Raw genomic sequence first — 72,089 nt, 5'->3', positions numbered from 1 at the left:
CTCCACTCTCTTCGAAAAAGCCCCAATGGGCATATGTCAAAATTTAATGCCATCAAAATCAGACAAGTTGTCTGATACCGAAACAGTAGTAGGGCCTCCCAATTCAGTATACAACGAACCAGATATGTGTGCTTTCATGATCACAAGAGCACCTTGAAAATTTTTTAAAACTCCACCTTCACCAGTGAATTTGCACCTCTAAAGTGCCCAACGAGATGAGATTTTTCTTCAACTCAGGAACATATCTAACATCGGTGAGAGTTCTCGCCACACCATCGTGTATTCTGATCTGAAATGTACCTTTGCCAATAACGTTACAAGTAACATTGTTACCCAGTTGGACAACTCCATCTGCAACTGAATCATAGGTAGAAAACAAGTCCCTAATAGGACACATATGATATGAACAACCGAAATCTAAAATCCGCTCATTGTATAATCTGAAACTAGTTTCAGTTGCTAAAAATATAGTTCCCTCAATCTCATCAGTTGCTACTCTAGCTTCAGCGGTGTCAGTATTTTTGTGCTCATTTTTTCTTTCTTTATGCTTTTCTTTATTTTTCAGTTTAAAACATTCAAAGATAATGTGACCTTTCTTATGACAATAGCGACACTCTAAAATATTGTATCTGGATATGGAGTCGGATTTGCCCCTAACAAACAAGCCAACTTCCGCTTGAGTTCCACTAGCTTCCCCAGTAATATCACTATCTATCTGTTCTTTTGATTTTAAGATAGATTTAATATCCTTATAAGAGATATTATCATTTTCATAAAGCATAGTATCTCTTATATGCTTAAAAGATGGGGGTAGAGAACAAAGTAGTAAAACGGCTTGATCCTCATCTTTAATTTTAGCATCTATATTACTCAAATCCATAAGAATGGAATCAAAGGTGTCAAGATGAGAGAGAATAGAGGTACCTTCATCCATACGAATTGTATAAAGCTTCTGCTTTAGGTGAAGTCTATTTTTCACTGTTCTCTTCATATATAAGGTTTTCAATTTTTCTTACATGCCTTTGGCTGTGATTTCTACAGAAACTTTACGTAAAACCTCATTTGAGAGATTTAAAATGATAACTGTTTTTGCCTTTTTGTCTATGATGGCAAACTCCTCATCCGTTATTTTATCCGTCTTCTTCTCCTTTCCTTGCAACGCCAAATATAATCCATCCTGAATTACAATAGCTTCCATCTTTAATTGCAACATTTTGAAGTTTGCACTACAATCAAATTTCTCAACATAAGTCTTTGTTAAAGTCATATTGGCTACTGAAACAAATCCGGTTAGATCCGGCTCTAATACCAATTTGTTAGGGTCCGGAACTCGGGTAGTGCGGAATTTAGCCAAACAACGTTATAATGAAAATAACAAAGACAATGCAAGTTGTTAATAACGATAATTAAAGTAGATAAAGTAGACACCAATTTAACGTGGTTCAGTCAGTGTCACCTACGTCCACAAGTAGAGATGAGCAAGTTTACTATACCAATAAGAGTACAAAAGAGAGTACAAAATTAGAGTAAATACTCTAGTTAAGCCCAAATACCCTAAGGGAATAACCTCACAAGATCACTCCAAAGAAAGGGTTCATACAAGTACTTCTCAATACTTAACTCTCATACAAAACACTCTTAATAAAAGAAGAAAGGACGAAACTAGAAATGAAGACTCAAGTCTTGTTGGTGTGTCTAAAATGAATTAATGGTATTCCCTTTTATAAGCAAAAACGTCTTGGCTCTTATGTGTAAAAGAAGAGATACAACTTGTGCAAATGATGTCCACCACACAATGCAATATTTTTGGGTCCCAAAGAATATTGCCAACAAAGTCTACACTTTGCAAAGATACTTATGCTTATGTGAGATGGACTCCATTAGTCAAAATATTGGCCATAATTACAAATTTCCACCTTGACCTAATTTTGGTTGATATAGTAAATTTGCTCCACCCTCTTCGCAAAAGCCCCAATGGGCATATGTCAAAATTTAATGCCATCAAAATCAGACAAGTTGTCTGATACTAAAACTGTAGTAGGGCCTCCCAATACAGTATACAACGAACTGGATCTGTGTGCTTTCATGATCATAAGAGTACCTTGAAAACTTTTTAGAACTCCACCTTCACCGGTGAATTTGCACCCAAGGGATTCTAAAGTGCCCAATGAGATAAGATTTTTCTTCAACTCAGGAACATATCTAACATCGGTGAGAGTTCTTACCACACCACCGTGCATTCTGATCTGAAATATACCTTTGCCAATAACGTTACAAGTAACATTGTTACCCAATTGGACAACTCCATCTGCAACTGAATCATATGTAGAAAACAAGTCCCTACTAGGACACATATGATATGAACAACCGAAATCTAAAATCCACTCATTGTATAATCTGAAACTAGTTTCAGTTGCTAAAAATATAGTTCCCTCAATCTCATCAGTTGCTACTCTAGCTTCAGCGGTGTCAGTATTTTTATGCTCATTTTTTCTTTCTTTATGATTTTCTTTATTTTTCAGTTTAAAACATTCAGAGATAATGTGACCTTTCTTATGACAATAGCGACACTCTAAATTATTGTATCTGGATATGGAGTCGGATTTGACCCTAATAAATAAGCCAACTTCCGCTTGAGTTCCACTAGCTTCCCCAGTAATATCATTATCTATCTATTCTTTTGATTTTAAGATAGATTTAATATCCTTATAAGAGATATTATCATTTGCATAAAGCATAGTATCTCTTATATGCTTAAAAGATGGGGGTGGAGAACAAAGCAGTAACACGGCTTGATCCTCATCTTTAATTTTAACATCTATAGTACTCAAATCTATAAGAATAGAATCAAAGGTGTCAAGATGAGAGAGAATAGAGGTACCTTCATCCATACGAATTGTATAAAGCTTCTGCTTCAGGTAAAGTCTATTTTTCACAGTCCTCTTCATATATAAGGTTTTTAATTTTTTCCACATGCCTTTGGCTGTGTTTTCTACATAATCTTCACGTAAAACCTCATTTGAGAGATTTAAAATGATACTTGCTTTTGTCCTTTTGTCTATGAAGGCAAACTCCTCATCCATCATTTTATCTGTCTTTTTCTCCTTTCCTTGCAACGCCAAATATAAGCCATCCTGAATTAGAATAGCTTTCATCTTTAATTGCCACATTCTGAAGTTTGCACTTTGATCAAATTTCTCAACATAAGTCTTTGTTAAAGTCATATTGGCTACTGAAACAAACCCGATTAGATCCGGCTCTGATACCAATTTGTTAGGATCCGGAACTCAGGTAGTGCGAAATTTAGCCAAACAACGTTATAATGACAATAACAAAGACAATGCAAGTTGTTAATAACGGTAGTTAAATTAGATAAAGTAGACACCAATTTAATGTGGTTCGGTCAGTGTGACCTACGTCCACAAGTGGAGATGAGCAATTTTAGTATACCAATAAGAGTACAAAAGAGAGTACAAAATTAGAGTAAATACTCTAATTAATCCCAAATACCCTAAGGGAATAACCTCACAAGATCGCTCTAAAGAAAGGGTTCACACAAGTGTTTCCCAATACTTAACTTTCATACAAAACACTCTTAATAAAGGAAGAAAGAAAGAAACAAGAAATGAAGACTCAAGTCTGGTTGGTGTGTCTAAAATGAACTAATGTCCTTCCCTTTTATAAGCAAAAAAGTCTTGGCCTCTTAGGTGTAAAAGAAGAGATACAACTTGTACAAATGATGTCCACCACACAATGCAATATTTTTGGGTCCCAAAGAATATTGCCAACAAAGTCTATACTTTTCAAAGATACATATGCTTATGTGAGATGGACTCCATTAGCCAAAAAAATTGCTATAATTACAGCTGCAATTGTTACTTTTTTAACCATTATAGCTTTTCCATAAATAAATAAGAAATGCTCACTTTTTTTTTGGTAATTATAGATTTTATATTTACAAGAAAAATATTTACATTATAACAAAACCCCATAAGTTGGACAGGACCCCAACTTTTACATCATCATGCATGCCTACTATCTTCTAACCTCCCTTTTCCCCAATACACTTTTCGATTACACATTTACTATGGGTAATAGTTCATAGTGTTGAACTTTCCAGAGATTTTTTTGTTCCGATATCCTCTGTAATGGACGTCTTGCACAATCAACCTGTATAGCAGCACTTTGAAATCCTCTGCACTCCTTGAAAAATCCTACAGTTTTTTTCTATCCAAATATGGTAGGCACAACAACAACAAGTCAATACAAGTCTATATATCTGATCCTTGCTATTCTTGCCATTGACAAATTTTATTGCCCAATTTAGTTCCTCTTGCCATCCCTCTGGTTTTGCTCTGTATCTCCTGCCACTCAATAGTTTATATAGGCAGAGTATGGACACTAAAAGAACAGATGCGCAATACTTTCATTCGTGTCATCACAAAGTACACAAGTCTGATTGCTAATTATTCCCGAGTTTGCTGGCCTGTCCCTTGTATATAATTTGTAATGAGCAGCAGTCTTAGAGTGAATATCTATTTAGGGCATCCCAAATTGTTGCACACCATTAAGGTACTTTTGGGAATGTACCTCTTAGTCTGAGGTACATCTTTTTAATAGAAAATCAGTGCATGTTGAGTATATCAGTTGTTGCATATCCAGCTTCCTCAAAATATGTTTGGGCCTTGTATATTTTCTTTATCATCCATGATGCTTGTGGTGGCTTAACTTCCTATAACATCTTCTCCTTTATATAATATGTATGAATCCATTGGATCCATAGCTTAGTCCTTTTTGTGACATAGGTCCCAGTAATATTTTCTGATAGCAGCCTTGTTCCATGCCTCAATATCCACTATATTTAAACCTCCTGCTGACTGTGGCCAACAGATCTTATGCCAAGCTAAAGGTGCCTTTTTTGAGTTTTCTGTTGCACCAGTCCATAAGAATCGCCTACATAATGTTTCAATCATGCCAATAACCTTCTTGGGCAACATAAAGATTTGCGCCCAGAAAATTTGAATGGAAAAAAGCACATTTTTAATGAGTTGAATTCTGCCTGCATAGGATAAGTGTCTTGCGGTCCATGTTGTTATATTTCCATTCATTTTTTCCTATAATGAATTGCATTGCAGCTGTCAATCTTTTGGTGATTACTGCTTGTCTTGTTATTACTTTTTTTTCATGTTCTTTTCACTATTATATTTCTTTCAATTAGTGATGTAATTGTATTTTAGTTGAGTCGGGATCTATTGAAAATATTTTTTCTATGAACCTACCTTCGTCAAAGGTTGCGTGCGCATTATTATCACATTTGTGAAATTACGCAGACTTTGTTATTGTTGTTATCATTGCTTGCGTGGCCACTGAGTGATTGCATCTCCAAACTCCAATAAATAGTGTTCGTTGGTTCTGATCCAAAGCTTCGATTTCATAAAACAAGAATGAAAATTTAAAACGTGGCCTTCTTGTAAACAGTTAAAAAGAGATATAGTCCATTCTTATCATCTATAGTCCAGAGGGAATCCATAATTAAAACGTGGCAGTAAAGGATGATGACTATTGCCAAATTACCATGCAAGCACATCAATAATTAGCTCTATAAAAATAAAAATGAAAAGCTCTATAAACTCAAGCTTCAATGGACCGGTGGTGACATAGAGCTACTCTAGTGGAATTGTTTAAGTTTTCATATTTACATAAAGTAACTAAAGTATTTTATAAAATATATAAAAATTTTATCATACTTTACAATTTATCGACAACTTATAAAATATAATTTTTTGTATATAATTCGGTCTAAAACTACAATTTAAATATAATTTATATATAATTTATTATGTAAGTTGTAGATATTTTATATACCATTTCGACACTCGTCATACAAAATATATACAATTTGTTTATTTCTTATTTTTTGAGTTTCAATATGAGATTCTAACTAAAATCACTTCCAATTTTTACCAAATACTTTCACAATTGAGATAAAACTCCAAAGGATATTCCAATTAATACCCAATCCAAACAAAACACAATTTTGCAATTTTCGAATTATAGAATTCAAAGATTCTAATTTTTCTAATGGCTATCAACGACATTTAATCATATATACACGACCAACTTCAGTTTAGTTTCAATTACGCCGTTAATTAGTTTCAGTTTAGTTCCAAGTGCCTTTTTTTTTTTTATAATTTCTTGTTTATTCATCTAAAAAGAGTTCTGGTAATTAACCCATTTGTAATGGTAATTCATGTATATATCCTATGGCTTTTAATCAGTTGAATCATTTTTCTTCACTATTCTTCAAAACTCCAAGTATATTCATCTGCAAAAGCCGAATCGAAGAGGAACAAAGAGAGAAATATTTATAAGGAGAAGAAAAATAGAGAAGAAAGAGGCCTAAAATGGGTAAGATTGAAGTCTAATATATTATTTTGCATATAAATAATAAATTGTATATATTAATGTAATTAAGTAATAATCTATCTGTGATGACCCAAAATATCATCTTTAAATTTATTAAGTAATTCTATATTTTAAGACCTCAAAAAATACTATTTATTATTCTTCGACTTACGTGCGCAGTCCGTAAAATTTTCTGAAAAGTTTTTATGGGAAAAATAGATTAAAATGTGAAATAGAGCCTTAAAACTCAATTGAGTTGACTTTGGTCAATATTTTGAGCAAACAAACCTGGATCAGTATTTTGATAGTTTCAGTAGGTCCGTATCATGATTTGGAATTTGGGCATATGCCCAAAATTTTATTTGGAGGTCCCTAACTCAAGTTATGACCATTTAACGGAAACTAGTAATTCAAAAGACTAAAGATTTTCAAGTTTGACCACGGGGTTTACTTTTTGATATCAAAGCCAGAATCCGATTCTGGAAATTGGAATAGCTATGTTATATCATTTAGGACTTGTGTGCAAAATTTGAAGTCATTCCGGATTCATTTAATATGTTTTGGCACGAGATTTGCAAATGGAAAAGTTTAAAACTAAAAGTTCGAATCAGGGTATGAATTATAATTTCAACGTTGTTTGACGTGATTTTTGACCCCGAGTAAGTCCGTATTATATTACGGGACTTGTTGGTATATTCGGACGGGGTCCCAAGTACCCCGAGTGTGACTCGAATCAAAATCGGAACGAGAATTGGACTTAAGCAAAATCTGAAATTTTGCCTTCTATTGTAATCGCACCTGTGGATTTTTGACCGCAGGTGCGAGCTCGCAAAAGCGAGCCTTCCATCACAGAAGAGGCTTGGGCAGGCTGGGCAAAGGTCCGTAGGTGCGGAAACTTGCACGCACCCGCGCGTTCGCAGAAGTGGACTTGACAATCGCAGAAGCGGAAGGCAGCGCAGGTGCGCATTTGTCCTCCGCAGAATCGAGGCCTCGCCTGGAAGCCCCATTTCGCAGATACGAGATTTTTCTCGCAGATGCGATATCGCATGTGCGAGCCCAGGCACCGCAGGTGCGGAAATGCCTGGGCAGTGTATATATCGAAGAGTTCGCCATTTTTATTTATTTTGGTCATTTTAAGCTCGGTTAAGGCGAAGTTTTGAGAGGTTTTTCACGACTTTGAATTGGGTAAGTGTTCTATAATCAAAAGTGATTATATTTCATGAATTCATGTCTATATTTAATCTTTATTTCAGATTTAGATGGAAGAAATTGGAATTTTTGTAAAACTTTCCAAAAACGAAAAATTTAGATTTGAAGGTCCATTTGACATGAGAATTGGATAATATTTATATGGTTGAACTCGTAGCGGAACAGATGTTCAGATTTTGCGAGTTTTTTCAGGATTTGAGACATGGGTCCCACTGTCAAATATTTTAATGAATTTTAGATTTTATCCAAAAAATCAGTAAATTCATATGAAATTAATTCCTATGATTCGTATTGAATATATCAAATTATTTGTGAATAGATTTGAAACTTTCGGAGATAAATTTAAAAGAAAAAGTTGTGGTTGAGTAATTAATTGAAATTTACAAAGTGAGGTAAGTGTTGTGGTTAACCTTGACTTGAGGGAATAGAACCCTTAAATTATTTATTATGTGAAATGCATGTGAACGACGTATAGGCGAGGTGACGAGTGTCTATACGTCGTCAAATTAATTGTTTGCCTGCTTACTTGAAAAATCATAAATTATTTTAAATCATGAATTAATTATTATAATAATTGCTTCTCTTCTATTCTTTGTAAAATATTAATCTTTGAATTCATGAATTAATTGTTACATACTATTTGAATTATGTGTCTTAATTGTTATTTGACATTTAGCATATTAAATATTAAAATGCCTATTTTCTCTCTGATTTCCATAATAATTTGCTATTTGACATTGTTTGTTTCATAATTAAATCATAATTATTGTATGCTCATTGTCTTATCATTTTATATTAATTGTTGCATTTATTGGGGAAATTTCTTCTATAAGGATTGGTAAATGAATATATTGGAGGAGCGGGTTGTACGCCGCAACAACCTTGAATTGGTAAATGTATATATATTGGAGGATTGGGTTGCACGCCACAATAGACTTATTAAAAAGTTCATATTGGAGGATCGGGTTGCATGCCACAACAGACTTATTGAAAAGTCTATATTGGAGGATCGGGTTGCACGCCGCAACAGACTTATTAAAAGTCAATATTGGAGGATCGGATTGCATGCCGCAACAGACTTATTTAAAAGTCTATATATATACTTGATTGAAATAAATATATGACGGACTTGATTAAAAGGAATATATTGGGAGAGCTGGTTGCACGCTGCAACATAATTGAATGTGAATATATTGTGAGAGCGGGTTGCACGCTGTAACAGAATTAATGGAAATAATAATTGGTCATGACTAATAAATTGGCTTCAATTATTATGAATGAGTTACCCGATTTGTTTCTATTATTTGTTGTTATTACTAATATTACGTACAGGTTAATGTAAGTGACCCACCTTAGCCTCGTCACTACTTCGTCGAGGTTAGGCTCAGCACTTACCAGTACATGGGGTCGGTTGTACTGTTACTATACTCTGCACTTCTTGTGCAGATTTCGGAGTTGGTCCCTGCGGCGCACCATAGACTTTCTCGAATTTCAGCTACCAGAGGAGACTTGAGATATAACTACATGGCGTCCGTAGTTCTGAAGTCCCCGTCTATCTTACTTTAGCTGTGTGTTTATTTCCAGACAGCTTTATTTTATTCAGACCTTTATTTGTATTATTCTAGAAGCTCGAGCACTTGTGACACTAATTCTGGGATAGTATTTAGACACCGTTATTTTTATGGATTATTTATTACATTTCAGACTTTACTTTCGTATTTGTTCTTTGTTATTAATTAATTTAAAAATTGTTTTAAAAATGGATAATATTATTTTCAACGTTGGCTTGCCTAGCAGGTAAAATGTTAGGCGCCATCACGGTCCGAAGGTGGGAGTTTCGGGTCGTGACAGTTGGTATAAGAGCCTTAGGTTACATAGGTCTCACGAGTCACGAGCAAGCTTAGTAGAGTCTGAAGGATCGGTACGAAGACGTCTGTACTTATCTCTCAGAGGCTATGAAGTTTAGGAACAATATCACTTCTTTCTTATTCTATCGTGCGATTTTATTCTATCATCGATGATTGAACCATTCTACTCTTATTCTCTCGCAGATGGTGAGAACACATAATACCTCTACCGATGGACAGGGACCAGAACCCCCGGTGGCAACTATGGTCAGGGGTAGAGGTCGAGGTCGAGGTCATGCTAGAGGCCGAGGTAGAGCTCAGTCCGGAGCTCGAGTAGCTGCACATGTTGTAGGACCTCAGGTGGATTTTCAGGAGGAGGTTACAGTTCAGAATGTACTAGCTGGACCAGTTCAGGTCCCGAAAGGATTCATAGCTACTCCAGTGCTTCAGGATGCTTTGGTCCGTTTGGTGAGTCTTATGGAGGGCGTGGCCCAGAATGGTACATTTCTAGTGGCACCACCCGTCTCACAGGCTGGGGGAGGAGCACAAACTCCCACCTCTCCTGCTCCGGAGCAGATGGCTCCCCAGATTCAGGCTCCAGCAGCCCCGCCAGTTGGGATAGTTCATCCAGTTGTTACGGCATAGACCGGTGATAGGCTCGCCATGTCTTTTGAGGCCTTATTGAGACTGGATAAGTTTACTAAGCTATTTCTAGTTCACTTCAGTGGTACACTTTCTGAGGACCCATAGGATTATCTTGAACGCTGCTACGAGATGCTGCAGAACATGGGTATAGTTGAGACCAATGGGGTTGATTTTGCCGTATTTCAGATGATGGGTTCCGCCAAGAGGTGGTGGAGAGATTATACATGGATCCGACCAGTCGGATCGCCTGCACTTACCTGGGAGCAGTTCTCTCAGCTATTTCTGGAGAAGTTCCTCCCTATCACACTGTGAGAGGAATTTTGCAAGCAATTTGAGTGTCTACAGCAGGGCAGTATGACTGTTACTTAGTATGAGTTCCGTTTTGTGGATTTGGCCCGTTATGCTCTCCTTTTACTACCTACCGGGGGGGGAGGAGAGAGTGAGGAGGTTTATTGAGGGACTCACGCACCCTATCAGACTTCAGATGGCCAAGGAGATCGGAAGTGAGATTTCTTTTCAGGCGGCAACTAATGTCGCAAGAAGGATCAAGATGGTTCTTGCATAGGAGAGAGGGCAGAGGTCTAATAAGAGACCTCGTCAGTTCTGTGGTTTCAGTGTTGCCTCATCTGGAGGCAGGGGTAATTTTGGTAGGGGTCATTCTCCCAGACCGTTTCATTCAGCACTTCATGCATTTCCTGGCTCTTCAGGGAGTCACGGTCCTATTATGCCTTACTATGGGCAGCCAACATTTAGTGCACATTCAGCTCCTATCAGTGCACCACCACTCCAGAGTTACTACAGCGGTTGTCCAGCCCATCTGGGTCAGCTTCAGCTTCAGCAGCCACGCCATCAAGATGGGTGTTATGAGTGGGGGAACATTGGTCACATCAGTAGGTATTGCCCTATATTGGTGAGTAACAAATCTCGGCAAGATTCTCGTGCCATCATACCGGCACCGGTTGCTTCACCGCCTGCTCAGCCAACTAGAGGTAGGGGTCAGACAGCAATAGTAACAGAGGTATGTACAATTGGCCACCTGTCATGCCCCGAACCTAGGAGCGAGACAAGCACCCGGTGCCTCACCTAACCTGGCGTACCAAATTGCGACTAAGGGACTCTGAACATATAATGTCATACTTTGGCCATGGGGCCATCTTGCAAGATAATTTGCGAAGCAAAATATAAAACTGAATGGGAACTAGCGCTAACTAAACATCAATATAAAGCTAGGCCGACAAGGCCATCATAGCTACTACAGCTGACAAACCATCAAATATACATACCAGGCCTACAAACCCAACATACTGCACTAACCAATAGGATATGTCTACAAGCCTCTACTGATAGATATATTGTGATCGGAACAGGGCCCCGACCTACCCATATTATATATATATATAAATACATACATAAGATGCACACAAAAACCTAGACCCGATAACTCCGAAGGATGTGGAGCTTACCGATCAGGCTAAACTCTGGAAACACCTACTGAGGAGGTCTACTCGTCTGTCTATCTGAACCTGCATGCATGAAATGCAGCGTCCCCGGAAAAGGGACGTCAGTACGAAATAATGTATCGAGTATGTAAGGCAATAACATAACTGAAAATCGAAACTGAACTGATAATATAATAACTGGAAGTAACTGGGAGTCAAAGATAATCTGGAGATATACTTACCTGCTGATAGTGACTAAACTCCTTCAATATAGTAAGTAAAATAAATGTCCGGCCCTATAAGGCTCGGTACGTGTAAATGCTCGGCCGTAGTAGGCTCGCTCATAGGCGCTCGGCCATACTGGGCTCTGTATCTCGGCCATCCTGGGCCATACAGAACAATGACAACATATATACATCATTTTCCAGCCCTATATACACCATCAAATACTACAAAACAGCCCAACACACCCCAATCTCTTCATACACAAAACGACCACCGTAGTAGTGTCAAACGACCCGAAAATGTTATGACGAAAGACCAGCCAACCACCCTACATTTATATGGTGTTTCTACACCCCCTTCCTCCTCCAAAACTCCACAAAACAGTAGTAAAACATGCATCCCAACAGCAACACAAAACAGTCCACAAAACAGTCCGCTACACGTGAATAACTCGAACTCACGGCTTCCGATCACCGTCCCGTGAGTTCTCACAAGTATAGAACGATTTACCATGAATTTATAGAAGAAAAACTGGATGAAAGAGAGCAGTAAACTCACCTTATTTGTTGGATAACTCAGCTCCTATCTTGGTTCTTCAAACTCTAGGTTTTACCTCCAATTAGAACTAGAAAGGGAGAGAAAATCAATTAGGGTTTGTGGGAAATTTTTGGGAGGATTCTTTGCAGAGCTTATGTCTGGTTATTATGCTCTATTTTAAGTCTAATATATGAAGAAAATAGGCCTTTAAAAGGCCTCTTTGGACGACCCGAAATGGCCCATTTTTGGGCTTTCATTTAAGCAAGTAGGTGACACACCTACTTGTCACCTAGCAGCTTGCGCAGTATCGCAAAAATGCCCATATCTCACTACTCCGATGTCATATTGACAAACGGTTTAATGCATTGGAAAATAGACTCATAGATCTTTAATTTGATGAGTGGAAAACCCCATAACTCTAAGTATATTGGGAGAAAATTGCAGTTACATTTGACCCAAAGTTTCAGTAAAACTTATGAGTGTAACTTGTGATGACTTTCATCGACTTTTGTTCCACAACTCACTTGATATTAAAACATAACACACGGATGTCATACGACTAATATAAATCATAACATAATCTCCTTATCATGTTAATCACCCTAGTCTCACCCCAAAGGTACATGTTATAACAATTCTAACTTGTCGACTTTCGACGAAACATTGTTTTATTCAATTGCTTTAGCTTCTGAACTGTCCAACCCTCTTTGTACTTGTTGTTCATGATCTTCAATATTTGTAACCTCATAGGTAACATGATTAACTTACTTTATATACTTTTAAATATTATCTCATTTTTGGTCCTACATTAGTTTGCTTACGACGCATTTTTACGTACAAAAATATAGGGTGTAACATCACTCCCCCTTGGGAACATTCGTCCTCGAATGTTTACTCTTAGAGACTTTGGAAAATTTTGCCAGAGTATCCTTCGTACTCTAGGTTAAAACCAACCTGCACGCAGCTAGAAAACATACTATGCATGCCACACATGGCCAATTTTTATAAATAGCAGCAATTTGCCTCACCGACCGTAAATCATAAATATTGAAAGTGAAAAATAAAAGCTTACCTGATGACCTGCTAGCCTGAATAGAGCTGTGTTGTAGCATCCCATCTCGAGCCATATCTTCAGTTTGAAATAGGTGGGGGTATTTAGACTTCATTTCTCCCTCCAATTCCCACGTCATCTCTTCTACATTCTTGCTCCTCCATAAAACCTTCACGGAAGCTACCTCCTTATTTCGTAGCTTGCGGATTTATCGGTCTAGGATGGCAACTGAAATTTCCTCGTATGACAAGTCCTCTGTAATCTGTACATCATCCGTGGGCACCACTCGAGTAGGATCGCCAATGCACTTCCGTAGCATAGATACGTGAAAAATCGGATGGACAGACTCCAATTCTGAGGGCAACTCTAACTCATAAGCTACTTGGCCCACTCTCCGAATGATCCTATAAGGCCCAATATACCGTGGGCTAAGCTTGCCTTTCTTGCCAAATCTCATCACGCCCTTCATAGGTGATACCTTTAAGAATACCCAGTCGTTAATCCTGAACTCTAAGTCTCGTCGCCGCACGTCAGAATATGACTTCTGACGACTCTGGGCTGTCAACAGTCGCTCCCGGATAAGCTTTACTTTCTCTATGGCCTGTTGAACCAGGTCTGGCCCATATAACCTAGATTCCCCAACATCAAACCACCCTATAGGAGATCTGCACTTACGCCCATACAAAGCCTCGTACGGAGCCATCTGAATACTGGAGTGGTAACTGTTATTATATGCAAACTCGATAAGAGGTAGATGTTCATCCCAACTTCTTTTAAAATCCAACACACATACTCGTAACATATCCTCGAGCATCTGAATTGTGCGCTCGGCTTGTCCATCAGTCTGTGGATGAAAAGCTGTGATGAGATTCACTTGACTCCCTAGACCTCTCTGAAATGACCTCCAAAAATGTGCTGTAAACTGAGCCCCACGGTCAGATATAATAGAAACTGGTACTCCGTGTAGCCGCACTATCTCCTTAATATATAACTTTGCATAATCTTCTGCTGTATATGTACATCTGACCGGTAGGAAGTGAGCTGATTTCGTGAGCCTATCGACTATCACCCATATGGAATCGAACTTACGATTAGAACGAGGTAAACCCGTGATAAAGTCCATGTTTATCGCCTCCCATTTCTATGTCGGGATCTCTATAGTCTGCATTAGCCCTCCAGGCTTCTGGTGCTCTACCTTCACTTGCTGGCAACTAGTACATTGGGCGACAAACTCAGTAATGTTTTTTTTCATATCGTTCCACCAGTACACATCCTTAATGTCATGATACATCTTCGTCGACCCAGGATGGATGGAATACCATGAATAATGTGCCTCTGACATAATCCTGTCTCGTAGCCCTTCTACATCTGGAACACACAAACGACCCCTATATTTGAGAACCCCATCTCCCTTTAGCTCTAACAGTGGCTTCTTCTGCTGCGGAACTCGCTCTCTCAGCTCGACCAACTCTGGGTCCTCGTACTGCCTTTCCTTAACTTCCGCTATGAGGGATGATTTTGTAGTGTTTTGGAGTACAACTCCACCATCCTCAGAATCTACTAACCGAACCCCCAACGAAGACAATTGATGAATCTCTCTAGCTAATTGTCTTTTCTCGGGATCTACATGTGCTAAGCTATCCATAGATCGGCGACTTAATGCATCTGCTACAACATTAGCTTTCCCTGGATGGTAGAGAATGTTAACATCGTAATCTTTTAATAACTCAAGCCATCGCCTCTGTCGCAAATTCAACTCTTTCTGCTTGAAGATATATTGTAGGCTTTTATGATCAGTAAATACATCAACATGAACACCATATAAATAATGCCGCCATATCTTAAGTGCATGGACAACCGCAGCTAACTCGAGGTCGTGGGTCGGATAATTCCTCTCGTGCTTCCTCAACTACCTTGAAGCATACGCAATTACCTTCCCATGTTGCATCAGGACACATCCTAACCCGACACCTGATGCATCACAATACACGGCATAACCCTCTAGACCCTCTGGAAGTGTTAGAACTGGAGCTGAGGTCAACCTGTTCTTAAGCTCTTGGAAACTCCGCTCATAAGCCTCTGTCCATTGAAACTTAGTTTCTTTCTGTGTCAACTTCGTCAATAGTGCCGAAAGGGAAGAAAAACCCTCTACGAACCTCCGATAGTATCCTGCTAAGCCTAGAAAGCTACGAACCTCTGTCGGAGTGGTAGGTCTAGGCCAATATTTCACGGCCTCAATCTTGTGAGTGTCCACCTTTATCCCTTCATCTGAAATATGCCCCAAGAATGCTACAGACTTCAACCAGAACTCACATTTAGAAAACTTAGCATACAACTTACGATCACGGAGGGTTTGGAGTACCGCTCGCAGGTGGTCCGCATGCTCATCCTCTGAACGAGAATAAACCAGAATATCATCAATAAATACTATCACGAACAGATCTAAAAATGGCCGGAATAGGCTATTCATCAAGTCCATAAATACAGCGGGTGCATTAGTCAACCCGAAGGACATGACAAGGAACTCAAAGTGGCCATATCGGGTCCTGAAGGCTGTCTTCGGAATATCTTTTTCCCGAACTCTGACCTGGTGGTACCCCGACCTCAAATCTATCTTTGAAAAGCATCTAGCCCCCTGCAACTGATCAAACAAGTCATCGATCCTTGGAAGTGGATACTTATTCTTAATAGTTACCTTGTTCAGCTGCCTATAATCGATACACATCCTCAGCGAGCCGTCTTTCTTCCGCACAAATAGTACTGGTGCACCCCAAGGTGAGGTACTGGTCCTGATGTAACCTTTCTCCAACAAATCTTTTAACTGCTCCTTCAACTCCTTCAATTCGCCAGGTGCCATTCTATACGGAGGGACGGATATTGGTTGAGTTCCTGGAAGCAAATCGATGCTAAAATCAATCTCTCGCTCTGGAGGAATACCTGGAAGCTCATCTGGAAACACATCTGCATACTCTTTGACTACGGGAATAGACTGAAGTGTAGGTATCTCAGCATCTGCATCTCTAACTCGTACAATATGATAAATGCACCCTTTTGCGATCATTTTCCTCGCCTTCAGATAGGAAATAAACCTACCTCTGGGTGTTGGTGTATTACCTACCCATTCAAGGACTGGCTCACCCGGAAATTGAAATCTGGCTGCCTTTGCTCGGCAATCAACTGTGGCATAGCAAGCTGCCAACCAGTCCATGCCCATGATAGCATCAAAATCCATCATCTCTAGCTCAACTAGGTCAGCTGAGGTCTGACGACTACAAATTGTCACCGTACAACCTCGGTAAACCCGTCTAGCAATAATCGATTCTCCGACCGGTGTAGATACCGCAAAAGGATCACTTAGTATTTCAGGCACTATACCAAATTTCCTCGCGACAAATGGGGTAATATACGATAAAGTAGATCCTGGGTCTATCAAAGCATAAGCATCATGAGAGCAAATGGTTAATATACCTGTCACAACATCTGGTGAAGACTCCTGGTCCTATCGACCCGCTAAAGCATAGATACGGTTCTGATTACCACTTGAACTGGAACCTCTACCTCTGCCCCGACCTCTACCAGCCGAAGACTGAGACTCGCGCCCTGAAGGATGCACGGACATAGATGATCCTGTTGCTAAACTCGCTGGTTGTGCCATTCCCCCCGAATCTCTATTTGGGCAATCTCGCATCATATGCCCCGGACGCCCACATATATAACAAGCATCAGAACCTGCTCGGCATTGGCCCAAGTGTCCTCTACCACAGATGTCACACCGTGGAGGAAATGACCATGTCTGCGCAGATCCTCGCTGTCGCTACAAACCCGATTCCCGTGAGCTCTCACCTGGTCCTGACTGAGTATAGCGGTCATACCTGTAACCCTGTAACCAAGGTGGCAGAGGCCTAGGTGGCCGTCCGAAGTACTGGGTCCTATAACTACCCTGAGATTGCTCCTGAGACCTGGAAAATCTCATCCTCTTACGTTGCCCTTGCTCAGCCCTCTCTGTACCCTGCTGCCGACGCCTACCCCTTTCTATATTCTGGGCGAATGCCTGAATCCGGGAGATATCCATACTATCCTGCAATGCAGCGGTGGCACATGCCTCGGTTAACTCTGGGGCTAACCCTGCTATAAACCTGTGAATCCTGTCCCGCATAGTAGCAACTATGGATGGTGCATATCTGGCCAATGAGTCAAAACGGAGACTATACTCTCGAACACTCATATTACCCTGCTTGAGGGCTAGAAACTGATCGACTCGAGCCTGTCGGATCTCTCGTGGTAAGTACTGGTCAAGGAAGACATCTGAAAAATTCTCCCAAATATCTGGAGGTGCATCACGTCCCCTGGACCTCTCCCATCCCTCGTACCAAAGGATGGCTATATCTCGGAGTCGAAAAGCTGCTAGCTCAACTGCCTCTTTCTCCGTGGCATGCATAACACGAAAGATCCTGTGAAGCTGATCTATGAAATCCTGCGGGTCCTCCCTCTGATCTGTCCCCGTGAACTCTGGGGGACTCAAAGCAATAAACTCTCGGACCCTTGAACTCCCAGACCCCTCTCTCGTTGCATTTGGCAGTATGCCTAATTGATCTTTTACTATCTTATTTTCTTTTCAATTAGTTAGTTGGGTTCATTTTGACACTCAAAAGTTTTCTTTAGATAATTTTTTAAAAAAAAGCTCATGAATTTTGTCACTTTCTCTAAGGAATCACTCCTCACGTACACTCTTCTAGAATAGGATTCCATATTCAATTTTCTTGGGACTAAGGCTGTCCAACGGGACGGGACCCCGTCCCGTCCCGTCCCACTTAATTTTAAATGGGATGGGGCCATATTAAATGGGACACGGGATGGGACGGGATGGCCATTTCATCCCGTTTATCCCATCCCATTTCGTCCCGTCCCATCTGTCCCGTCCCACCTGTCCCATCCCGTCCCGTCCCGTTCCGTCCCGTACCGCGTCCCTTTTTTTTGAATTATAGCCGTTGGGCAACAGCTATAATTGCAAAAATAGCCGTTCCCAACGGCCAAAAACGGCCATATTTGGCCCCCACTCCCACCAAAACACCCCCTACCCCCAAACTTTTAATATAATCTCTAAGTTTATTAAATTATACTTTGGCCCTATTTTCTACTATAAATACCCCCAATCCTTCTTCATTTCTTCCCACAAAAATAAATCATTCTCTCTCAAATCTCTTACATTCTATCTATATTATTCTCTCAATTTTCTCGCAATCAAGTGATAAGTTTCAAGTATTTGGACAAATTTTTGGAGCAACTTTCAAGCTTCAAAATTCTTCAAGTATTTGGAGCAATATTTTGGGCAATTTCTTCAAGTTTTAATATTTAATCACAGTGCACACGTTTCACCTCCTAATTTTAATATATATTTTTTGCGCATTATTTTAGTGCTTAATTTTTGTGTTTACTTTACGTGTTCTATTTTCGTATTTTATTTGTGTTTTTAATTTTTGTGTTAACTTTTTAAATTTAATTTCTTATTTAAATTATGGTACCTAAAAATGTATTTGGCGTATTTAAAAAAACTAGTAAAAAAAGTAGTAAAAGTAAAAGTAGTAGTAATCCTAATCCTAGTCCTAATCCTAGCCCTTCTCCTATAATTAGAAAACATATAGATGAAATGACTCATGTTGATAAAACTTCATTTTTCCAACCCCCGCATGTTATAATATTAAATTCGGAGAACAACTAGATCATAAAACTTTACAAAGACAATTTGGCAATGATATTTTTATTGAGGACGAAAAAAATGAGGATGAAGAAAATGAGGAAGAAGAATTAGATGAAACACCCACTAGTCCCGCAACACAAGCTCCAACTCAGAGTCAATCTCGGTCCGGAGCTTTACCCCCTGTACCTCCTGTAAGGGGTAAGCCTAAGGGTGAACGTCCCAAAACATCACTTGTATGGAAATCTTTTAAACATGATAAAGTCAATCAACGTGCTACATGTGAAATATATAAACAACAATTTGCGCATACCAAAAGTGATGGGACGGGGGGTTTATCTAGGCACTTAGGTAGGGACCACAAGGCTTTATGGATACAAGCTAAAATAGAAGCCGGACAAATACCGGATCCTAGCACCGGTACTAGCACTCCTAGTGGATCTGGCGGGGGTTCTAATTTTTTACAACAACAGCTTGACCCTGCTTCTGGTACTATTTTACGCCCCTATAACAAAGATAGAGATCGTGAGAACTTAGCAAAAATGGTGGCTGTCTGTGGCTTACCTTTTACTTTTTCTTCTCACCCTACTTTTGTGCATTATATACAAAAAACTTATAATCCTGTTTTTCAAGGTTTTCCTAAGACTACAGTTAGAAATGATGTTTTTAAATTTCAAATCGAATATCTTCAGTATATTCGTTGTGTATTTTTTCACTTAGATTGTAAAGTGTCCATCACATCTGATATAGGTCGTAGTCCTAATGGTTGTGATTATTTAACTGTTACATGTCATTGGGTTGATCATCACTTGAACATGCAAAAACGTATTATTGGTTATAAATTTGTTGATTCAAAACACACTGGAGCATATATTGCAACTATTGTTCTACAAATACTTGATTTTTATGGACTCATTGATAAAGTTTTAACTATCACCTTAGATAATGCTTCTGCTAACACAATTGCAGCAACTAGCTTAAGAACTAGATTTTGTCCAATTAATCCGGTAATTTTTCATGTTAGATGTGCATGCCATATTTTTAACTTGGTTGTAAAAGATGGTATTAATTTATTTTCTGATGCTTGTAGTAAAGTACAACATGCTTGCGGCTATATTTTTCGGGCTAATAAAGCGAGTAGAATTCGTGAATTTGCTCAACAATGTGCTAGTGCTAACCTTCCATACAGAAAAGTTCCAAAAGATATTTGTACTAGGTGAAATTCTACTTATGAAATGCTTAAAGTTGCTTATGATTATCGGGTGCCTATATAAAAGATATTTAATATGCATAATGGTATCCCCACTGATCAAATTGTTGATTCTGATTGGGATCAGATCAAAGAGCTTACTAAATTTTTAGAAAAAATTTATTATGCTACAAAATAATTTTCTGGTATATATTATCCTACTATTACACAAATATTATGGTATATTTGTGGAATTTCTGTTGTATTTGGTAAGTATAAAACTAATCCAACTTATGCACAGGCCATTAATGAAATGATTACAAAATTTAAAAAGTATTTTTTCCCTATTCCCCAAGTTTATTTAACTTCTACTATACTTAACCCATCTTTAAAATTAAGAGGTGCAAAGGGACTTGTTCGTAAAATTTATGAGAATTTAGCAATTCAATAAAATGAACAACTATCTCTCGAAGAATGCCAAGCTAACATATATTTTTATGTTAGATCAATGTTTGATAAATATAAATCTATGAAAACAACAGGTGGTGAAACTGCTCCTTCTACTTCTAAGTCTAGAGTAGAAGTTCTATGGGAAGATATGGATGATATAACAGGTTTTGATTCCTCTATTGATGATGAACTTGATTCTTATCTTAATCAAGGATTGGAAAGTATTAAAAACGAAGAAGGCAACGAACAACTTTTGACATGGTGGAGGGAGCGTGGCAAGGCTTTTCCAACACTTTCAATAATGGACCGAGATAACCTTGTTATTCAAGCATCATCAGTAGCATCGGAGAATATTTTTAGCGCGGCAAGATTTCAAATCGGAGATCATAGACATTCATTAGCGGAAGACAGCCTAGAGATTTCCGTATTATTCAGAAATTAGATTAATTCAGAAAGAAGAAATCTTGGTTTTGAAAAATTAACCACTAGGAAAGAAGAAGAATACAATGAGATACTTAGCACTAGGAGCGATGACGACATGGAACTCATGAAACATCAATCAACATTGTCAATTCCAGAACAATGTCCGAGAGAAATTATAGATAAGTTACAACAAAGTTATATAGGAGCTTACAAATATTAGTATGATAATTTGTTATTGGCTACTAAGAGGCCTATTTCAAACAGAACCCTTCCTAGAAGGTGGCTGCGTAGATTAGGTGCTTTTCAAAAGAATTATATTTGTATGTGAGATTTGAAAGTTCTATTAATAAAATAAAAAGCTTTAAGCGTTGAGTTTGTTTTATGAATTGTCTTACACTCTTACTTAGTCACTTAATGGATTAAAATTATATTAAGTAAATTATAACTCTATTATATATTTATAATTGCTAGAATATTTTATTACAAGTCTTTTGTTTTAATATTTTATAATTCTTTACTTAGTTTCCTAATTTTCGTTTAATTTTTAAATTTATTAAATAAATCAAAAAATTAGATGTTGCAAACTTTAAAACTTAGTCATTGCTAAAAGAATATCCGTTGCCAAACTCAATGCTTAAATAATTTTTTTTTAAAACGGTACTTAAGGCCCGCGAACCCGTCCCGTCCCGTCTCGTTCCGTCCCATCCCGTTTGTTAACGGGACGAAATGGGCCTACCGTCCGTCCCGTCTCGTCCCGTCCCATCCCGTTTGTTAGCAGGACGGGATGGACCTACTGTTTCATCCCGTTTATCCCGTTTGTCTCGTCGCGTCCTATTAATTTTGTCCCGTCCCGTCCTATCCCGTTGGACAGCCATAGGCATCACTCTGGAAACCTCACCTCGACATCTCACGTGACTCACAAAAATCACTGATAATACACAATCAAGTAGCATTGGGGTCCACACGGTTTGGAGAAACAGAAAGGGGAAAAGGAAAAAAAAAATTGCTCATCTTCTCCATTAGGCAAAATTTCCTCCGTCTACATAAAACCTCACTAGTAGAATTATAGTGGGTTGTTATTATTATTTGTTGTATATAAAACTTCACCAAAATTTCAGCTCTTTACACATACTTTTAACATGGAAACTACTTAATTCCATCACCTCTATTCAACCAATGTTTGGACCACAAATTAACAAAAGTTCCTCCAGTGAACTTTCCTTGACTGCAACACCACCCTTTCTCTATTTTTAAAGCTCCCCACCACCGTCCTTTATCATTTTCTTTGTCAAAATTATCAGTGAATTAGAAATCAGAAATGGGTTGAATATTAAGGGTAAATTTCGGGCTAGATCTCTGGATTTGAACTCCAACCGAAGTTGCCGTTAGGGTGGGTATTCTTCGAGTGTTATGGTCTGCGGTATCGGTCCAGATTTGAAACGCAATCGAGGTGCTATTGTCAGATTTGGTTTCTAGTTCATCTCTGAGTAACGTTGTTTCTGTATAAAGAGGTTCTTGCTTGATCAAAATCTGGAGAAAACTTTGCTACACAAAAGATTCGGGGACGTTTGGAGATCAATTCACGAAGCAGGGGCATAGCGGAGTAAGAAATTATGCGGTTTCGAGATAAGTATCTTGCCTAACCTTGAGTGGGGGAATTACCCCTTAGGCATCGAGTCTTATGTGCCATTTGTGAAATATGAAAAACCGTGTACGCGAGGTGACGAGTACGTACTCGGGCTTATATGTGCAATTTTATTGGATTAAAGTCTTAGGCATTATTGTGTAATAAATTGGATAATTATTGGCATTTATTAAATCATCTATTTGTCATGCCTCAATCCTTGTTTGTTGAATTTGTTTTTTATATGACAATTTGATGTGATTGTTACTTGAATATTTATGTAAATTTCGTGAGTTTGTTGATTTGATATTTTCTGGAAATAATTATATTATGAATTTTTCCATCTGCAAATAATTAATGAACTAAGTTTAAACTTAGGCGTTAATATAATTATCAAGAATTTGGATTAATGAAGGCTTTGCCCTATACTGAGTATTTTCTATCTCTGTTGATTGTGTTTGAGATTTTATATACATTGTGTAGAGCCTTATGCTATTTTTGAGAAATTTATTGATTTTACTATATCATTGGAATTGGTTGTGGTTGTTGGACAATTTGTGATAGGAATTGATTGTGTTGTGTTGTCGTGATAATATCCCGTATAAATTGTTGTGTGATTTGAGTTATTATTATGAGTATATAAGAGTAAAATTTCACTGTTGATATTATGTGGGTACAAGGGTGACATTTCACCGTGGTTATGTGTGTTGAGATATTGTCTGGACGGAGCGATAAGGGTGGCTATTATACGGAGCGATAAGGGTGGTTGAAGGAGCTATAAGGGTGACTATTGATATTGTCAGGGCGGAGGGATAAGAGAGGCTATTATATGAGTGATAATGGTGGCTATATGAGAGATAAGGGTGACCATTGTTAGGGCGATGGGATAAGAGAGGCTATTATAGGAGTTATAAGGGTAGCTATATGAGAGATAAAGGTGACCATTGTCAGAGCTGATACGTGATGATGTGGAGTTATTGTGTTGGTAATTTTTATGTGACGATGTGGGGTTATTGCGTTGGTAATTTTCATGTGATATTGTGATTTTTCTTGTGTTTATTTTTATATCTTGTGCAATTTGTCTTGTTGTTGGTAAATTGATAATAGTTTGATATATGTTGAAATTGGGAGCCTGTGGTTATTGCCAGACAGATTATGAAATGAAATGTGGGCACGAGGTGTCGTGAGTAAATAATGATGATATTAGCACGTGAACTGTTTGTGCAGTTGTGATATGAAATGGGGGTACGAGGTGCCGTGAGTAAATGATGATGATATTAGCACATGAGTTGTCCGTGCGGTTGTGATAGAGAAATTGGCACAATGTGCCGTGAAAATATGAAAGTGGACTGAGACCCGTATTTTTATGATTTTGAAATAAGGTGTCACATGGTGATTTTTATTCGAAAGATATTTATTTGAAAGAGTTATATTTGAAAGATATTTATTTGAAGGGAGTATATTCGAAATATATTTATTAGAGAGTATTATATCCTGAAGATTATTATTTGAAAAAAATATATAGGCGAAAGATTTATATTTGAAGGACTTGATTAATTGGTTGTACTTGTATTCATTATTTATTGTGCAATATTTATGGTATTCTTGTTGCCCTGTTATGTATACCACTGGTTGATTATTGTTACCATCATTGTTATTTGTTTCATATTATTTTTGTATACTATATTGCATATGTTATTAAACTAGTGAGTGTCTCGACTGTACCTCGTCACTACTCCACTGAGGTTAGTCTTGATACTTACTGGGTACCGACCGTGGTGTACTCATACTATACTTCTGAATATTTTTTTGCAGAGCCAGGTATTGGAGCTATCGGACTCGGACAGAGTTAGAGTATGATCGCAAGGATTCAAGGTAGAGCTGCTTGGTCGTCGCAGTCCCTTGAAGTCTTTTCATTTTATTGTATTGTTAATTATTAATCAAACAGTATTGAGTATTCGATCCTTGAGATCATTTCATGTATTCAGTTAGAGTTCGTAACTCAGTATTACCAGTTTTGGGAGATTGTTTGTAACTATTTCCGTTGTTAGTTTCTATTTTTTTTTAAAAAAAATGGCTTGAATTATAATTATAATCGGCTTACTTAGTCTTAGAGACTAAGTGGTATCACGACGCCTGTGGTGGAATTTTGGGTCGTCACATATTTCTATAAGTTAAAAGTGCTCTAACTATTCACCATAAAATTGAAGAAAAAGAAATTCTCACACGAAGAACACCCGTTGTTTAAACAAACACATTGGAGATTTAATGACTATGCTTCTTTTGTCAATATGCAAACTTAAAAAAAGCAAAAAGGTTTTTTATACATTTTCCTAAAAATAAATATTTAAATATTTTCAGGAATATAAGTACATTAAAAATAATTATGAGAGAGTTGGAAAACTATTTTCTCATTGAAAGGGTTTTTTACATTTTCCATTTTTTCAACACATCTCTTAAAAATACTTTGTTTTTAATTTTCTTTGCAGAAATAAATACTTCTCATCAAATGGAATGTGTATCAAACCAAAAATACTCAACGAAAAAGATTTCCAAAAAAATTGTATAGCCACCATCCAAATATTATAGTAATAGTATATCTTTTTTTAGAACTATGACATACTCTTTTAAAAGCTAATTTCTCTTGTTGAATTTAAAGTAACCTCCAACAATTGCATGAGTTCTCCCATTTTTTTCAAAATTAAAATTAAAATATTTGTACAATATCAATATCTTAATTCAGCCGCAACAGTTTGTATCTCGTAGCTTTTCAAATTTTAAAATACAAATCAAGTTTATTTCTAATCTTATTCGGTAGTTAGAATTAACAACTTGGAATTAGCGTACGGACTTTATATGAACGAACTTTTTGTCCTTTTACTATAAAGAAAAATAGGTGCAGTAAAATAAAATACTAAAAAATATTAATACTGTCTGTTTTGAATTTTGAATTTATCTTCTAATTGCTTGTGAATGGTATGATTCAGAAAACGTAATATTGGAATTATTCTCATATAAGAGCACCAGTCAACAATCAAAAATGGGGAGTAAAGTACCGGTGGGTTACGATTCGGTCGGTTATTATAAAAGTACGGTTTGGTTTATCGATTTTTGATTTTTTAATATTAATAACCAAATCAAACCAAAGTATTTACGGGCACTTTCATATATTGAATGATACAGGCCATATTTTTTCGTAGGGATCTCTTCTGCAACTTCCCGACTCAAAGAAACCAAATTCATCATATAACCAAAACTGATAAATACTTCAAACAAGAAGATAAGCAAATACAGTTTAGCTGAAACTCGCCGCTATCAAAGTCCAAAACTAGTCTAGAAATACCATCACCAAACAATAAAACAGTGGCAAACTAGTCACAACCCGCAAACCACAAAGTAAGTTTAGAAAAGGATACTTTAAAGTCTTAAATACGAATCACTGGATGAGACATGAGACACTTCTTAATATGCTTTACTAAGCCAAAAGTGCCATAATACTTCGGATGACAATTATAAACTCGACCACAATGAAGGCACTTTATTTTGCGGGCTTCTTCATTTTCTTCAATTAGCTCAAAATATTCCCAAATAGGTGATCTAGCTTTAGGACCGTGAGGAATGGTTGAACCTACAAAATAAGAAAAGATCACAAGTTAATAAAATATTTTTAATTAAAAATAACAAAAGGATATCATAAAACAAGCAAATTTTTTAAACTTACCACTTGTTCAAACTATGCATCAACAATGCTAGTATCTCTTTCAACAATGCAAGTTTCTCTTCCGCTCTTTCCCATATCTAAATATAATTTGATAAAGTGTGTCATTTAAACTTACAAAGTAAACTAATTTTCACTAAAATACTCATAAAACGCAAAATCTTACCAAGTTCAATTTGCTCAAGAAACTCCAAATCTTCTTCAATATTAATAGGAGTACCATCACTCTAAGCCAATATTGAACACAAACAAGACTTTGCACCAATCGAGGAGTCAATGAACTCCTAAATGAATCAAGAATGCGGCCACGGTGCTAAATGCACATTCCGATGCAACACTAGAAATTGAAATGGCTAATACATCACGAGCTAGCTTAGATAGAATAGGAAATCGAGGCGCATTAATTTTCCACCAATCTAAGATTTTAAAGTCATCAGAATCATCAGACAATGGCTCTTGTCCTTCACCAATATATCTTTTCAACTCAGATTTAGCACCTACACTTTCGAAGTCTTCCTTTTGCCTTTTCAATAATTGCTTTATTCTCATAGATTTTGTTCTCACATTAGATGAATCAGATGTTGTCATCAGATGAAGTAGATTTAGATGGAGACGATTGAAGATAAAATCCTTTGGAATATATTTTTTGATACTCCCCAAACAAAGAATTCAAATAAGCATCCACTTCGGCGGCTAATTTCTTCCCTGGTTCGTTTCCGAATATTTCCTCAAGTGCAAAACTAACATACTCTAATTTGTTATGAGGATCTAATACAAAAGTAATGAATATCATTTTATTCATCTTTTCAGGTTCACTCTAATATTTTTTAAACTTTTCTTTCATATTCCCCGCCATCTTACTCAAATTAGTATCATCACTAGCTAAACAAGCTTTCAAATGACTATCAAGCTCACATATATCCTTAAAATGACAATTAGAAGTGACATAACGTGAACCTGAAAATTTTTCGGTGGGTTCGTGAAATCATTCAAGAAACTTTATCACGTTTCTCACATTCACCCAATCATCACATACAAATAGACCTGCAACATTCCCATCCTCACAAATATACGTACAAAGATGAGTAGAAAATCCATCATTAAAAAGATGAAGCTTGTCAAAGGCCTTCTCAAAGTTTTGCGCCGTTTCTAACATCAAGTAGGTTGAATTCCACCTAGTAGGAATATCCAAACACAATGTTTTGCTACATTCTACCTCTTGATGTGCCCAACATTCCCTAAACTTTAAGGTCCTTTGTGGAGATGATCTCACATACTTCACAGCTTGTCTAATACGTTTTACAGAAATATCAATTTCCTTCAAACCATTTTGCACAATTAGATTAAGTATGTGTAACGACCCGACATGTCATTTTAAGAATTTAAACCCCGTCTGGCGGCATAAGGCCCTGAGCAGCTTCTTATTATGTGTATTGACTTGCGTACATGGTTGAATTCAGTTACCGGATGATTCTGAGTGATTTGGAAAACGTGGTCCCCAAAACGAAAACTTAAGTCTTAGGATTTTTACCGTAGCCAGAACTGTGTGAAGACGACTCCGGAATAGAATTTTGATGATGTCAATAGCTCCGTATGATAATTATGGACTTAGGAGTGTGTCCGAAAAATTATTTGGAGGTCTGTAGAGGAATTTGGCTTGAAATGGCGAAAGATGAATTTTTGGAAAGTTTGACCGAGGGGTTGACTTTTTGATATCGGGGCCAGAATCCGATTCTGAAAATTGAAATAGCTTCGTTATGTCAATTATCACTTGTGTGCAAAATTTGAAGTCTTTCCAAATTGATTTGATGTGTTTCGGTACAAGATATAGAATTTGAAATTTTAAAGTTTATTAGACTTGAATTGAGGTATGATTCGTGACTTTGATTTTGTTTGATGTGATTTGAGGCCTCGCGCAGGTTCGTATTATGTATTGGGATTGGTGGTACGATTGGACGGGGTCCCGGGGGCCTTGGGTTTGATTCGGGGTGGTTCCGGACCAAGTTTGGGTATTTTGATGTTGCTGGTTGCTGGTTCTGGTGTTGTTCTTCGTGTTCGCGAGGAGCCTCTCGCGTTCGCGAAAAAGGATTTTGCTGTTGGGACTTTGTTCTTCGCGTTCGCGAAGAGGTTCTCGCGATTGCGAAGAAGGAAATTTTACTGTTCGTTGTCTGTATTTAGAGGCTCATATCTTGCAATCTATAAGGAATTTGGCGATGATCCAAAATTTAAAATTATAGCCTTTTCTGTCTAGTTTTCAGAAAGGTAAACTATTTTGAATTTGAAGTTGTGTACAAAAAGTTATAGTGGATACACTATAGGCTGTCCGGGAAGAGTTTGGAAATCTCTGTTGCACAGGGCTAATTTTGGAAGCTTATATCTCGTAATCTATAAGGAATTAGGAGATGAACAACAAATTATAGTTATAGCTCATAGAGTCTAGTTTTCAGAAAGTCAAACCATTTATCATTTGGAGTTTTGTACAAACAGTTATGACCATTATACTAGAGGCTGTCTGAGAAGAGTTTGAAGATGACTTTTGAAGAATTTGTTCATCGCGAACGGGAGGGGAGTCTCGTGAACGCGAAGAACAAACCCCTGGGCAGCAGAATAAAGTCCAAATTCGTGTCATTCTTCCATTTTGGACCAAGGAAGATCGGGTGAGACGATCTTTCGAGAGTTTTTCAAGAAAAATATTGGGGTAAGAATTCCTAACTTGATTTTGGTTAAATTACATGAATCTATTGTGATTTTTATCACTAAATTAGTGAATTGGGTTGAAAAATTTAGAAAATCCTCTTGGTTTAAATTTAAGATTTGGAGGTCGATTTTTTATTGGAATTCGATAAAATTGGTATGGTTGAACTCATATCGGAATGGGTGTTCAGATTTTATGAAAATTATATCGGGTTCCAAGAGGCAAGCCCCGCATTGACTTTTATTGACTTTTTAGAATAAAATTTTAAGTCGACGTATTATTATCCGAAATTATTTTCGATGAAGTTTAATGAAGTTATACAATTAATTTGGATAGATTTGAGCTGTCCGGAGGTCAATTCAAGCAAGAAGGTTATTTTGGAATATCGGCCTAACTTCAAAAAGGTAATTGTCTTGCCTAACCTCGAGTGGGGGAATTACCCCTTAGGCATCGAGTCTTATGTGCCGTTTGTGAAATGTGAAAAGTCGTGTACGCAAAATATATTGGGTTTAAGTCTTAGGCATATTGTATAGTAAATTGGATAATTGTTGGCATTTATTTAATCATCTATTTGCCATGCCTAAATCCTTATTGGTTGAACTTGTTTTTATATAACAATTTGATGTGATTGTTATTTTAATATTTATATAATTCCGTGAGTTTATTGGTTTGATAATTCTGGGAATTTAATTTCATTTTGAATTTTTCCTTTGCAAATAATTAATTAAGCAAGTTTAAGAAGACGCGTTAATATAATTATCTAAATTTGGATTAATGAAGGCTTTCATTTATGCTGAATAATTTCTATCTTTGTTGATTGTTTTTGTGGTGTTATACACATTGTGTGGAACCTTCGGCTATTTGTTGTAAAATTTATTGATTTGATTTTATCTTTGGAATTTGGTTGTGGCCATTGGGCAAATTGTGATATGAATTGATTTTGTTATGTTGTCGTGATAATTTTTCGTATAAATTATTGTGTTGTGTGAGTTGTTATTTTGAGGATATAAGGGTGGCATTTCACTATTGTTATTTTGAGGATATAAGGGTGGCATTTCACTGTTGATATTATGTGGGTATAAGAGTGGCATTTCACTGTTGTTGTGTTTGTTGGAATATTGTCTGGGCGGAGCGATAAGGGTGGCTATAGGAGCGATAAGGGTGGCAATAGGAGCGATAAGGGTGGCTATTGATATTGTCTGGGCGGAGCGATAAGGGTGGCTATAGGAGCGATAAGGGCGGCAATAGAAGCGATAAGAATGGCTATTGTCAGGGACGATATGTGATGATGTGGGGTTGTGGTGTTGATAATTTTTATGTGATGTTGGGATTTTCTTATGTTTATTTTTATACTTTGTGCCATTTGTCTTATTGTTGGTAAATTGATAACAATCTGATTTATGTTGAAATTAAGAGCCTGAGGCTATTACCAGGAAGATTATAAAATAAAATGTGGGCACGAGGTGCCGTGAGTAAATAATGAGGATATTCAGCACGTGAATTGTTCGTGCAGTTGTGATATGAAATGTGGGCACGAGGTGCTGTGATGAAATGATAATGATAATTGGCACGCGAATTGTCCGTGCAGTTGTGATTTGAAATGAGGGCACGAGGTGCCGGGAAAATATGATGATTAAACTATGGGCACGAGGTGCCGTGGAAATATAAAAATTGGCTGAGACCCATATTTTTACGATTATGAAATGAGGTGTCACATGATGACTTTTTAATTGAAAGAATTATATTCAAAATATTTATTTGAAAGGATTTTCATTCAAAAAGAATTATATGAAAGAATTGTATTTGAAAGATATTTATTTGAGAAAATTATATTTGAAAAGATTTATTGAAAGAATTATATTTGAAAAATAATTATTTGAGAAAAATTATATTTGAAAGAGAGTTATCTGGAAGAATTATATGTGAAAGATAGTTATTTGAAGGACTTGATTTAATTGGGTGTAGTTGTATTTATTAATTATTGAGTGATATTAATGGTACTCTTGTTGTCTATTGTGCATATCACTGGTTGTTTTATCCTGCCCTTATTGTTATTTGTTTTCTATTATTTTGTATAATATATATTGCACAGGTTATTAGACTAGTGAGTGTCTTGATTGTACCTCGTTTCTACTCCACTGAGGTTAGTTTTGATACTTACTGGGTACCGACCGTGGTGTACTCATACAATACTTCTGTACATTTTTGTGCAGAGCTAGGTATTGGAGATATCGGACTTGAGCAGAGTTAAATCGGGATCGTAAGGATTCAAGGTAGAGCTGGTTGGCCGTCGCAGTCCCTTGGAGTCTTTTCATTTCATTGTACTGTTAATTTGTAATCAAAGAATATTGTATATTCGGTCCTCGTGATCATTCCATGTATTCAGTTAAAGTTCGTGACTCAGTACTACCAGTCTTGGGAGGTTATATATTCATATTTATTCCGATGTTAGTTTTTATTACTTAGTTTTAAAAAGCAAAAATGGCTTCAAAATGCAATTGAAAACGGCTTACCTAGTCTTAGAGACTAGGTATCATCACGACGCCTATGGTGGAATTTTGGGTCGTGACAGTATGTGAGTCATGCATCTCACATGAAGATGCTTACCATTTATCGAATTAGTTTTCCGCATATCTAGTTGTTTAAACAATTCTTTGATCGTGACATCATTCGAAGAAGCATCATCTATAGTAACAGTGAATACCTTATCCAATTTTCATTCAAGCAAATAATTACCAATAACTTTTGCCATTTTGTCACCCTTATGACTATCGATAGGGCAAAAATATAGTATTATTTTATGCAACACCAAATCTCTATCTATCAAATGACCCGTCAAACACACATAGTTAATTCTTTGTAACGAAGTCCATGTATCTGTGGTAAGTAAATTTTTGGTTTTACTTCTCTGAAAATTTTCATTAGTTTAAGCCTCTCTTCACTGTAAATTTAAAAACAATCTCTTGTAATTGTCCTACGAGAAGGAACATTAAATAGAGGTTGGGCTATGCTCATAAACTTCTTAAAGTCTTTCTTTTCAACAAAGCTAAAAGGTAAATCCTCCGTAATTACCATCTCAACTAAAGCCCTCCTAACTAGTTCTTGATCAAATTTTCAAAGCACCCCGCCATTAATTTTCCCATCCTTTTGTAAACACATTTGTGTTTGAGTATTATCAAATTTCCGTGGTATTTTTGGACACTTTTTTAAATGAGTATTCAATGATGTTGTTCCATACAATTGTGAATCAGCCTTATAATCACGACCACAATGTTTACACTTTGCTCTATCACCTCTATTATCATATTTAAACTTTTAAAAATGATCCCAAGATATTGATCTACATTGTACGGATTTTCTTTTTTTGGGGCCTTGACTAGTTTCAACTGAATTTGTAGGTGAAGAAGTAGGTTCACTTTCAGATGAACCCACCTCACTTACTCTACTTTCAACTTCTGCCATCTATACAAAATCGAATGAAAACAGACTTAAAAATGCAAACTGGTATACAATATAAATCTATCATGTCGCAACTCGCATAAAATTAAGTAGGCACAGAGGCAAAAAGAATAAAAGAACAAAAGAACAACAGCAAAAACAGAGGCAAAAAAACAAAAGAGGCAGTTGTCACTTCTTTTTGGCAAATATTAACTCGAAAGAGTCCTAAAAATAAGAGGCAAATGCGCATATATACTATTATACTATAAACAAGAGCAGAAAATTGAAAGTTGAAAGAAACCAGCAGGAAGAGCGACGAGGGAAAACTGAAAAGGAACTGAGAAGAAGGAGGTAACCACTAACCTGAGGATGAAGGATGAATGACGAGCGGAGGACGAAGGCGTCACAGGCTCACAGCAGTCGGGCGTCGCCACAGTCGCACATAGGAGGAAGGAAGTCGGGACTCTCAAGTCTCAAGAACAAGAACCCTAATTAGAAATAATTTCTAATTTCTAAGGAAGGGAATTAGAAAAGTAATATAAGTCTATGTTGGGTTAGGTACTGGTATTGGGTAAATTGGGTTTAAGATGGGTATTGGGTAGATTGGGCTTCGGATGGATATTGGGTTTCAGATGGGTAAATTGGGTTTCAGATGGGTATTGGGTTTCAGATGAGTAACGTAAGTCTGTGTTGTCCTATTGAATTAGGTACTCATACCCAAAAATTTACTTTTTCGGTTTAACCGAAAACCAAAATACCAAAACCGTTAACCGCACCGAATACCAAAATTTAATAATTTATAAATCGCACACCGACCGAATAACCGATTAAACCGACACCAAAAAATCAAAATTTACGGTTCGGCTGATTTTTTCGATTCGACCGGTATTATGCCCCACCCTAGAGTAAAGGGTGAAGTTAACAAGGGACAAAAGAATTACTACCACAAATTAAAGGAACAAAAACAAATTGCTTTTTTTCTCCAACAACAGTAAAATTGCTTTGTTAACCAATAGAATTGCTACGTTTGACGCAATGAACACATGTGATGTCAAAACATGGGATGCACAAGTGGTGTAATGACTAAATTATCCTCAGACCTTAATTAAATGACATTAAGAACACATATCAAACATACAATCATTATTCACATTTCTATATAGTAGAAAAAGGACATGAGATGTTTCATTTTGCTTCGATGTTCTTATTGAATTTATGGTGTTACTGCTTGTTGTTATTACTTTTTTTTTTAATTTGACTCGAGGGTCTATCAACAACAACCTCTTTACCTTTTCAAGGTAGGAATAAGATTGCGTACGCACCACCCTTCCCAGATCTCACTTGTAAAATTTTACTGAATTTATTATTATTGTTATTGTAGAAAAAGGATACTAGTATCCGTTAATTCTCCAATAGATTAACAAAAATCATAAGAATTAAATACGAAAAGGTTATCAAAATTCTGGAGTAAAATCTACAAATCAACTATGAACAGGAAATATAAGAGAAATTTAATTTAAAAATAAAAAATAAAAGATCTGGAAAAAATAGTCGGGTTATTAGGTGTTATACCTACGAGGTTAGACCACTAATATTTGGAATATATTTGGTCAAGCTTCTAGGAGGTCAAAAGTATTTTTTTAAAAAAATTTGATGTGTTTGGCCAAGATGAAATAGTGCTTTTGAGCAGCAGCAAAAGCAATTTTTCTGCTTTTAAAAAGAAGCTACAAATTCTAGATTCTTCGAAGAAGCAGAATCAGAAAATTAATTTTTTAAGACAAAAATATCTTTACTAAAAAATTTATATATTTCAAATGATACTTCATTAATTTAATTTTTTTGTTTCTTTTTAATTATTATCATCCCTTTTTTAGTTTTTATTTATTTTATTTTTATCGAATTTTTATTCTTCTTCTCTTATACGTCTTTGAATTTTTATTCTCCTTCTCCTTCAGTTAGAGTACAGTGGAGAGGTCGGCCGATTGAAGCAGCCATGTGGGAATCCGAGTTCAACATGCGTAATAGATATCCACACCTCTTCACTAGTCCAACTACCTTTCTTTGTCCGTTCGAGGATGAACGTTAATTTTAGAGGTGGAGAATGTGATGATCCGATAGGTCACTTTGAGTTTTAGCCTTCATTTATGTGTTCCGAGACCTCGAACAGCTCCGTTTAGCCTTCCTCGATTTACGTACATAATTCATATCTTTTTTCGGAAATTTTTTCTGTGAAAAATTGAAGAAAATAAATTTTAATCTTAAAATGATTTGAGTTGACTATGGTTAATATTTTATGTAAACGAACCCGAATCAGTATTCTGACGGTCCCTGTGGGTTTGTATCGTGATTTGGGACTTGGGCGTACGCCCGTAATCGAATTCGAAAGTCCCTAACTTGATTTAACGTGAGCTGTTGAAAACTAGTAATTTGAAGGTTAAAAGAATTCTCAAGTTTGATTGTAGGTTGACTTTGTTGCTGCTGAGTTCATTTGGAATAGGTTTATTTCATCATTTATGACTTGTTTGCAAAATTTGGTGTAAAACGGAGTTGATTTGACGTGATTCGGACATCCGGTTGTTAATTTACATGTTCTTGAGTCCTTTGAAAATTTCATACATTTTGATGTCTGATTCGTAGTTTAAGGTGTTATTTTAGTATTTGATCGCATGAGCGAGTTCATATGATATTTTTAGACTTATATTGATGTTTGGTTTGGAGCCCCGATGGCTCAATGTGAGTTTCAGGTAAGTTTCAGAGAGTTTGGGAGAGTTTTGGTGTTGCTGGTGTGATCTGGTGTGCAGGTCTCGCAAATGCAAGATTAGATATCGCATTTGCGATGAATGGCCAAGTTTATTATGATCGCATTTGCGAATATTTGTTCGCAATTGCGAAGATGGCCTGGGAACAACAGAGATTGCATTTGCGATCATTTGATCGCTTTTACCAAGTTCCAATGTTCGCATTTGTGAACTGGTCATCGTAATTGCGATGACAGCAGAGATGTGTGGAATTCGCTTTTGTGATGACGCGAACCCCATGTCGCATTTGCGACTGGACAAAAAGCTGAGGGACGAGAGTTTTAGCCTCATTTTCATATCTTGGAACCCTAGCCTCGGTAGGAGGCGATTTCGAAAAGGGAATTTCATCTACAAAATTTGAGTGAGTGATTCTAATCCTATTTTATCAATTTATCTTAGATTTTAACATCAAAATTATGTGAATCAAAGTGAAAGTTTGTGGAACCTTGTCAAGTTTTTGAAAAATAAAAAATCAACTTTTCAAAGTCGATTTGGACTCGAATTTTAAAACTAATCACATATATGAACTCGTGGGGTCAGGGGTAGTCGGAATCTACCATTGGACTCGAGTTTTGACCGGGCGTGCCCCGGGTCGACTTTTGTTGACCTTTTGGAAAAAGAGTAAAGATCTTAGCTTTATCTATTGTAATTGATTTTCCAAGCATTGTTTGATGATATTAAGTCGATTTTGGTTAGATTCGATTGGTTTGGAGGCGAATTTTAGAGGAAAGGCCGTGGTTGAACTTTGATTTGGTTGCGGAGTGAGGTAAGTGTTGGGTCTATCCTTGATTTGAGAGAAATAGGAACCCTTGAACACGAGTGTATATACGCCGTCAAAATGATTGTTTCCATGACTTTTTCGTATTTCTTGAATTATCTCACTCCATGCCTTAATTGTTACATGCTTTAATTGCTTTCTATGCCGTAATTTGTTACTTGCCATCAATTATTTTTGTATTGAATTTTTCGTTCCTTCCACGACTCCGTGATTAATTGCTACTTGGCTTAATTATCTTACTTGCACACCTTAATTGTCACGTACTTGACTTGTTTTGTTGCTTTTGTATTATATGTAGCATTCTTTTGATTAGTACGTGGTTTCTAAATTGAATTATTGAATTGATTGCGTTTATTGAGAATGTTTATAGATCGGGTTGCATGCTGCAACGGTTGTAATATGGTGGAATAAGGGAGGGTTTTGACATTGATTATAATGATATGGTGGGATCGGGTTGCGCACCGCAATGGTTGTGTACGTAATACTTGTTATTGATAAATTATGACATAGTGAAATAAGGGAGGATTATGACATTGATTATGATGATATATTGGGATCGGGGTTCTTGATAATGATAAATGATATTATGGTGGAATAAGGGAGGATTATGTATGTATGGTGGGATCAGGTTGCGCGCCGCAACGGATTGTATATGTTGTACTCATTATGTTATTGTGTTAGTTTTCAGCCTTTTTATATGATATTTTGAGGTCTCATATTCTAGATTCTCTGGTTGCGAGGATTGAGCTCATTTTCATAAATTAACTGCTTTTCCGTCATTTCTTGTTTTCTTCGCTGTTATTATTATTATTACTGCATACAGGTTATTTTAAGTGACCCACCTTAACCTCGTCACTACTTCGTCGAGGTTAGGCTCAGCATTTATAGAGTACATGAGGTCGGTTGTACTCATACTACACTCTGCACTTCTTATGCAGATTTTAGAGTTGGTCCTAGCAGTGGTCAGTAGATTTCTTGGATCCGATGCTTGACGGAGACTTGAGGTACAGTTTCACAACGTTCGCGGCCCTGAAGTCCCCATCTACAGTACCCTAGCTATTTATTTCAATTCAGACAGTTATGCTTTCATTCTGACTATTATTTGTAGTAATCTAGACGCTCGTGTATTCGTGACACCAGTTCTGTGATTTGTATTTGGATCGTCGTTTATCAGATTTATCTACTTTATTTCAGTTTATTTAGCTTATTGGTTTTCATTTGATTTGAATTATTAAAAATGGTTAATAACTATATCTAACATTGGCTTACCTGGAAAGTGAAATGTTAGGTGCCATCACGGTCCCGAGGTTGGGAATTTCGGGTCGTGACAAGTTGGTATGAGAGCACTATGTTGCTTAGGTATCATGAGTCATGAGCAAGCTTAGTAGAGTTTGGGAGATTGGTGCAGAGACGTCTGTACTTATCTTTCAGAGGCTACGGAGTTTAGTAAAAAATTCACTTCTTTCCTTCTCTATCGTGTGATTTTATTCTATTATTGATGATTGAACCATTCTATTCTTATTCTCTCGCAGATGGCGAAAAAACGCACAACATCTACAGCCGGACAAGAGCCGGAGCCCCTTATGATAGCTACTACCAAGGTCAGAGGCCGAGGCAGAGACAGAGCTCAACCTAGAGCTCGAACAACATCACCCGCAGTGGATCCTCAGATTGATCATGAGGATGAGGTCCTAGCTCAGACCGTTCCCTTTGGACCAGCTCAGATCCTTGGGGGGGATTTATAGCCACTCCCGTTCTTTAGGACGCTCTAGTCCGCTTAGTGAGCCTTATGAAGAGTGGCCAAGATCGGTGCATTCCCGATGGCACCAGCCGTCTCTCGGGCTGGAAGAGAAGCACAAACTCCCGCTACTCACACCCCGGAGTAGGTGACTCCCATGTATCAGACTCCAACAGCCCAGCCATTTGGGGTGGTTCAGCCGGTTGTTACGACACAGGCCGGTGATAGGCCCACTATGTCTTCTGAGGCCTTGTTGAGGTTGGATAAGTTTACCGAGCTCTTCCTTATTCATTTCAGCGGTGCATCTTCTTAGGACCCACAAGATTACTTGGACTGTTTGCCACAAGATATTGCACAACATGGGTATAGTTGAGACCAATGGGGTCAACATTATAGTGTTTCAGATGACTGGTTCCGCCAAGAGATGGTGGAGAGATTATATGTTGACGAGACAAGCTAGTTCGCCTGCACTTACCTGGGATTAGTTTTCACAGCTATTTCTACATAGGTTCATTCCTTTCACTCTAAGAGGATTACCGCAGATAGTTTGAGCATTTTCAGTAGGGTAGTATGACTGTTACCCAGTACGAGACTCGATTTGTGGACTTAGATTGCCATGCCATTGTTTTACTCCCTACTAAGAGGGAGAGAGTGAGGAGATTCATTGATGGGCTCACTTTCAGTATCAGGCTACAGATGGCCAAGGAGATTAGAGATGATATTTCTTTCCAGAGGGCCGTAGATATTGCTAGACAGATTGAAATGGTTCGTGGTTAGGAGGGGGGCAGGTGTCTGATAAGAGGCCTCGTTATTCCGATGGTTTCAGTGGCGCCTCATTTGGAGGCAGAGGTACTTTTGGTAGAGGTCAGGGGTCAGGCTGCCAGAGGCGGAGGTCAGGCCATTAGAGGTGGAGGTCAGACTGTTAAAGGTGGAGGCAAGACAGCTAGAGGCCGTTCGAGAGACGGAGGTTAGGGTGGTGGGGCCCAGGCTCGATTTTATGCATTCCCAGTTAGACCTAATTCGGGCTCAACTTATTCCTACGTGTCATCCTATTTTTCTTCATACCTGGTTGTGCCTCGTGATTCTTTGAGTGCTCATGTGTATGTGTCCAAGCCCATGGGAGATTCTATTGTTATAGACCATGTCTATCTCTCGTATGTGATCACTATTGGGAGTCTTGAGACTAGTGTAGATCTCCTGCTTCTTGATATGGTAGACTTTGATGTTATTTTGGGCATGGATTGGCTATCACCTTATCATGCTATATTGGATTGTCACGCCAAGATGGTGACCTTAACCATGCTAGGGTTGCCTCAATTAGAGTGGAGAGGGACTCCTGGCCACTCTACCAGCAGAATTATTTCTTATGTGAAGGCTCGACGTATGGTCGAGAAGGGATGTCTAGCGTATTTAGCCTATATTTGTGATTCAAGTGCAGAGGTTCTTTCCATGGATTCAGTACCAGTTGTGTGTGAGTTTTCAGAGGTGTTTCCTGCAGATCTGTCTGGGATGCCACTCGACAAAGATATTGACTTCTGTATTGATTTAGCTCCAGGCACTCAGCCCATTCCATTTCACCACACTGTATGACCCCGCCGGAGTTGAAGGAATTAAAGGAGCAGTTGCAAGATTTGCTTGATAAGGGATTCATTAGACCTAGTGTCTTGCTCCGGGGTGCGCATGTGTTGTTCGTGAGGAAGAAAGATGGGTCGATGAGGATGTGGATAGACTATCGGTAGTTGAACAAACTCACTATCAAGAATAAGTATCCATTGTCGAGGATTGATGACTTATTTGATCAACTTCAAGGTGCCAAAGTATTTTCAAAGATTGACTTGAGGTCTGGCTACCATTAGTTGAAGATTAGGGCATCAGATGTCCATAAGACGACTTTTTGGACTCAGTATACACATTATGAGTTCTTAGTGATGTCATTTAGGTTGACAAATTCCCCAACAACACTTATGGATTTGATGAACCGGGTATTTAAGCCCTATTTGGATTCTTTTATGATCGTATTCATTGATGATAGCTTGATCTACTCCTGCAGTCAAGAGGGGCATGAGCAGCATCTTTGGATTGTACTTCAAACCCTGAGAGATAGTTAGTTATATGCCAAGTTTTCAAAGTGTGAGTTTTGTTTAGACTCGGCCACCTTTTTGGGGAATATTGTATCGGTCGAGGGCATAAAAGTGGATCCTAAGAAGATTGAGGCAGTTCAAAACTGGCCTAGACCTACTTCAGCTACATAGATTCGGAGTTTCCTGGGTTTGGCGGGTTAATATTGCCGGTTCATAGAGGGGTTTTCATCCATAGTAGCCTCATTGACTAGATTGACCCAGAAGGGTATTCCATTCAGGTGGTCGGATGAGTGTGAGTTGAGCTTTCAGAATCTCAAGACTGCTATAACTATGACCCCAGTGTTGGTGTTGCCTACAGGTTCAGGATCCTACACGTTGTAGTGTGATGTTTTGCATATTGGGCTCGGTGCAGTATTGACGAAGGATAGTAGGGTGATTGCATACACGTCGCGGCAGTTGAAGGTTCATGTCCTGAATATTTGGAGGCATTATCTCTACGGTGTATAGTGTGAGGTGTTCCCTTGAGAGGTGTTCACTTCAGACCCTGAGAGATAGTCAGTTATGTGCCAAGTTTTCAAAGTGTGAGTTTTGGTTAGACTCGGCCGCCTTTTGGGGCATATTGTATCGGTCGAGGGCATAAAAGTGGATCCTAAGAAGATTGAGGCAGTTCAGAACTAGCCTAGACCCACTTCACCTACAGAGATTCGAAGTTTCCTGGGTTTGGCGGGTTAATATTATCGGTTTGTGGAGGAGTTTTCATCCATAACTGCCCCATTGACTAGATTGACCCAGAAGGGTGTTCCATTCAGGTGGTGAGATGAGTGTGAGTTGAGCTTTCAGAAGCTCGAGACTACTATGACTACGGCCCCAGTGTTGGTGTTGCCTACAGGTTCAGGATCCTACACGTTGTATTGTGATGTTTTGCATATTGGGCTCGGTGCAGTATTGATGAAGGATGGCAGGGTGATTGCATATGCGTCGCGGAAGTTGAAGGTTCATGAGAAGAATTACCCTATTCATGACCTAGAGTTGGCAGCTATTGTTCATGTACTGACGATTTGGAGGCACTATCTCTACAGCATGTCGTGTGAGGTGTTCACGGATCGTCGGAGACTACAATATTTGTTCAAGCAAAAGGAAGGGGCAGAGGAGGTGGTTGGAGCTGTTGACAGACTGTGATATTACCATTTTGTATCATCCCGAGAAGGCCAATATAGTGGCTAATGCCTTGAGTTGAAAGACTGTCAGTATGGGTAGTCTTATGTATATTCTAGTTGGTGAGAGACCGCTTGAATCAGATGTTCAATCTTTGACCAATCAATTCGTGAGGATGTTTCGGAGCCCAGTCGTGTTCTAGCTTGCACGGTCTCTCGATCTTCTTTGTATGAGCGCATCAGAGAGCGTCAGTATGATGAATCATATTTACTTGTCCTTAAGGACACGGTGCGACACGGTGGTGCCAAGAAGGTTACTGTTGGAAATGATGGGGTGTTGCGGATGAAGGGTCGGATATGTGTACCCAATGTGGATGGGCTTCGTGAATTGATTCTTGCGGAGGCCCATAGTCCCTGGTATTCCATTCATCCGGGTGCCACCAAGATGTATCAGAACTTGCGATAGGATTATTGGTGGAGGAGAATAAATAAGGATATAATTGCATATGTTGCTTGGTGTCTGAATTGTCAGCAAGTAAAGTACGAGCATCAGAGGCCTATTGGTTTGCTTCATAGGTTGGAGATTCCTGAGTGGAAGTGGAAATGTATTACCATGCATTTTGTTGTTAGGCTCCCATGGACTTAGAAGAAGTTGATACAGAGTGGGTCATTGTGGACAGGTTGACCAAGTCAACACATTTTATTCCATTGGCAGTCACCTATTCTTCAGAGCGGTTAGCTGAGATCTATATCCGCGAGATCGTTCGTCTTTATGGTGTGACCGTGTCCATCATTTCTGACCGAGGTACGCAGTTCACCTTGCACTTCTGGAGGGTCGTACATTGTGAGTTAGGCACACGAGTTGAGTTGAATATATCATTTCACCCCTAGACGGATGGACAGTCCGAGCGCACCATTCAGATATTGGAGGATATGTTTCGTGCTTGCGTTATGGATTTTGGAGGTTCTTGGGATCAGTTCTTTCCGCTTGTGGAGTTTGCCTACAATAACAACTACCAGTCAAGTATTCAGATGGCTCCCTATGAGGCATTGTACGGGAGGCGGTGTTGTTCTCCAGTTGGTTGGTCTTAGCCGGAAGAGGCTTGGTTGTTGGGTACCGATTTGGTTCAGGATGTCTTGGAAAAGGTCAAGATGATTCAGGATCGACTTCGCATAGCTTAGTCTAGGCAGAAGATTTATGCCAATCTGAGAGTTCGTGATGTTGCATTCATGGTTGGGGAGAGGGTATTGCTCCGGGTTTCACCCATGAAAGGTGTGATGAGGTTCGGAAAAAATGGCAAGTTGAGCCCTAGGTTTATTGGACCCTTTGAGATTCTTGATAGAGTGGGTGAGGTGGCCTATAGACTAGAATTACCACCTAGTTTACCAGAAGTCCATCCGGTGTTCAATGTGTCCATGCTCCGAAAATATCACGGTGATCCGTCCCATATGTTAGATTTGAGCTCAGTCCAATTGGATAAGGATTTGACTTATGAGGAGGAGCCGGTGTCCATTCTTACCCGGCAGGTCCGGAAGTTGAAGCCTAATAGTTATCCTTCAGTTAGAGTATAGTGGAGAGGTCATCCAATTGAGGCAGCCACCTGGGAGTCCGAATTCGACATGCAGAGTAGATATCCACATCTTTTCACCAGTCTAGGTACCTTTCTATGTCCGTTCGAGTTCGAACGTTTATGTTTAGAGGTGGATAATGTGATGACCCGATAGGTCACTTTGAGTTTTATCCTTATTTCTATATTTTGAGACCTCAAATAGCTTTGTTTATCCTTCCTCGATTTGTGCGCTCATCCGTGTCTTTTTTCGGAAATGTTTTAGGTGAAAAATTTAAGGAAATGTGAATTTTAACCATAAAAATAATTTGAGTTGACTACGCTTAATATTTTGAGTAAACGGACCCGGATCAATGTTCTGATGGTCCTGGTGGGTCCATATTATTATTTTGGACTTAGGCGTATACCCGAAATCGAATTCGGAAGTCCCTAACTTGATTTAATATGATTTGTTGAAAACTAGTAATTTGAAGGTTTAAAGAATTTTCAAGTTTGAATGTAGGTAGATTTAATTGCTACCGGGTTTGGATTTTGGTTTTCGGAACTTGAAAAAGGTTTATTTCAACATTTGTGGCTTATCTGCAAAATTTAGTCCAAAACGGAGTTGATTTGACGTGATTCGGACGTCCGGATGTAAATTTGCATGTTCTTGAGTCCTTAGAAAATTTCTTACATTTTGATGTTTGATTTGTAGTTCTAGGTGTTATTTTGGTACTTTGATCGCGCGAAAGAGTTCGTATGATATTTTTAGACTTGTGTTGGTGTTTGGTTTGGAGCCCCGAGAGCTCGGGTGAGTTTTGGTGTTGCTGGTGTGATCTTGTATGCAGGTCCCACAAATGCAAGATTATAGGTCGCATTTGCAACGAATGGCCAAGTCTGTTATGATCGCTTTTGCGAACATTTTATTCACAATTGTGAATACGGCATGGGAATAGCAAAGATCACATTTGCGATCATTTGATCGCTTTTGCGAAGTTCCAATGTTCGCATTTGCTAACTAGTCGTCGCAATTGCAATGACAACAGAGATGAGGGGAGTTCGTTTTTGCAATGATTTCTTTGCATTTGCGATATTTGCAACTCGATAAAAAGCTGAGGGATGGAATTTTTGCCTCATTTTCATATTTTGGAACCCGAGGCTCAGTAGGATGTGATTTTGAAGAGGGAATTTCATCTACAAACTTTGGGTAAGTGATTCTAATCCATTTCTAATCCTATTTCTTCAATTTATCTTCGATTTTAACATCAAAATCAAGTGAATCAAAGTTAAAATTTGTGGATCCTTGTCAAGTTTTTGAAAAATAAGAAATCGAGTTTTGAGAGTCAATTTGGACTCGAATTTTAAAACTAATCACATATATGAACTCGTGGGGTCATGGGTCCACCGGATTGACTTTTGCTGACTTTTTGCGAAAAGAGTAAAGATCTTAGCTTTATCTATTGTAATTGATTTCCCTAGCATTGTTTGATGATATTAAGTCGATTTTGGTTAGATTCGATTGGTTTGGAGGTGAATTTTAGAGGAAAGCCCCCGGTTGAGCTTTGATTTGGTTGTGGAGCGAGATAAGTATTGGGTCTAACCTTGATTTGAAGGAATTAGGAACCCTTGAACTATATGTTACGTGAATTACGTGTGTAACGACGTATATGCGAGGTGACGGGTGATTGTTTCCATGACTTTCTCGTATTTCATGAATTATCTCACTACTTGGCTTAACTGTTACATGGTTTAATTGATTTCTATGCCATAATTTGTTACTTGTCATCAATTATTCTTGTATTAAATTATTTGTTCCTTCCATGATTTCGTGATTAATTGCTACTTGCCTTAATTGTCTTACTTTCACACCTTAATTGTCACGTACTTGACTTGTTTTATTGCTTTTGTATGATTTTTAGCATTCTTTTGATTAGTACGTAATTCTTTATTGCTTGCTTTCATATTCCTTAATTGTAGAGATTCTTGTAAAATGAACTATTGGATTGATTACGTTTATTGAGAATATTTATGGATCGGGTTGCATGCCGCTACAGTTGTGATATGGTGGAATAAGGGAGGATTTTGACATTGATTATAATGATATGGTGGGATCGGGTTGCGTGCCGCAACGGTTGTATACGTAATACTTGTTATTGATAAATTACGACATGGTGAAATAAGGAAGGATTATGACATTGATTATGATGATATGGTGGGATCGGGTTGCACGCCGCAACGAATTTTATATATGATTCTTGATATTGATAAATGATATTATGGTGGAATAAAGAAGGATTGTGTGAGTACGGTGGGATCGGGTTGCGTGCTCTAACAGATAGTGTATGTTATGCTCATTGTGTTATTGTGTTAGCTTTCAGCCTTTTTATATGATATTTTGAGGTATGATATTTTGGATTCTCTAGTTGCGGGGATTGAGCTCATTTTAATAAATTAACTACTTTACCGTCATTTCTTGTATCCTTCTCTATAATTATTATTATTACTGTGTACACGTTATTTTAAGTGACCCCCTTAGCCTCGTCAATATTTCGTCGAGGTTAGACTCGGCACTTACAAAGTACATAGGGTCGGTTGTACTCATACTACACTCTGTACTTTTTGTGCAGATTTTAGAATTTGTCCTAGCGGCGTTCGGTAGATTCCTCGGATCCGGTGCTTGACGGAGACTTGAGGTGCAGCTGCACAACATTCGCTGCCCTGTAGTCCCCTCCTACATTACCCTTGCTATTTATTTATTATAGTACTCCAGATGCTCGTATATTCGTGACACCAGTTCTGGGATTTGTATTTGGATATAGCCGTTTATCATATTTATCTACTTTATTTTAGTTTATTTAGCTTATTAGTTTTCATTTGATTTGCATTATTATAAATGGTTAATAACTACATCTAACGTTAGCTTGCCTAACAAGTGACAAATTTATACTAAATGATTGTATTTTGATATTTTTGAAGCGTTATGTAAACAATAAGTAATATAGGATACCTGGGATTATTGCTTTGGATAACCATATTTTATAATTCTCTCTCTCTCTCTCTCTCTCTCTCTCTCTCTCTATATATATATATATATATATATATATATATATATATATATATATATATATATATATATATATATATATATTATATTCTAATTGAATAAAAATAAAAAAATAATTGAATTTTTATAGTAAATATTTAAATTTATTTCTTTTTTTAAATAATATTAATCGTGAACTGATTATTTATTGTTCATTTTGGTAATTCGACACTCTAATGTACTTTTTTTTAAAATCGTTCAAATGAATTTGGCAAATACAAACTAAAACTCTCCGAAAGCACTTTTTGAAACTTTTAAGCAAAAGCATTTTTCAATATAAGCATTTTCGGCAATTTGATCAAACGAGCTTTTAATTAGCTTTCAAATTAAGATCACAACTGTTTATCAAACATTTGATGAATATCAAAAGTGTTAACATCTGACAAATTTAAAATTCCAAAATTGCTCAATAATACGTTTAAGAGGACTATTTTAAACTTATCTTTTAAAGACCATTACTTTTTCTCATTCAAACCTATCACTGGTCAAACCTCATAATTCCTATTCAAATAACGTGTTTGCTTATAGTCAGTTTGGCCAAGCTTCTCAATAGATCAAAAGTGCTTTTTTTTCCCCTTAAAAGCACTTTTTATTCCTAACTTGAGGTGTTTGGCCAAGCGTTTTTGGGGAAAAAGTGCTTTTGGGAAGAAGAAGAAGCAGTTTCTGAGAAGCAGAAAAAAGTAGTTTCTTCCAAAAAGCAGAAGCAGAAGCAATTTTGATTTTTCTTCTTTTCAAAAATATCCTTAACAAAATATAATATATAGCAAAATAACCGTTAAACCTAATACTTAGGATATTAATATATAAATATTTCTCATTATATTTAGGACAACTTTCTAATATATAGTGACATTAGGGGTGAACGCTTTTATATTTGTTGAATGATATTTAATATATTTAACTTATATTAAAAGAATTAAGTACTTTTAAATTTTATTTTTATATTTTACTTAAATAAAATGAAAAGATTTAATTATTGCTTGTAAAAATAAATTTTTTGTAATGACCCGGCCAGTCGTTTCGAGAATTTAAGTCCCGTCAGGCGGCATAAGGCCCTGAGATGCTTCATATTGTGTGTATTGACTTGCGTGCGTGGTTGAATTCGGTTACCGGATGTCTCAGAGTGATTTGGGACACTTAGTCCCTAAAAGGGAAGCTTAGGCCTTAGGATTTCGACCGTAATCGAAACTATGTGAAGACGACTCCGGAATAGAGTTCTGTCGATTCCATTAGCTTCGTTGGGTGATTTTGGACTTAGGAACGTGTCCGGACTGTAAATCCGAGGTCTGTAGCCGGAAGTGAACTTTTTGATATCGGGGTCGGAATGCGATTCCGAGAGTTGGAACAGCTCCATTATGTTATTTGGGACTTGCCTGCAAAATTTGACATCATTCCGGGTTGATTTGATAGGTTTCGGTACGGGTTTTAAAAGTTGGAAGATTTGAAAATTTATAAGTTCGATTCATGGTGCGATTCGTAGTTTCGACGTTGTTTGATGTGATTTGAGACCTCGAGCGAGTCCGTATTAGGGTATGAAACTTGTTGGTATGCTTGGACGAGGTTCCGGGGGCCTCGGGTGTGTTTCGGACGAGTTTCAGATGTTTTTCATGGTTTTGAACATGTCTGGTTCTGGTGTTCTCGCACCTGCGACGCTTGGAGCGCAGGTGCGGCTCCGCTTCTGCGATCCTTGAGGCCTGGGAGCTTGCTCGCTTCTGCGGAAGCTTGCATGCAGGTGCGAAGGCCGCTTCTGCATTCCCCCCTTTCGCTTCTGCGGTGACGCTGGTGCGGTTGTAAATCCGCAGATGCGGTTCTAGGCCTGGCCAGATGAGTTCGCAGATGCAGACTCCTTCTCGCAAATGCGAGTGCGCAGGTGCGTCTCCTAGTCCGCAGATGCGGAAGTCCTGGCAGAAACATTAAGTCGAGGGTTTGGCCATTTTCTTCATATTTTGAGTTTTAGACTTCGGTTTTGGGAGCTTCCTTATGGGTTTTTCAAGAAAATCGATTGGGTAAGTGTTCTTCAACTAGAATTTATTTATTTCCATGATTCTATCTTTATTTTTTATCATTTAACTTTTGTTTTGAGTTGAGGAAAAGGGTGGTTTTTGAACAAAATTTTCAAAATGAAAAATCACTGTTGTTACATTATATGGTTATGAGACTAGAGCAGATCTTTTGCTACTTGATATGACTGGTTTTGAGATTATCCTGGGCATGGACTGGCTATCCCCATATCATGTCGTCCTAAATAGCCATGCTAAGACGATTACTTTGGCAATCCCGGAATTTCCTAGGTTGAAGTGGAAGGGTTTGTCTGTCAGCAGCATCTAATCAGGTTATTTCCTTTCTAAAAACTCAACATATGGTCGAGAAGGGTTGTTTGACTTATCTAGCCTATGTTCGGGATACTACTGCGAAAACTCCGACTATTGATTCAGTACCTGTGGTTCAGGAGTTCTCCGATGTATTTCCTTCAAATCTTCCAGGCATGCCACCAGATCGCAATATTGATTTTTGTATTGACTTGGCTCCAGATACCCAGCCTATATCTATCCCACCGTATCGCATGGCTCCGAAAGAATTTAAGGAATTGAAAGAACAGCTTGAGGAGTTACTAGCCAAAGGGTTTGTCAGACCGAGTGTATCGCCTTAGGAAGCACCGGTATTATTCGTGAAAAAAAAGGATGGAACGATGCAAATGTGTATTGATTATCGTCAATTGAACAAAGTCACTATTAAGAACAAGTAATCGTTGTCGCGTATTGATGATCGATTTGACCAGTTGCAGGTTTCTAGGGTGTTTTCTAATATCGACTTAAGATCGGGGTACCATCAGTTGAAGATTCGGGATTCGGATGTTCCGAAAACTACTTTCCGAACTAGATACGATCATCATGAATTTTTGGTGATGTCTTTCGGGTTAACTAACGCCCCGGCGGCGTTTATGGATTTGATGAACAAGGTATTCAGGCCATACATTGATTAGTTTGTCATTGTCTTCATTGATGATATTTCATTTTACTTGTGCAGTAAGGAAGAACACGAGTAGCATATGAGAGTGGTGCTTCAGACACTGCGTGAACAAAAGCTATATGCTACGTTCTCCAACTGTGAGTTTTCCCTAAATTCTATAGCTTTCTTGGGGCATATTGTATCGGGCGAGGGCATTAAAGTTGATCCCAAAAAGATCGAGGCAATTCAGAATTGGCATCGTCCCACTTCGGCGACTGAGATCAGGAGTTTCCTAGGCTTAGCAGGTTATTATCGTCGGTTCGTGGAGGGCTTTTCATCTATTGCAACACCTTTGACCAAATTAACCTAGAAGGATGCTCCGTTCCGATGGTCCGATGATTATGAGGTGAGCTTTTAGAAGCTCAAGACAGCATTCACTACAACACTAGTGTTAGTGTTGCCTTCCAGTTCGGGGATGTATACAGTGTATTGTGACACTTCACGCGCTGGTTTGGGTTATGTATTAATGCATAAGGGGCGAGTTATTGCATATGCTTCACGTCACCTGAAACCCTACAAGAAGAATTACCCGGTACATGATTTAGATTTAGCTACGATTGTTCACGCTCTTAAGATTTGGAGGCATTATCTTTATGGGGTGTCTTGTAAAGTTTACACTGATCATCATAGTTTACAATATTTGTTCAAGCATAAGGACCTAATTTTGAGCTAGCGCAGATGGCTTGAGTTACTAAAAGATTATGATATTACTATCATGTATCATTTGGGCAAAGAAAATGTAGTTGGAGACGCCTTGAGTAGAAAGGCGGAGAGTATGGGTAGTTTGGCTTTCATTTTAGCAGAGGCGAGGCCATTAGCTTTGGATATTCAGTCCTTGGCTAATAGACTTGTGAGGGTAGATATTTCAGAGCCCAGCCGAGTTCTTGCGTGTGTTGTGGCCCAGTCTTCACTATTTGAGCAGATCAAGGCTCGCCAATATGATTATCCACACTTAATGGTTCTTCGATAAACGGTACTACGGGGTGGTGCCAAGGAAGTTACTATTGGCGCGGATGGTGTTCTGCAACTCCAAGATCGTTTATGTGTTCCTAATGTGGATGGACTGAGGAAAAGGATTTTAGAGGAGGCACACAGTTCTCGGTATTCTATTCATCCAGGTGCTACGAATATGTATCGTGACTTGAGGCAGCATTATTGGTGGCGGAGGATGAAAAAGGACATAGTTGAGTATGTATCTAGGTGTCTAAATTGCCAGGAAGTTAAATATGAGCACCATAGTCAAGGTGGCCTACTTCAGCAGATGACTACCCTAGTGGAAATGGGAACGCATTATTATGAACTTTGTAGTTGGGTTGCCGCGGACCTTGCAGAAGTTTGAAGCAGTTTGGGTCATTATCGACAGGTTGACCAAGTCGGCACACTTTATTCCGGTTATGACTATGTATACATTGGAGAGGTTGGCCCAGATTTATATTTAGGAGATAGTTCGGTTTCACGGTGTGCTAATTTCTATAATATCATATAGAGGCCTTTAGTTTACTTCACATTTCTGGAGATCAGTACAGAGTGAATTGGGGTCCTTTCATCCGCAAACCGACAGGCAGTCGGAGCGGACAGTTCAAATTTTGGAGGATATGCTCAGGGCATGTGTGATTGACTTTGGAGGTCAGTGAGATCGTTTCTTACCTTTGGCCGAGTTTGCTTATAACAACAGTTAACAGTCCAGCATCGAGATGGTTCCATTTGAGGCTTTATATGGTCGACGATGTCGTTCGCCCATCGGATGGTTTGAGCCTGGTGAGGCTAAGTTACATGGTACTGATTTGGTAAAGGATGCCTTGGAAAAGGTAAAATTAATTCATGAGCGACTTCCAGCACAGTCCAGTCATAAAAGTTACGCGAATCAGAAAGCGCGTGATTTATCATTTATGGTGGGTGAAAAATTTCTCTTGAAGATTTCGTCGATGAATGGAATCATGAGATTTGGAAAGAAGGGCAAGTTGAGCCCAAGGTTTATAGGACCATTTGAGGTGTTGAGACGAGTTGGGGAGGTTGCTTAAGAACTTGATTTGCCTCCCAGTCTATCAGGAGTTCATCCGGTTTTCCATGTATCTATTCTCCGGAAGTATCATGTCGACCTATCGCATGTGTTAGACTTCAGCACGGTTCAACTAGATAAGAGCTTGGGTTATGAAGAGGAGACAATTGCCATTATTGATAAACAGGTTCGCCAGTTGAGGTCCAAGAAGATTACTGCAGTAAAGTCCAGTGGAGGGGGCCAACCAGTCGAGGAAGAGACTTGGGCGGCCGAGGAGGACATGTGGATCAGATATCCACACTTATTCAGCACTCCAAGTAAAATTCTAAACCCGTTGGAGGATGAACGTTTGTTTAAGAGGTGGAGAATGTAATGACCCAATCGATCATTTTGACTTTTAGAACCCCGTTCCCCTAAATAAAACTCCCCGTTTGTGCTTTTATTAATTTATGACTCGCGGAGATGGTTGGTTCGGGATTCGGAAGTGTTCGGGTTGAAATCGGAACACTTGATTCCTTAGTTTGGCTTTAAAGGCCCAAGTTTGACTTCGGCCAATACTTTGAGAAAACGACCCCAGAATTAAGATTTGACAGTTCTAATAGGTTCGTATGATGATTTTTCACTTGAGCATATGTTCGAATCGGGTTTTGGACAACCCGGGAGCGCTTCGACGCTTAATAGTGAAAAATCATATATTTAAAGGTTTAAGGTTCTTTAAATTAGGTTTGGAGTAATTGAATTCTGTTTGGAATTCCGAGCCTGGAAATAGTCCCGTATGGTGATTTAAAACTTGCACGCAAAATTTGGTGTCATTCCGGGTAGTATAAGTATGATTCGGCGTATTCAGAGGAATTTAGAAATTTGAAGTTCATAAATTGATCCAATTCAGTTTTGGGGTGGGATTCTTAGTTTCGTTGTTGATTTACGTGTTTTGAGAGTTCGAGCAAGTCCGTGTTATGTTTTCAGACTTGTTGGCGCATTTGGACAGGGTTCCTAGGGGCTCGGGTGAGTTTTGAACCATCCGGAGCTAAGTTGGAAAAACCAGAATTTCCAGTTCTGGTTTCCTTCTTCGCGAACGCGGAAGGACCCTCGCGTTCGCGAAGAAGGAAAAGTGGGAACTTGGCAATTTTCCTTCGCGTTCGCGTGGAGAGTGACGCGTTCGTGAAGCCCAGGATTTTTGTCCTACGCATTCGCGAAGGTCTACTCGCGTTCGCGAAGGAGGACTGGGGCCGAGGTGAAATTACCCTACGCGTTCGCTAGGGAGCTCACGCGTTCGCGAAGGGAAGGACAGTAAGCCTTCGCGTTCGCGAAGGGTAAAATTTTAAGGCAGTGAATTTTTCCTTCGCGAACGCGAGGCACTGACCGCGTTCGCGAAGAAGGGGTCAGCAGTGCTAGGCAGGATGTCTTAAAAACGGGATTTCATCATTTTTAACCCCATTTCTTCCATTCTTGGGCGATTTTAAAGCTTTTTGAGAGAGGATTTCAACTAGCAGCTTGAAGGTAAGTTAATTCTACTCACTTTGAGTTAAATATATAGATTATGGGTAGATTATAACCTGTAAATCTTGGGAATCAATGGTTTAGATGAAAAACCTAGGTTTTTACAAAAATGAGATTTTAACCACGAAAATGGTTATGGAATTGGATGAAAATTATATATTTGAGTTCTTGAGATTATGGGTAATGATTTCCTCCAAAAATTACCGGAATACGGGAATGTGGGCCCGGGGTGAATTTTAGGAATTTTACCAATTTAGGCTGGGTAATTAATTTAATAGCCTAATTTCGAATTATTGGGCATGTATTAATTATTTTATATAACATTTGGATAGTTTTGGATTTTTCGGCACCGAATTGGGATTTTTTCACGACATCGTGATCGAAGTGGGCTTTGAGACAAGGTAAGTCTCTTGCCTAACCTTATAAGAGGGAATTTACCCCATAGGTGATTTATATTAATAATTGCTGCTAATTGTGGGGGCTACATACGCACGAGGTGACGAGAGTCTGTGCGTAGCTACTAATTATGTTAATGTCCGGGTAGTTTAGGACTCAAATCATGAATTACTTGTGATAATTGCTCCTTTTATTTAATTAAGTTGCTGGAATTTTATTGCAAATTGTTTGAGAAAATAGTAAAAGATCGAAACTTCATATACTCGAAATTTTGTGTAAATTATTGAATTGTTAATAGATATTGAACATCCTACGTGTTAATATTATAATAAATTCTCATTCCGGAGGTTCATAAGAAAATGTCCTCCTTTCTTGTGGAGCGGGCCAAACGCTTCGGAAGTATAGATGCATCTATGGATCGCGCCGCACGTCCCTCGGCAGTGTACACGATACTCTGGATCGGGCCGTATGTTCTCGGCCGAATCCGTGCCTAATAATAATAATTACACGATATCTTGATACTATGGAATGGAATTAATTATTTCTGCTTGTTTAGAAACTTATTGTTGTTCATCTAAAAATCATGTTTAATTAAATATTTCTATCGTAATATTATTGACCCATAGTGAGTGTCAAAATCGACCTCTCATCACTACTTCTTCGAGATTAAGCTTGATACTTACTAGGTACATGTTGTTTACGTACTCATGCTATGCTTGCTATACTTTTTGTGCAGGACCTGAGACAGGTACTATCGGAGGACCTATCGAAGCGCACCCACGTTATCCAGAGGCTTAGTGGTGAGCTTCCTTTCTGAGCCGTTCTGCAACAACTAGTGCCTCTTCTTGTATTTGTATTCTGTCTATTTTATTTCAGACAGTATTTAAAATTTTGTAAAATCTACTAGATGCTCATATACGCGAGACACCAGGTCTTGGCACTCACTAGTAGAATTTTTGGATTTAATTATTTTACTTGGGTTTTAATTTATCTTATTTCTCACATTGTCTTAATTTTTGCAAGTACTCCAAGTTTTATTACTCAGATACTTTTTACAGAAATGAATATATGTTTAAATTATTAGTTGGCTTGCCTAGCTGGGATGTTGAGCGCTATCACGACCTATAGGTGAATTTGGGCCGTGACAGCCACCAGCTGTGCTTATTGTGATTCCAGGCCTTCAAGAGGCTTTGGCTCAGATTTTGACTGTGTGCACTAGCCACGCTCAGGCAGTTTCTACTCAGACCGCGCCAGCCACTTCTTAGGCTGGGTGAGGTACTCAGACTCCCGCCGCCCGTACTCCAGAGCATGTGATGCAGGGACTTTAGACACCGGGGTATTGCCAGCCCAGCCGGTTGCAGTTGCTCAGGCCTAGTCAGGTCCCGTTATGAGTGAGGATGAATAGAAGGGACTTGAGAGGTTTGGGAGACTTCAGCCTCCATCATTCAGTGGGGCTTAGTCAGATGATGCTCAGGACTTCTTGGATAGGTGTCAGTTGATTCTTCATACCGCGGGTATTCTCATGACCAGTGAGGTCTCGTTTACTGCTTTTCAGTTTACTGAGGATGCCTTCATATGGTGGGAGGCCTATGAGAGGAGCAGGACAGTCGGTGCTACACCACTTTCATGGCATGAGTCTTCGTTCTCTTCTTAGAAACGTTTGTGCCACCGACCCGTAGGGAATGGCTGCGCAACTAGTTCGAGCAGCTACGTCAGGATAGCCTGTCTATGACCCAGTATGAGATGAGATTTTCAAAGTTGGCTCATCACGCGGTTTGGGTTGTTCCCACTGAGAGGGAGAGGATTAGGAAGTTCAATAATGGCCTCACCTATTAGTTGTGTTTTGCTTTGACTCGGGAAAGTGTATCTGGTGCTCGGTTCGACGAGGTGGTTGATATTGCTCGGCAGCTAGAGATGGTCCGTAGTTAGGAGCATGAGGAGAGGGAGGCCAAGAGGCCTCATAGATTGGGTGGTTTCAGCAGTGTTTCTTCTAGGGTTCAGTTCTACTATAGCAGGGGTCTTCCTTATAGGCACGCCTAGATGGCTTATCCAATTCATCGCCGTGCATCATCCTGCCATGGTTCATACAGTGCTCGTCATGGTCAGTCATCTCTCAGTGCCCTTCCAGCTCCTACTATCAGTTAACTCGGTACTTGGGGCCCCCTTCAGTCCCCACCATCACCATCGTGGAGTTTCTTCGAGTGCAGGGAGTTTTATCATATGTGGAGACAGTATCCTCATTGCCCGGGAGGTCCACTGTAGAAGAGGAACCAGGCTGCGACTTCAGCACCAGTTACTTCACCACCCGCCCAACCAGCTTGAGGTAGGGCCCAGGCAGCTAGAGGTCTCCCTAGAGGGGGAGGCCAATCAGGTGGCGGTCATGCCTGATTCTATGCTATCCCTGCCAGGCCAAATGTTATTGATTTAGATGCAATGATCACAGTTATTGTCTCAGTATGCCACAGGGATGCTTCTGTATTATTTGACCCTGGTTCCACTTATTTGTATCTATCAGCATATTCTGCTCATTATCTGGATATACCCCATGAGTTCTTAGTCTTATCTATTCATGTATCTACGCCAGTGGGCAATATTATTGTTGTGGACCGTATATATCAGTCATGTGTAGTGACTATTGGGTGATTGGAGGTTAGATTTGATCTCTTATTGCTTAGTATGGTTGATTTCGACAAGATCTTAGGTATGGATTGGTTGTCTCCATGTCATGCTATGCTGGATTGTCACGCTAAGACCGTGACATTGGCAATGCCGGGTTTTCCAAGGATCGGGTGGAGAGGTTCTCTAGATTATGTTCCCAACAGGGTGATTTCTTATTTAAAGGCCCGATGGATGGTTGGGAAGGGTTGTTTATCTTATTTTTCCTTTGTGAGGGATGTTGGTGCTGATACCTCTACTATTGATTCTGTTCCGGTAGTGCGAGACTTTCTGGATGTATTTCCTGCAGACCTGCCTGGCATGCTGCCTGATAGGGATATTGACTTTGGTATTGACTTGGTTCGAGTACTCATCCCATTTATATTCCTCCATATCGTAAGGCACCGGCTGAGTTGAAGGAATTGAAAGAGTAGCTTCAGGAACTTCTTAATAAAGGGGTTTATTAGGCTTAGTGTGTCTCCATGGGGTGCATCGGTTCTATTTGTGAAGAAAAAGGATAGTACTATGTGGATGTGCATCGACTATAAACAGTTGAACAAAGTTACAATCATGAACAATTATCTGTTACTGCGTATTGATGATCTATTTGACTAGCTTCAGAGAGTGAGGATGTTCTCTTAGATTGATTTGAGGTATGGGTATCACCAGTTGAAGATTCAGAACTTGGATATTCTGAAGACAGCATTCAGGATCCGTTATGGTCATTACGAGTTCCTTGTGATGTCTTTTGGGCTGGCCAACACCCCAGCAACATTCATGCATCTGATGAACAGTGTATTTCAGCCTTATCTCGACTCGTTTGTCATAGTATTCATTAGGAGCATGCCCAACATTTGAGGATTATGTTGCATCAGTTGAGGGAGGAGAAGCTTTATGCCAAGTTCTCCAAGTGTGAATTTTGGATTAGTTCGGTGGCGTTCTTGGGGCACGTGGTGTCCAGTGAGGGTATTCAGGTGGATCCAAAGGAGATAGAGGCGGTTTAGAGTTGGCCCAGGTCGTCCTCAACTACTGAGATTCGAAGCTTTCTCGGCTTGGCTGGTTATTATCGTCGCTTCGTGGAGGATTTCTCGTCAGTTGCATTGCCTTTGACCAAAATGACTTAGAAGGGTGCTACTTTCAGGTAGTCGGATGAGTGTGAGGAGAACTTTCAGAATCTCAAGACAGCCTTGACCACAGCTCCAGGTCTAGTTTTGCCTTCAGCTTCAGGTTCTTATACAGTGTATTGTGATGCTTCTCGGATCGGTATTGGGTATTTCTTGATGCAACAGGGTAGAGTGATTGCTTATGCTTCGCGTCAGTTGAAGCCTCATGAGAAAAACTACCCCGTCCACGATTTGGAGTTGGTTGTCATCGTTCATGCATTGAAGATTTGGAGGCATTATCTTTACCGTGTGTCTTATGAGGTATTTATGGATCATAGGAGTCTCCAGCACTTGTTCAAAAAAAGGATCTAAATTTGAGGCAGCAAAGATGGTTAGAGCTGCTAAAAGACTATGATATTACTATTCTGTATCATCCCGGGAAGGCCAATGTGGTGGCCGATGCCTTGAGTAGGAAGGCGATGAGTATGGGTAGCCTTGCATTTATTCCTATTGGTGAGAGATCGCTTGTAGTTAATGTACATGCCTTTGCCAACCAGTTCGTGAGATTAGATGTTTCGGAGCCCAGTCAGGTTCTAGCTTGTGTGGTATCTCATTCTTCCTTACATGATCGCATTAGAGAACGCCAGCATAATGATCCTCATTTGCTTGTCCTTAAGGACACGGTTTAGCACGGTGATGCCAAGGATGTTACTATCGGGGATGATAGGGGTGTTAAGGATGCAGGGTCGGAGTTGTTTGCCCAATTGAGATGCGCTACGTGAGTTGATTCTTGAGGAGGCCCACAGTTTACGGTATTCCATTCATCCGGGTGCCGCGAAGATGTACCAGGACTTAAGGCAGAACTATTGGTGGAGGAGATTGAATAAGGATATAGTGAGGTATGTAGAATTTTCAGCAAGTGAAGTATGAGCATCAGATACTGGGCAGATTGCTTCAGAGGCTTGATATTCCAGAGTGGAAATGGGAGCGAATCACCCTGGATTTTGTAGTTGGACTCCCACGGACTTCGGGGAAGTTTGATGCTATTTGGGTGATTATGGATCGGCTGACCAAGTCCGCGCACTTCATTCCAGTTGGGACTACTTATTGTTCAGAGCAGTTGACTGAGATTTACATCTGCAAGATTGTTCGCCTTCACGGTGTGCCGGTGTCCATCATTTCAGCACGCAGTTTACATCGCAGTTATGAAGGGCAGTGCAGCATGAGTTGGGGACCCAGGTTGAGTTAAGTATAACATTTCACCCTCAGATGGACGGACAGTCAGAACGCACTATTCAAATATTGGAGGACATGATACATGCTTGTGTCATTGATTTTGGGGGTTCTTGGGATCAGTTTTGCCGCTCGTGGAGTTTGCCTACAACAACAGCTACCAGTCAAGCATTCAGATGGCTCCACATGAGGCTTTATATAGGAGACGGTGTCAATCTCCGGTGGGTTTGTTTAAGCCGGGTGAGGCTAGGCTATTGTGTACTGACTTGGTTCAGGATGCTTTGGAGAATGTTAAATTGATTCAGGATCGGCTTCGCACGGCGCAGTCTAGACAGAAGAGTTACACCGATAGGAAGGTTCGTGATGTTGCTTTTATGGTTGGGGAGAAGGTACTGCTCAAGGTGTCACCCATGAAGGGTGTTATGAGGTTCGGGAAGAAGGGCAAGTTGAGCCCTCAGTATATTGGGCCGTTTGAGGTACTTCAGAGGATTGGAGAGGTGATTTACAAGCTTGCCTTACCACCTAGTTTGTTGAGTGTGCATCCAGTATTTCATGTTTCTATGTTCCGGAATTATGTCGGCAATCTGTCTCATGTTTTGGATTTTAGCACGGTTCAGTTGGATGGTGAATTGACTTATGATGTGGAGCCGGTGGCCATTTTGTATCGGCAGGTTCAAAAGTTGAAGTCAAAAGACGTAGCTTCAGTGAAGGTGTGGTGGAGAGGTCAGCCAGTTGAGGAGGCTAATTGGGAGACCGAGTGGGATATGCGGAACAGATATCCGCGCCTATTTGAGACTCCAGGTACGTTTTAAGACCTGTTCGAGGACGAACGTTTATTTAAGAGAAGGAGGATGTAACGACTCGGCCATGCATTTTGGGAGTTGTAGCCTCGTTCACCCATTTACTGTTCAGTTTATGCTTTATAGCTGCTATGCGACTTTTCGGGGTAGTTGGTTCGAGTCTGGAGAGGGTTCGGAACGAATTGAGATACTTGGTCTCAAGGTTGAAAGCTTAAGTTGAAATGGTTGACCGGATGTTGACTTGTGTGTAAACGACTTCGGAATAGAGTTTTGATGGTTCCGTTAGCTCCATTGGGTGATTTAGGACTTAGGAGTGTGTCCGAATTGTGATTTAGAGGTCTATAGTTGAATTACGGTTTGAGTAGGTCTGTGGTGTCATTTGTGACTTGTGTGCAAAATTTGAGGTCAATCGGACGTGATTTGATAGGTTTCAACATTGTTTGTAGTAGTTGGAATTCCTTAGTTTCAATAGGCTTGAATTGGTGTGCGCTTCATGGTTTTAGCATTATTTGATGTGATTTGAAGGCTCGAATAAGTTCGTGTTGTGTTTTAGAACTTTTTGATATACTTAGTTGAGGTCCCGGGGGCCTCAGGTGGAGTTCGGATGAATTTCGGATCAAGTTTGGGGTTAAATGGGTAATGTAGCTGAAGCCTTCTGGTGTAATCGCACCTGCGGAGCATTGGTCGCAGGTGTGAACTCGCAAGTGCGGGCTGGGAAGCACAAAAGCGACCTAGGACGGAGGTGTGCAGTGGTCGGAGGTGCGAGGCAATTTTCGCACCTGTGTGGTTGCAGATGCGGCGTGATGGGCGCAGAAGCGGAGTTGGCCAGTGGGGGAGTTTGCGCAGGTGCAGTGGAAATTTCGCACCTACGATTGCGCAGATGCGGAGGCAGGACCGCAAAAGCAAAAGGGAGCCTTAGGGCATGTACGTTGAAGCTAAGGAGTTTCCACAAAAGAGGAACCGTAGGTGCGGTTAAGTTTCCGTAGCAGCGAAAAGACTGGACAGAACTTTAAAATAAGGGTTTCGTGGTTTTCTTCATTTTGAACATGCCAAGCTCGGGATTTGGTGATTTTTGAGGGGTTTCTTAAGGTTAGTCACTTGTGGTTAAATTTGTTCAATAATTATGTTTTCCAATTGAATTCCCCACCTACATTGTGTGGTTTTGAGGTGTAATTTGGGAGTTTGAGGCTAGAAATTTGGAGGGTTTAAATTGGGGGTTTGGGTGTCGATTTGGTGTTGGATTTTGGTAAAGTTGGTATGGTTGGACTCGGGGTTGAATGGGCTTCCGGATTTTGTGACTTTTATTGGATTCCGAGACGTGGGCCCAGGGGCCAGCTTTTGAGTCGACTTTTTGACTTTTGATTAATAACTTAGTATATTCTTATGGGATTGATTCCTTTAGCTCGTGTTGATTGTATCGAACTGTTTGTGGCAAGATTCGAGTCATTTGGAGGACGATTCGTGAGGCTAGGGCGTGTTGGAGTAGGGATTTGTACGGCTTAAGGTAAGTAACAGTTCTAAACTTGGTTCTAAGGGTATGAAACCCCAAATTACGTGTCAAGTAATTGGTATTGAGGTGACGCACTTGCTAGGTGACGGGCGTGTGGGCGTGCATAATAGTAATTGTGACTTAGGCAATTCCATGGAATTGTATAGTTGAATAATCTGTTGTTATCCGTATATTCTCCATGTGTTATAGAAATGGAACTGCAAATCGTGTTAGAAATCATGCTTAGGCTATGTGTTGATACTGTAGGGACCCACAGAGGTCGTGTTACATGTTGAATTATCTACTAAATTGCCACTTTGTACTCATTCACAGTTTTTACTTGCATATTATATCTCAGTCTCTGTTGTTCTTTATTGATACATTATATCATCGCTGGTTGGGCTGATTATCATGATTATTGAGAGATCGAGAGACTGGAGAGATTGATGACTGAGTGAGGCCGAGGGCCTGATTGTGTGGATATTTATTGGGATCGGGTTGCATGCCGCAACATGTTTTATTGATCAATACTACGATTGGCTTATTATAGCGCTTGGGCTGAAGGATGCCCTACGGAGTCTACACATCAACGGTGAGCGCAGGTACTTACTGAGTGTGAGTGCGAGTGCGAGTGCTGAGCGCGAGTATCGAGTGACTGGGAGAATTGAGAGACTGTGAGGAATGAGTGACAGTGAGGATGGAGTGAATGGGAGAACTGAGTGACTGTTATTCTGAGATTATGCACTTGATTTCATTACTGTTGTACTTCAGCTGGCATATATCACTGTCATTTAGTCTCTGAGAGATACTATATACTATTTCGATTTAACTTGACATGAATTTACTGTTTTGGCTTTAAATGTCGAACTTGAAAGCATGCCTATTTTTCCTGTATTATATTTTTTGTAATTGAACTGTATCCTTGAAGCTCGTCACTGCTTTCAGTCCAATAGTTAATCTTGTTACGTACTGAGTTGGTTGTATTCACGATACACCCTGCACTTTGTGTGCAGGTCCAGGTGTTTCCGGACACGGTGGGTGTTGATTATCTGAGCATCTTGAACATTCGAAGATTTCAAGGTAGCTTCCCGGCACAGACTTTTACTCTCCTTCCCTATCTTTCAGTTTTATGTATTTAGTTTCATTTTTTTTCATAGACAGTATTACCAGACTTGTGTTGTATAGACGCTCATGTACTTGGTGACACCCTGGTTTTGGGAACTTCTGTATTGAGTTCTGACTTTCTATCCAGTTTATGAGAGTTTTAATTATTTAAACCTGTGCTATTTTATTCTTCCTTTAAAAGTGTTGGAAATGTTTTGAGGTGTCGGTTTGCCTAGTACCATATTAAGCGCCATCACGATAGGCTAAATTTTGGGTCGTGACATGTTCGGGACAATTTCCTTTTGAGATACCTAACGTATTCTTCCAACACGTAATATTATTAACAAATTATTATTACAACCCATGACCTTCAGCAGTAACGTAATAAGCTCTCTCATTAGGAGCTCACAGTACTTACTGTGCACTTTGCTGTCAAACTTAAACAAAAAGGATGAAGTGATCCATTATTTAATCAGAAATTGTAAAAACATAAATCATTTTAAGCTAATTATATTCATCAACTATGTGTCTGCTATTTTGTTGGATTTTTTTAATCAAAGTAATTAAGTAAATGCAAGCTCAATATAATCAAGCTTACATATATATTGAGCTTTATGAAGAGTTTGGGTAATCCGAGTATCAAACATCAAAATCAGAGAAGATAAGAGAAACCAATGGGACGCCTTTTTCAATACGAAATTATTTGTTGGGTAGGAGGATTGGAGTTTTGCGCCGCCCATGGGGTCAAATGGGGGGACCAAATTGGGCTCTAAATTCCAAGTGCCGTCATCCCAAAGTCATAGGTGAAACTTGACACTAGCCTTCCAAGCAATCGTGAAAATATTTAAACTAATAAAATTGTACTTATCACCTAATTTTATTATTATTGAAACTTGATCTTTAATTGAATTAAGTTCGAAAATCACTTAGGGTCTGTTTGGAAAGCCACCCGATAATTGAAATTATTGTAATTATTTATCCATAAAACGATATAGTTGAATTTGTTTTGTGGTTTATAGACAAGCGAACTGATTTGATCCCAAAATGATAAATAAGTTAAATAAAAATATAAGACTTACCGTTGAAATCGAGATAAATAGCATATAGCCTAGTTGCGGGAGCAAGGCTTCCGAAGGCAGCAATAGGAATAATGTCAAAAAGTAAGAAAGTAAAATTATATAAAGTTTTGAATGGTTCATGCGAGGGTTCATCTCCGTCATAAACCATAAGAGTTCGCTTTTGAAGGGATCGCTCTCGTTGTTGTGACCAGACCCACTCCCCCAGCCTCATCAAAGCCGACCTCACCCCTCGGGGTGTTGTTGTCGACCATTTGCTTTGTTTGATTAGCGGGAGCACCGGGAGGAACTGGACGTCGTCCATTCGTGTTATTGGAAGCACCCGACAACGCCTGCTTCAGTTCTGTCATAACCTTATTATGTCGTGTGAGATGACCTAAAATGACCTCTTGTTGTTCCTGCAGGACCCTTACTGCTTCAACAACATGCTCCTCTTCAGCATCATCGGGAGTCACCTCACGAACATGTCGCGGGTACGGCCTGCCATGGACCGACGTGGAATCGTTTTTCCCATTGCGGGTATCACTGATTGAATCCTCGTGCTGAGGCTGGTCTCTTTGGGTCTCAAGATTGTGTGTGTTGTTAATACCATTATCTGCCATTTTTGTGATTTTTACTAAGAACGGATAAACAAAACACGTTAGTAAAAAAGGCAAGGATCAACTTAATTACACGATTGTCTAGGCCCCACGGTGGGAGTCAAACTGTTTACCCGTAAAACGGTACAATTGAATTTATATGTGGTTTCTAGACAAGTGAATTAATTCGATCCTGAAATAATAAAAGAATTGAAGAAATATGCAATACTTAGCCTTGAGATCAAGATGAAATAGCAGAAACAGTAGTTCCGGGAGCAAGGTTATAAAGCTTTGAATGGATTATAGCATAAGTTTGCCAGAATATTCGTGTCCTTTGCAATGATAACATAGCTCCCTATTTATAGTTGCACCTAGGGACCAAGGTCCTAGGATCATACCCTTCTTTAATGTCAATTATAAGGGTCATTGAAGAATGTGTAACGGTGAGCATGAATGAAAATATTTTTGTAACGGGTAGTGTATTAAATGTTGCAAAATATTCTCCATTAAATGATACCGAGTGTGGCAGGAATTTATTGTATCTTTATGAGCATCATTATTTCCGGTAAGAAATGGAACAATTGTCTTCGGTCTTAGCTATCCTCTGTCATCGGTTTCACGTGTCATGCAATTACTTAACATAGCATATTTTAGCTATACAGATAGTCCCCCTGCTTTCCGGTGACATAACTTTGTGTCATCGGGAAGTTGGTATATACATTCTTTTTGGCGAGAATTTCTCTGACCCTCTCTGAAAAGCTTCTGATAGTTGATTAGACGCACGTCTCTCTGCATTTAATGCCTCGAACACGCGTCATCCCATGATTCAGCGTAACCTTTGTCGGTTATCGAGGTAATTATGGCCACGAGTTTAGCCGCCTAAACCTTTACTTATACGCATCTACTTCCTTAATTTTACACTTCATAACATTTGGAATTTTCTAAGACTTTCTTTACTCAACTCGTCTTCCGAATTCAACCTTTCTTCAACTTCCTTCTTTGAGAGAAAAAACTCTTTTACTGATAAGAAATGGCCTCTTCTTCAAGAAAACCTAGTTCTTCAAAGAATAAAGGCAAAGCTGACGATATTGCTCCCTCTACGGTGAGTACCATTGTCCCAATGAACCTAATTAACACCAAAGATTTCTAAGAGAAGTTTCCTTCTGCTAACTCTCCTACGTGGGCCGTTGGCAGATACCCTTCTTCCATCCGTCCTTCCAGTATTCCTGTTGTGAAGGAAGATTGTCGTTACCAGGATTTAGACATTATCGCTCCTCATCTGGCGGAGCAGTAACCCTACCCAAGGAGGATTTTATATACTTTTACATGTATCCCTTTACTTTGGGAACGTTTTCTCTAAGTGGAGAGCTTGATTCCGTTATTGTGGAGTTCTATCTACGCTATCAGGTGTGTTTGGATCAAGTAAGTCCCTCTGTGTGGAGGACTATTGCTTGTTTTTGGTGCATGTGCCAAGACACGGGAGAGGAACTATCTTTAGCTCACGTGATGAACCTCTATTCCACCAGAATCTTCCGTGGCGAAATGATAAAGTTCAGCAAACGCGGCCACCATGCCCTGCTATCTAGCATGGATGATGACAACGATTGTGGGAGGATGGAATGGTTCTTTGCAGTCGCCACCAGTGATATCATTTCGGCAACGGCTTCATCCTTTCCAGAATCATGGAATCGCACTCGTAAGTTCTTTGTTTAATATTTCTTTCATTAAAAGTTTTTGCATATCTTTATCGACCCTCCTTTTTTTGCCTGTTTCAGCAACTCAATGGGTTCCACCTAGGGTTGAAGGCTTGGACTAGTGGGTCCAGAAAATCCTAGATGTTACTATGCCCGAAACCCGTATGTGGAAAGAACTGGCCCTTAAATACGGGTGGAAGCCTAAAAATCATGGTAACTTAGACTCATCTCGTCTTTGTTTTTTGTGTGAGGAAATTAATTAATCCTTTCTCTTTTTGCCAAATTCAGGTATACCCCCGGGCTCGGTTGTCGTCCTCGGGGAGGACATTTTGGCTGATCCTGCTGATGTGGCGAGGCTGCTTCTGGAGACTCTTACTCGAACAGGTGTCTCTGGGCCTGCTTCGGGTGCATGTATTTCTTCTCGAAGTCCTAGGTCGTAGGACAAGCAACCAAAAAGAAAGAGCTCCTCCGTGGCTGGGGGAAAGAATAAGAGGGCGAAGAATGCCGCCCCCGAGTCATCTCCGAAAGTTTGGGTGACAAACCCTCCGTCCGGGCCGGCCATAGACATCGTGATGATGGAGAATCTAGTAATGAGGGAGCTTCTCTACATAGAAGACGAAGATCCTCATCAACTCAACAGAATGCTCAACCTGTTGAGTTAGTTACACCAAATGAGGACGATGTCTCGGAACTTTGGGGGGGAGTTTGAGAGGGTATAAAATGCAAACCCTCGTTGCCCAATCCCAGTCGCTGCGTCCGGTACCGTAAGGCTGAGTACTGGGCCCCTGCCGTCTTCGCTTGATGAGTAACCAACAACTAGCACTACATTTACCGTAGCTGCTTCTCACCCTTCAACGCCATCAACTTCATTACCCTCTTCACTCATTCTTCCATCAGCAACTACTACATCATCTCCACCGGCCGCATCTGTTCGAGAAGAGGATGTTCCTCTACCCCAGTCCCCAGTTCATGGGAATTTGTGGCAAAATTATGCCGCCTCCTTTGAAAATCCTCAAAGGAGGAGGAGCGTTACACTCTCGGTCTCCACCGGTTTCAACCTGTTATCCCAGCCGGTGGAACTTGCTAACTACCTGAAGTGTTTGGCTTCAGAAAAAGATTGGAAAAAGATACATGCTCTCTTGGGAGAGTGCTTGTCGAATAATGTCATGCACAACGTCACAGCGGTATATTCTTCATTTCCTTTGTCATTTTTTCTATCTTTGATTTAGTATTATTTTTGAATTTGCCTTTCTTGTTTCGCAGGCCAATTTTCTTCCTTCTGAGGGCCTTCGGAGGTTGATTTAGGAAAGGAGGAACTTACCTCCGAGCGGGATCAACTTTTGGTCGAGCATGACCAAACTCCAGCTCGCCTCTCAAAATTGGAAGCCAAAGATACTGAAGATGTTGTGTTGGAGACTCGTTTGCAGCAAAGCAAGCAAGAAGTAGAAACCCTTAGCCAAGAGATTACGCTGCTGGGGGTTCAATTTAAAGAGGCCAAGGCCAAATGTGCTGAAGTCCATAGTGTCATTCTTGTTGCATACAATCGCAAGGCTGCCTCCGCTGAGAGATTGACTAACTTAGAGGCAGCCTTGAACTCCAAACTGAAGAGCTTGCTATTGCGGGGGTGAAATATGCCCAATTGGAGGAGAAGTATAAGAAGACTATTGAGCATAATATAATTTTCACCTCTAGTGTCTGCGAACTCGACGTTAGCCTCAAATCCATTAGATCCGCCCTGGAAAATCTTTCTGTCGAGGCTAAACAACTTAAAGAAGAACTCAAGCACCGAGGAACTTCCCTCGTTGTTGAAAAAACTTACATCATACACAACATGAGGAGAAAAACCTTGGAAGAGGCCAAGGCAGGTATCATTGACTTTGATGTCGAAATTGCTAAAGCCTGTGAGCTAGAGTCAGCTGCTAAAAGGGGTCTCCCAGTAGGGCCTGATTCTTTTGATTCTTCTAGTTCCGGTTCTGAAACCTCGGGAACTGAAGAGGAATCGGAGGGCGAAGATGTTGAAGGCCAAACTGATGAGGACCAAGATGTTGAGCCATCATCGGATCTAGCCACTTCCCCCGGGGGCGCGGACGCTTCTCTTCCTCTGGGTTCCAAAGATGCAGCACTTTATCTTTTCCTTTCTTTTCCCAACTTTTGTACCTGTGTCATTTTGGCATGTTTGCTGTAAATAAAAATATATTTTGCTCAAGTATTGCATGAGTCTTTCTGCAATCTTTCGTTTGAACATTTATGCAAGATTTAATCTTTGTATTCTTTTTTGCTTAAGTGTTTTGCGCAAGTTTTACTGTTTGCATTTAATTATGTATGGTCTTGGGTGTATTTTTTCCCAAAAAGCATTTGGATTTCAGGCACAAGTTCTTCCGAAATCAACCCTTTATCGTGAGGGTTTTTATAAGAGAGGGCCCTCTTATGTTTACGGTGCTCTTGAAGAAGACGTCTCATATTTATTACGGCACTAGCATTTGAAGTACTTGTTTAACTTTCAAATGATAAAATCAATCCATCGTTAACAAGAAACAAGATAGAAATAAAAGAACTTTACTTTATTCCTTCCATTTTTAAAAAGTAGATAAGCATTCATTATGCTAAAAAGAAACTGCCATTTCTTGTGGATCTAATGGATCTACGAGAAAAAGCATCTACGAGGCTGGTTGCGCAATCCCTGGTCCTGATGATACAACTATGTTTCTGATTTTCGTATTCCAGTTGACGTGGCAGTCATTGTTGTCGTATCCTCATATCAATCCACCCCCCAGTGTTCGAATGCGAAGGAAGAGAATTGGAACACTGGAAGTTTTGCATCTTCGAGGATTCCACTAATCAATTGCTAGATAATATTTAGTTTGGTAACAAACTTCACTTCCCGTTAGAAATTTATGCTATCGAGCCAAAGACTATCTAACAATCCTCTAGTGGTTTACAGTTGTGAATGGTCGAGTAACCTTTGCTTGATAGCAAACTTAATTTCCCTGTGGGAATTTTGCTACCAAGCCAAAGATTATCTAACTTCTCTGGTGTGGTTCTTCGCTTGTGTGCCTTGTTATTAAAGGTGTTATTGATTTTGTTGAAACCTTTTTCGTAGTATGCATTCTGTTGCTGCCTCGTAAAAAACCTTGCCAGAAAAATCCAATTGCGACAAAAACTGGACGAAGGAAAAAAGAGTGCAGCACATACTTTCAGTACAGGTGATGTTCATCAGCAATAATATCTCTTGAGGTGTTCCACATTCCAGTTGCTTGGCAATGTTTCTCCATCCCGATTCTCCAACTCGTACGAACCTTTCCTAGTGATAGCTGAAACCTAGTAGGGGCCTTCCCAAGTTAGACCTAGCTTCCCTGCGTTGAGTTCCCCAGTGTTTTGTGTTACTATCCTTAGAACCAAGTCCCCTACTTTGAAATAATGGAGGTTGGCTCTTCGATTATAATATCTTATCATTCTTTGCTTTTGGGCTGCCATTCTTATATATGCCAAGGCACTGCGCTCATCGAGTAACTCCAAGTTTATTAACATTGCTTCGTTGTTTTTCTCTTCATTTGCTTGGAAATTTCTCAAGGTAGGCTCCCCTACTTCCACAAGGATTAAGGCTTCTACTCCGTACACAAGGGAAAAAGAAGTTTCTCATGTACTTGATTTGGTCGTTGTTCGGTACGCCCATAGCACTCCAGGCAGTTCCTCAGGCCATTTACCTTTGGCCGCTTCCAACCTCATCTTGTGATTTTGTATAATCAATTTGTTCGTTGATTCCACTTGACCATTTGCGCTCGGATGATAGGGCAAAGATGTGATTCTTTTGATTTTAAAGTCTTCAAGAAATTTTGTGATCTTTGCGCCTATAAACTTTGGCCCATTATCGCATGCTATCTCTTTTGGTATTCCAAATCTGCAAATTATGCTCTCCCATAAGAAATCCACCACCTCACATTCGCCGATCTTCTGATAAGGACCTGCTTTAACCCACTTAGAAAAATAGTTAGTTAAAATTAAAATAAATCTTATCTTACCAGGGGTCGGCGACAGTAGTCTGGCGATATCCATTCCCCACTTCATGAACGCCCATGGAGAAAGAACTGAGTGTAATAGTTCTGCTGGTTGATATACCAGTGGTGAGTAGCGTTGACACTTATCGCATTTTTGCATGAAAGTAATGGTGTCTTGTTCCATTCGAGGCCAATAGTATTATGCCCTTACTAGTTTTAGTACTAAGGAGTTTGCGCCCGAATGATTTCCACATATCCCTTCATGGAATTCTCGCATAACATAATTAGCTTTGGAGGCTCCGAAGCATCGGGCCAGCGGGCCTTGAAACGTTTCCAGTACAATTGGCCTCCTTTGAAGCTATATCGCGCTGCTTTGGCGCACACCGCCCGAGATGCCTTGGAGTCTCCAGGCAACTTCCTGTGTTCGAGATAATCAATGATCTCATTCCTACAGTCCTAGACCAAATTAGTAATATTCACCTTATAGTAGCTATCTGCGTCCAGAATCGAGTGCATGAGCTGCATTACCATCTCGTTACCTGATCCCTTCATTTCTATTGATGAACCGAGGTTGGCTAGTGCATCCACTTATGCGTTTTCTTTCTTGGGATATGCGTAATTGACCACTCCAGGAATCAAGCAAGCAGAGCCTAAACCTTCACCACGTATTGTTGCATGCGCTCGTCTTTGGTTTCGAAGATCCCGTAGACCTGATTTACCACCAGCTGGGAATCGCATTTGACTTCTATGATCTCGGAATCTAGTCCCCTAGCCAATTCGAGTCTAGCAATCAAAGCTTCATACTATTCTTCGTTGTTAGTCAAAGGGACCGTTCTTATGGCCTGTCTTAGGGTTTCTCCTGAAGGTGTGGTTAATACTATGCCAAGTCCGGACCCCTTTACGTTGGAAGCTTCATCCGTAAATAAGGTCCAAACTCTCGATGTCGATTCTGACACTATCACTACTTCTTTGGTTGCTAGAGACAGCAATCTCGGACTGAAATCGGCCACAAAGGAGGCCAAAACTTGTGACTTAATCGCGGTCTTAGGTTTATACTCTATGTTGAATTCACTCATTTCGACGGCCCATTTGGCCAATCTACCCGAGAGTTCGGGTTTGTGAAGGATATTCTGCAGGGGAAAGGTAGACACTATAGCGATCAGGTGACATTAGAAGTTAGGCCCTAGTTTCCGAGCGGCGACTACGAGAGCTAAGGCCAACTTCTCCAAATACGAGTAGCAAGTTTTTGCTCCCGTTACCTCTTCTTCGACTTTATTCCTGGCCTCCGCAATTGGGCGTTTCTTTTGTCTTACCGGAGGGATGCTGGGATCCAAGCTTAACTTGTGTACGGTCACTTTTGTTGGGATACCTATCATATCTGCATGCGACCATACAAAATAATCGGCATTATACTTAAGAAATTCAATAAATCCAGACCTGAGCTCGGGCTGCAGTCCTGTCCCCAAGTGGAATTTCCTTTCCAACAACTTTTCAAACAATGCAACTTGCTCGAGCTCTTCCGTTGAGGACTTCGTTATGTCCGTCTCTTCTGGTACCTGGAAATATCTTGGCACCTGATAAGATTCCGACGCTTCTTCCCCCTAGTTAACTTCACTTGATCCGGGAGCAGGCGTCGGTTCCTGTAATTTCTATGTCGCATGTTCCTTCCCTTTGATACTTGAGACTGAAATTGCATCCATCTCCCTTGCCACCAGTTGGTCATCTATTATCTGTTTTATCCCTTCGGGAGTTGAGAATTTCAGCAACTAATGCTATGTTGATGGTACGGCTCTCATCTCATGCAACCATAGTCTTCCCATCATAATGTTATAACCCATATCAACGTCAACAACCTCAAAAATGGTTGTCTTTATCACCCCCTCGACATTTGTGGGCAGCAAGATCTCTCCTCGGGTCGTTACGCTGGCGAGGTTGAACCCGGCGAGGAGTTTTGTGGCCAGAATAATGCTTCTGTTAAGTTTGGCTTGCTCCAATACCCTCCATTGTATGATATTTGCCGAACTTTCTAGATCCACCATAACACGTTATTTTAGAATCTAATATATTTAGAGAAAGTACCAATGTGTCGTTGTGCGGTAGCAACAATCCGTCTGTGTCCTCCTCCATGAAAGTGATGTCGTCTTCAGCGACTTCCCAAAATCTCTTGATGTGGGTTACTGATACCTCCATCTTTTTTGCTACCGAGAAGGTAACCCCGTTGTTGTTCCCCCAAAAAATCATGTTGATCGTCTAGTGCGAGGTATTCCCCTATTTTCGAGGGCTCTGCATTATCACGGTTGCGACCATAATTGTTCTTGGCCCGGTCACTTAATAATTCCCTGATATGGCCATTTTTTAGTAACGCCGCCGCCTCTTCATGCAGATGCTGACAGTCCCCAGTCCGATGGTCATTCGTCTCGTGGTACTCGCACCACAAATTAGGGTCCCTCTGGCTGGGATCGGACCTCATCGGCTTCGGAAACCCTGCTTATTTAATGTTCTTCATAGTCGATACCAACTCTACCACACTGATATTAAAGTTGTATTCTGATAGCCTGGGATAGGAAGGATCCTGAGAACCTGACGTTTCTTTGTCCTGCAATGATCTGTTACTCCGACCGTGATTAATTCTTCTATCGGTAACGAACTTGTCTGCTTACCAAAAACCTATGCCACATCTTTTAGCCCGTTCGTAGGGCAAAAACTAGCTCCTCGAAGACTGTCTATCTGTGTCAAAATCATCTTTTGATTTTTCTTTATTCTTCTCCTGACCTTTTGTCGACGCTGGGAAGCCAATCTGATAATCTTCGATCCTTATCTTGGACTCATATCGGTTGTGAACATCCGCCCAAGTCGTCCCTTAGAACTCAAGCAAGCTTTTCTACAATTTCTAGGAAGCATCAGAACTTCTCGGATTCGAACCCTTGGTGAATGCTTCAGCCTCCCATTTATCCGGAATAGCTGGGAGCAACATTCTTTCCTTTTGGAACCGGGTGACGAATTCCCGCAGCAACTCGGCCTCTCCTTGTGCAATTCTGAATATGTCCGTTGTTAGGTCCTGCACCTTTCTGGCTCCGGCATGGGACTTAATAAAAAAAATATGGGAGCATCTCAAATGAATCTATGGAATGTTCGGGCAACAGTGAATACCATGTCAAGGCTTCCTCGTGAGAGTCTCTCCAAATCTTTTCAGCAAAATAGATTCGATCTCATGGGGAGCTAAATCGTTCCCCTTCACTGTTGTTGTATATGTGACAATATGCTCCTGAGGGTCCAAAGTCCCATCATATTTTGGCATGTCGAGCATTTTAAACCGCTTCGGGATCAATTCTGGTGTCGCGCTTGGTTTGTATGGAAACTGAGTGTACTTCTTTGAGTCTGGCCCCTTCAGCACCGGTGGTGCGCCCGGGATTTGGTTCATGCAAGGGTTTATATCCCTCATAAACCATAAGAGTTCACTTTTGAAGGGATCACTCTCGTTGTTGTGACCGGACCCACTTCCCCAGCCTCATCAAAGCTGACCTCGCCCCTCGGGGTGTTGTTGTCGGCCCTTTGCTTTGTTTGATTAGCGGGAGCACCGGAGGAACTGGACCTCGTCCATTCGTGTTATTGGAAGCATCCGACAACGCCTGTTTCAGTTCTATCATAGCCTTATCATGTCATGTGAGG

At 39.6% G+C, this 72,089-nt stretch overlaps 1 long non-coding RNA gene across 1 annotated transcript; it reads right to left on the bottom strand.

Annotated features, from left to right (window-relative positions):
* Positions 1-25,963: 25,963 nt before the first annotated feature.
* LOC107808468 (uncharacterized) lies at positions 25,964-33,093 on the bottom strand. The gene is made up of 3 exons (XR_001653141.2): positions 32,954-33,093; positions 26,461-26,537; positions 25,964-26,367 (listed from the first exon to the last, which is right to left on the bottom strand). It is a non-coding gene; the product is annotated as an uncharacterized LOC107808468 (long non-coding RNA).
* Between the last annotated feature and the right edge of the window lie 38,996 nt (positions 33,094-72,089).

The sequence above is a fragment of the Nicotiana tabacum genome, chromosome 4 (genome assembly GCF_000715075.1).
Source record: "Nicotiana tabacum cultivar K326 chromosome 4, ASM71507v2, whole genome shotgun sequence".
Taxonomy (NCBI): Eukaryota; Viridiplantae; Streptophyta; class Magnoliopsida; order Solanales; family Solanaceae; genus Nicotiana; species Nicotiana tabacum.
Note: the sequence above shows the minus strand (reverse complement) of the source record. Positions and strands in the feature narration are given on the sequence as shown.